We start from the raw sequence: 60948 nt of genomic DNA, 5'->3' as shown, positions 1-60948 counted from the left end.
AACTCATGGCTACCTGATGGAGAAAACAATCCTATGTTAAATGTGGAGAGGGCGGTGGAGACATCTGTCATGTTGTCCTGGTGGGAGATGAGGTGTTGTTTCTCTGGGACATCTCTTGAGAGTTTTGCCTGCCAGAAGAGCCCTACACAATTACCAGGCTTCTCCATCTCCCCACTTTTCAACACAGAGACCCTCCTTTCCTTCCCCACAGAGCCCCCTCAGCTTAATCTGCTTCCTACCTTGCATTTGGTTTCTTATGTGAGTCACAGCCTGCAAAGTCATTGATTCATTCCTTCAACTCAGGCTTATTGAGCCCTACTGGGTGTCAGCCATTGCACTAGGAAAAAAATAGGTGAATCAGAAATACTTCCCAGTCCAGGGAGGAGAAAGACAAAGCAAACATTATAGTGTGCTGAGGGCTCGTAGACAAACTGACCATACTCTTAGAATAAAAATGGGAGGATAGTCTACAATGAGGGTTCCTAATTCGTCAAATATGTATTGCAGTTTACCATGTGCAAGTCTCTGGGGACAGTGATGAACTAGGTGCCATCCTTCTCATGGTCAGAGGAGGGAGACAGACAACAAATGAGTACCAAATAAAAGACTAAGATAATTTCACTCCTAATGTAAGAGCACATTGGTATGATCACTATGTAGGATCATTTAGCACTGTGTTAAATATACATACCCTGTAACCCGGTAATTTACATAGACTCTCTAACCAGCGATTTCTCTCCTAGGTATATCTACACAATCTCTAGGTATACCTACGCAAGTGCAGAATGGGGTAAGTACAAAGCTGTCCATAGTAGCATTGTTCATTATTTTCAATAGCAAAAAAAATAAAAAAGAATGGGGCAGATTTATAATGTCCTGACATAGAAAAGCCTTCATGATAGTTTTGGTAAGTATAAGAACAGTGTGTGTGTTTGTGTGTGTGTGTGTGTTTACACATCACCTCATGTGAGGAAAAATAAGAGTATATATTATGTTTGTTATTTTAGAGACTGTATCTAGAAAGATATATAAGAAAGTGGAAATAATTGTTGCCTCTGCAGAGAAGGGGAATTGTGTGTCTGGGTGACAGGGAAGTGAGGGACATTTTTTATTCTTTTACTTTGAAAAATTTGTGCCATCTGTGTATGTCATCAGTTAAAAAGAAAGAGAAAATGTAAAAAAAAAATTTCATGTAGTCACAAGCATTGAGTTATATAATTGGATAACATAAGTGAGGGAGGGAGGGCAAGGGAGTGGGGAGGGAGGTGGAGGCTACATTGGATTGGGTGGTCAGAGACTTTTTGAGAAAGTGACAGTTGAACTGAAACTCTCATGACCAGAAGGAACCAGCCCTGCTAACACCTGGGGGCAGATTGTTCTAGGCTGAGGGAACAGCCAGTGCAAAGGCCCTAAGGCAGGAACAAGTTTGTCATCTTTGAAAAATAGAAAAGAAGGCTGCATGGATGGAAGGCTGTGAGACTGAAACAAAGGCCAGAGACCAGATTCTAGAAGGTCTCAGGTCACAGGGAAGAGTTTAGGCAATGGGAAGCCATTAGGAGGTGTTTTAGCACCAAAGCGAATGAAATGATCTGATTTATGATTAAAACATTTACTTTTTTAAAAAATTATTTTTATTTATTTATTTATTTATTTTTAATTGAAATGTAGTTGATTTACAGTGTTGTGGCAATCTCTGCTGTACAGCAAAGTGACTCAGTTATACACAGAGACACATTCTTTTTTTACTATTCTTTTCCATTATGGTCTATCTCAGGATATTGAATATAGCTCCCTGTGCTATACAGTAGGACCTTGGTGTTTATCCATTCTAAATGTAATAGTTTGCATCTACCAACCCCAAACTCCCCGTCCATCCCTCTCCCTCCTCTCCCCCTCCCCCGTGACAACCATAAGTCTGATCTCTATGTCTATGAGTCTGTGTCTGTTTTGTAGGTAGGTTCATTTGTGCCATATTTTAGATTCCACATATAAGTGATATCATATGGTATTTGTTCTCTTTCTGACTTACTTCACTTAGCATGATCATCTGTAGTTGCATCCATGTCGCTGCAAATGACATTATTTCGTTCTTTTTTATGGCCGAGTAGAATTCCATTGTATATACGTACCACATCTTTTTTAAAAATTATTTTATTATTTATTTATTTATTTAATTTTTGGCTGTGTTGGGTCTTCGTTTCTGTGCGAGGGCTTTCTCTACTTGAGGCAAGCGGGGGCCACTCTTCATCGCGGTGCGCGGGTCTCTCACTATCGCGGCTTCTCTTGCTGCGGAGCACAGGCTCCAGGCGCGCAGGCTCAGTAGTTGTGGCTTACGGGCGTAGTTGCTCCACGGCATGTGGGATCTTCCTAGACCAGGGCTCGAACCCATGTGCCCTGCATTGGCAGGCAGAGTCTCAACCACTGCGCCACCAGGGATGCCCAACCACATCTGCTTTATCCATTCATCTGTCGATGGACATTTAGGTTGTTTCCATGTCTTGGCTATTGTGAACAGTGCTGCTATGAACATGGGGTGCATGTGTCTTTTTGAATTATAGTAAAACTTTTACTTTGGTATTGTTGGGGGAAAGGGGGCAGGTTGAAAGGGGGCAAGAGCTGTAGAGCGAAGATCAAAGGCCAGCGCTTTCGCCTAGAGAACTGACAGAGGCTTAGACTGGTGGTGGGAAAAGCTTAGATGTATTAGAACGGGAATTGATAGATCTTAAAGATGATTGGGTGGAAAGGGCAAAGAAAGGGAGGCATAAACAATGTGGGTTCCATGAATGAAATCATCTGAAGCTGGAATTGTCCTCCCAAATCAGGATTTCATGATTGCCCTAGCTTTATGCTTCTGGAAGCTTCCTAGCCTCCTCTTCCCCAAACCAAAAACCAGAGGCAAGAGTGTCCTCATTCACACCCCAGTGGTCTGTATCTACAGCAGCAAGTGGGGTGAGCTTGGGGTCCTGAAGGCTTGAATGGAGCAGGAAGACCCAGTGCTTGTGAAACAAGGAATCTGGAATCTGCCTAACAGATGACTCAATGGGGCTTTCAAGAGACAAGCGTAGGGGTTGAAAGGGTCACGACTCCCACACCAAATCCTAAAACACTGTGACCAGGGACCATTCAGTCCAACTCTCTCATATTTCAGATGGCAAGGTGAAGCCTTATTGAAGGCCACACGGCCCAGCTACTGTCTGAGGACAGACCCCCAGATAAAGTAAGGACACATGGTGAGCAGCCAGCACAAACACACCGACAGCACAGGACACGGGATCACAAACCGTGACAGCTGTGTGCGCACAGGCCAGGATGGACGGCCCCGGTGCTTCATGCACGTGCATTAAAGCCAGGTGAGGCAAGAGCACAAGCGGCCTAGGGAAGGAGGAAGGCAAACTACGCAGGCCTTGGGCCTGCATTCCTGAGATGAGGGTGACGGGCTGAGGGGGGCAACCAGCGTGCTCAGGGTCTAACGTGTCTGGTGTGCCCTTTGGGCTCTGCTCCTTTGCTAACCTGGGGACTGGGGCTAATCCTGGGCCCACAGAGGGGCCTCCCAGAGGTTAGGTTGCAAGTGTTCTGAAAAGGCCACCTTTAGGAAGGACAGATTTTCTTATCAGAAACTTCTAGATTACTCTACGGTGGCCCCAGAGAGGCCTTGTGCCTACTTTCAGGGTATTCCTTCCAACTAACTAATTAATACAGACACTTCCCCAACAAACTATGCCCCAGACTAGAGGCCTTGTGGGGTAGGCCCCAGTTTGTGGCCTGGACCTCGGACTGTGGACCTCATCTCCTCCCTTTTTCTGTTTGTTTTCAATCCTCTGACCGCAGGCTGGCTGGTGAGGTAGGCAGAGAGGAGGAGACTCTGGTGCCAACACACACACACACACACACACACACACACACACACATGGCCTCCTGGGCCCCCAGTCTCAGGGGTTGGTCAATGATTGACTGGTATTTCACAGGTCGCTGGTTCCAGACCCCAGCCTGTTGACCCCTTGAGGTCACCTCCCTAAGCCAGAGCCCCTTCCTGCCTCTTCAGTGCCAGTAGTCACTTCCACTGCCCGCAGACCCAGTACCTGCCACCCAAAGACCGTCTCAGGCAGTTCTGGGGAGCTGCCCTCCGTCCTGCCACCCCTTTCCTCTGCAGTTGTCTCTGTCTCCCTGGGTCCCTCACCGGACCCTTCAGGCAAACTCTTAGGCTCCTCCAGCAACCCTGGCAGTCCCCTGGCCCCCTCCCTTCTCCTCCTGAGGGCACCCCCACCCCACCCCCCCGCCCTTGTCCCTCAGATATCCCCTTTCCTTGGCTTCTCCTGTCAGGCCCTGCTTGAGGGGCAGTTGAGGGGAGAAGCGAATCAGCAGCTCCCACCCCTGCCCCCCTTCCTCTCCTCTTGTCAAATGCCAGACAAGGTTTTTTCCCCTTCCTTCCTGGCTCTGAATGGGTTCATTCTCTTTGGGAAACTCAGCCCCGCTGGAGCCTCCTCCAGGGGCGTGAGTTCTGACCCCGCTCCTCCCCCATCCCCACTCCAGCCCCCACGCCCACTGGCTCCGCCCTCCCTAAGCAGCCATCTAGGACCGAGCATTGTCTCCAGACCAAGTTGCCTGCTGGGATCTGGGATGCGGGAGAGGGTGGGCTTGTCTGGCCAAGGCAGGAGTAGGGGGTGGGGAGGCGGGATCTTTGTGGAGGGAAGGACCAGTAGTTGCCCGGATTTCTTGGAGGACCCCCCTCTGACTCCTGTGCAGGGACCCGCAGGGAGGGTGGGTTCATGCACCCTTGATTCCGGGCTCTGGAGCCAAATGGATAAAGCCAAAGTCTCATGGCTCAGTTACCTCGGGATCCAAGGGTTCCTCTTCTGCAAGATGGGGAAAGATAACACCCCGCCAGAGGACTCAGTGAGATGAGGAGTGTGGCTCTAGGACAGACGGTGGCACCGAGTAAGGGACTCAGGAAAGGATGCCATCACAGCAGCTTTCCTGACAGGACAAGCCCTCCCAACACAATGGCAGGGAACATGGGGCCCAGGGGAGACAGGACATCTCTAACCCTGACTCTAAGACCCTGATGGTCTCTTGAAGCCTCAAGCTTGGGCGCCCAGTGCAAGTCCTTCAGTGTGCGACCAGCAAGTGACTCTTGGAGCCAGAGCGCGTCTCCTCTCCCTGAAGGGCTGAGAGGCTGCGCGTCTGAGCAGCACCTTGACTGGGTCCTGGGCTGGGTGACGGGGTGAAGGTGAGGGGCTGGCTTTGCCGGCTGTTCACCTATTTCCCTCATTAGCTCTGAGAATGTCTTGGGCAAATTGTTTAACACGTTTGAGCCTCCGTTTCCTTGCCCCTCACCCTCATCCTAACCCTAACCCTAGAGAAAGTAGGGATATTGATGCCCATCCTGAAGGGCCACTGTGTCCCCATACACAGCAGTATTTCTTGAACGTTTATGACTATAATCCAAAGAATAAATCCATTGTACCTCATCACCCAGGACACACATGCCCTTATCCCACTTACCTGTAGTCAATCTTCTATTCCATTCTATTTCTCAAAAACTAACTGGGACTTCCCTGGTGGCACAGTGGTTAAGAATCCGCCTGCCAATGCAGGGGACACGGGTTCGAGCCCTGGTCCGGGAAGATCCCATATACCGCGGAGCAACTAACCCATGTGCCATACTACTGAGAGCCACAACTACTGAGCCCGCGTGCCACAACTACTGAAGCCCACGCGCCTAGAGCCCGTGCACCGCAACTAACAGTAGCCTCTGCTCACCGCAACTAGAGAAAGCCCGCGTGCAGCAACGAAGACCCAACACAGACAAAAATAAAAAATAAAGTTTATTTTTAAAAACCGAACTAAATAAATAAATAAAAGAAAGACAGACTTGTCCTGATCATTGAAATTGGTTTCACAACCAACCTTCTAATGGATACTGACCTGCAGCTTGATCATCACTGATTAGAGCCAGAGGTGGGCTTACCATGGTGTTAAAGAGGGGAAAGCTTCAGGCCCCTCACTTGCATTTATGTGTCTAATTTTGTATTTATAACTTTGTTTTCCTTTTCTTAAAGAGAGTCCCCCAAATTTCATAAGCTTCAGGTCTCACAAAACCTGGATCTGTCCCGGTATCACTAAACCTGAGACCACTTTTCGAGCAATTACTGTGTGCTAAGTACTGTGCTTAGAGCTTCAGGAGTATTATCTCCTTTAACCCCTAGCACAGTGTGCCAGATGCTGTTTTACAAGTGAGCCAACTGAGACCCAGAGAGGCTCAGTCGCTTGTGTAAGGTCACACAGCTAACCCGCGGTGGAGTTGAGATTTGAACCGAGGTCATTCTGATCCCAGAGTGCCGTGTTCTCAAGTTCCCTACTGTGAAAGTGCCTGCCTAGAACCACGCTAGGAATAAGGAAGCAGTTTAAGAGATGCTAATGTCCTTCATTCTGCAGCCCCCAGTAGGTGCCTCTGATCCCCTCTTGACCAGCACAGACATGCTCAGGGCTGAGCATTCCAACTAGAGTTGCCAGATTTAGCAAATAAAAACGAGGATGCCCAGTTAAGTTTGAATTTCAGATAAACAACAAATAATTTGTTAGGATAAGTGTATCTCGTGCAATATTTTGTTGGCATTTCCAACAAAAACACGCCTTCCTTCCATCCCCACCCGCACGAGACCCCCGACCGGGTCTTAGTAACTGGGTCAGGAGCTCAAGGTGGAATGCAGGGTGGGGAGGTGGAATTAAGCAGACTAATAAAAGGCCAGGGACAGAGAAGGAACCTTGGATGAATTGGGTGCTGAGTGCCCCGTAAAGAAACAAGGATGTTCTTTGAAGGATTGAGATGTAGGTTTCTACAATTTGACTCTCTCCCCAAACTTGTAGACCCCCTTAAAAGCATGCTTTTCAGATATCTAGAAGATTCGAGATATCTAGAAGATTCGAGAAGGTATGTCAGGGAGTCCTGGAAGCCACAGGTTAAACGCAACACATCCCCCTACTTGACTAACATTTTTACCTGAGGATGCGGTAGGAAAACCATTATTTGATATTAAAACAAATAGGCATGGGATGGAGTAGGATGCAAACGGCCAGGAATGTTTAAGATAAAACCTGCGACTTAAAAGAAAGTTAAGAATGGCAGGCCAAAGCGTTTGCCCCGGACTCCCGGGGGAGGGGCGCCATCACCCTCCTCTGCTTTGGGGGGGTTCTCCATGGAAACGGGTGAGAACTGCTGCGGGCAACCCTGGAGTCCGCGCGCTGGCAGCAACGCCACCCAGGCCTGCGCGGAGAGAGGGAGAAAGTGAAGCTGGGAGTTGCCACTCCCAGGGACTTGCTGGAATGCGGTTGGAGGGGGTGGGGGGGGGGGACGAGCTGCGAGTGCGCTGGCTCCCAATCACGGGAGGAGGAGGGGGTGGAGGAGGAGGGCTGCCTTGAGGAAGTACAGGAATGAAGTTGTGGAGCTGAGATTCCTCTTCCATCGTGCCCACAGAGCCGAGAAGACCCCCCGAGGCCGCCGGCCGCCCCTGCACTGGGTGCTCTTTCCGGCGCGAGCGCCCGGCCCCCTCCCCTCGCCCGCCCGGCGCCCCAGCCGCCTGGTCTAGCCGGAGCCATGGGGACGGAGCCGCAGTGAGCACCATGGAGCTGGCGGCCTGGTGCCGCTGGGGGCTCCTCCTGGCCCTCCTGCCCCCCGGAGCCGCGGGCACCCAAGGTGGGTCTGGGGTGGGGAGGGCAGGGAGCGGCGACGGGCCCGTGCAGCCTGGGACCCCCGTCTAAATCCCTGGTCAGACGGGAACAGAGGGGCCATCGGAGCTTCCCGACCCGAAGTTTCGGACAGTCCGGGGGCTCAGAGCCGCCAGCCCTCGGGCTCGGAGGGACCAGAGGAGGTGGGGCAAGGGGGCGATTACGCCGGAGCGGCTCTAGACGTCTCATTCGAGGGACTTGTGCTTTGCAGACCCCGCGACGGCTCCGGAACTTGTCAAAGGAGGTCTCTGCAATTGTTCAGAAAGTTTCCCTCAAAGGGTGTATTGCAGGGTGTATGTGTGTGTGTGTGTGTGTTTTTCCCCTTTCTTGAGCCCCCTCAAGCGCCTCTCTCAAAGCCTTTCCAGTTGGCAGCCTCCGCCTCCAGACTGGACTGGGCTGGATTCCTGGGGGTCCCTTCTGCCCGGCCCCCTCCCCGCCCCCTTTCGACCGACTGGGTTGAGTTACTCCAGCTTCTGGCACGATCGGGGTGTGGAGGGGGGAGGTGGGGAAAGCAACCTGTCCAGCCAGAGCCGGGGAGCAGAGGGTGGCCAGTCCGACTGCAGAGTTGCCTCACGCCGGAGACTGGCGTGGGGGAAGGGGGAGACGTTTGTTTTGAACAAGTCTCGTTAGGGCCGACTTAGGGACTCTGTGCTTTGTGACTTGGAGAGCGTGGGTCACGGAGGGTGGCGGTGGGCTTCCTGGTCTGGTGCATAAAGTGGGAGGGTTCTGAGGGATTCCTGGGCACTTGGAGGGAGGGGGAGGCTAAGGAACGGGGCCAGATGCGGGTATGCCGAGGGCCGGGTTGTCCTGCCTTTTCCTTTGTGCTGTGTATGGGGAAGGGTGCTGGAGTGGGGTGCAGTGTGTGTCTTGCCCCATCTGTCCGTCTGGGTGCAATAACGGTGAAAGCTAACGCGTACTGGAAATACACTGTGTACCAGGTGCTGTGCGTGTTTTGTCTGGGTTCCCTGCTTTCATCCTCAGAACAACCCTGTAAGAGAAGTCCTAACTAGCGTGCCCATTTTCCAGGCTTGAAGACCCGGGCTTCAAGAGGTGAAGTAAGCAGCAAGTAATTGGTGGGTCCCAGATTGGACCCCAGGCAGTGCAACCCCCAACCACAGCTTCAAAATCACTATATTCATCTACCCTGAACGCTGGGGGGACGCTGCTGCTCCCTACATCGCCCGGCTGTGGAGAAGACAAAATGAGAATGTTCTAGGAGTAGTGGGTGGTCTTCACGGATCAGGGAGTCTGGAGAAGGGGTGGGTGTCGGGCTGTCTGTGTGTTGCCCGAGGGCCCCCTCTGTCAGAGCTCTGCTGTGTTATCTGAGGGATGTCTATACTAGGGTGTTCTTGAGTTGTGTGGTCTGTGTGTTTGTGTGTCTGGGCTTTGTGTGACCAAACGGCAGTCTCCCTGCTGAACTCTGCCCTCTCAAGGAACTCCCTCAAGAGCTGCTGTGAATAGCGGGAGGTGCCCCGGCGCAGCCTTCTCTCTGAGGAAGGAGGCTCCTCTTTCCCAGGAGCCTCCCCTTTCCCTCCCTGTTTCCCAGGCAGGCGTCTTCACCCCTGACCTTCTGAGAAGCGTGAGGTGAGGCAGGCGAGGCTGGGCTGTCAGGCTGAGCCGCAGCCCTCCTCACCTGGGCCTGGGAGTCGAGCAGGGGGAGGGTGGCCGGGTTGTTGCAGTGCTGGGATCTGAGGGGTCGGTCCTCCCGCCATCGACAGGGAGCTTCTCAGGTCTTCCTCACCCCTCGGCCTGCAGTGCTGGGTGCAGAGAGAGGTGTTGGGTGTGTTGTGCAGGGGAATGGCTAAAACGGCAGAGCCCCACTCAGCTGCCTCTAGCACGCCCGGTATATGCCAGGGCTGAGGGCTGGTGCAGGCATGTGGGGGAAAGGGAGATGGCGAAGGCCCAGAGGGTTGGGATTGTCTTTTCTTAGACGTCAAGGTTTTGTGAAGTGCAGCAAACACATCTTGCAGAGCTCATAGTTTAATTCCTGAATGATTCTCCCAACAGCCTCCTTCTTTTTGCTATACTCAGGGAAAGTAACCTCATTTTAATATTCAAGAAAAAAAAAAGAATTGAAAGATAGGATCAAATGCCGAAAGAGAAAATACATTGTATTACGAAGTCAAACACAGAGCACCGTTAATTTTCTCTGGGTTTGGAATTACCCGGACTCCTGCTCTATGAACTTCTCTTGCCTTAACTTTTAGAAAAGTACAGCGTGCTTCCTATTTGCCTGGTTCTCATCCATCACAGTTTCATTTCATCTCTGCGACAGTCCTGTGAAGTAGGTGCACAGATGAGGAAACTGAAGTTCAAAGAAACGAAGTGACTTAGCCAAGGCTTCCCAGCGACCCAGTAATGTCCAGGGCATTTTTAGACTCTGACGAGGAGGCGTTAAGAGTTGATCAAAGTCTTATTCCCTTCGACAGGAATCGGTTAAGCAAAGCCTCAGGGGCAGTCAGGTGGCCAGACTCCGGTAGAGGTGCTATTTTGTTATTTAGGCGAATGACCTCCCTTATCTAGGCTTTAGAAAATGAGGGTGAGTTGCTCCTCGCCCCCCACCAGGTTCCCTCTTGGCTTTGGAGTCCTCTCCTTCCCTGTACCAGCCCGTGTCTGCCTTCCTCCTGGGCCCTCCTGGCATGGCAGGGGACTGAGGGCTGGACCAGGCCGGAGGCCAGTGGGACCTACAGGGCTACGGGTGAGGGAGGGACCAGTGTCGGGCTGGGGCTGGGGAGCTGGTGTAGGGCCAGGCTGGTTGTGCCTGGCCCTGGGTGCTGGGGTGACCTGGAAAGAGATCCCCCTCCCTGCCCTGTGGGAAACCCCTCTGGGGTGACACCCCTATCTCTTAATAGGCCACCTTTCCTCCCCACCCCTGGGAAGAGAGCCGAGACAGGGTGAGGGGTGCGTGCTCCCTTAAGGAGTGGGAGAATTATTATAGCCAATGTTGTGTTGCCCCAGCTCTGTTTACAAAGCCTTGTCACGTTTACAGACTGTTCCTTGATTCATGACCTCATTTAACTCTCATGTAATTTCTCTGCAGAGTAAGAGTTGTCATCATCCCCCACTCACAGTCAAGGTCAGGTCAGTAAATATTCACTGAGTGCCTGGTAAGTCACCGGCACTGCTGGACGGAGAGGTGAATCTGATTTGACCTCTGCCCTCGAGATCCAGGGACTTGATCAAGGTCACACCGTGAGTGGCCCAGCTAGGGTTGTGGTCTAGTGACCTGAGCCCCGGCCCCAGGCGTGTGTGGTGGGTGAGTCCTGGTGTCACTGGAATGGGCTCTGGCCCCACGGGTCTGGGGGAGGTGAGCTTTGGGGATGCAGGTAGTGTTCATGGAAACCAAAGGAAGTGTTGGCTTTCATGCTGGTGAGCGAGAGAGGCAGCTGGGGCTGAAGCCTGGTGGGGAAGAAAGAACCCACGTAAGAGCCCCCCAGAGCTGGGACCTGACCACTAACACCCAGCTAGAGGGACATGGCGGCCGTGACCAGCCTCTGAAGAGAGGGCTGGACATGGTGACCTCAACTGGTCCCTTTTGGTTTGGAGACTCTTGATTGGAGTTCATTTATTCATTCATTCATTCATTCATCCCACAAACACTTATCCAGGGCTCACTGTGGCCCTGGCTCCGGTCACACTGACTGCCCCAGAGATCTGGAGGGTAAGGCTCCCGAGGGACAGGTGCTCCAGAGACAAAGCGCTCCCCTGTGTGGAACAGGACCTCCTACCCCTGCCCCAGAAAATCAGTGGGGGGCAGAGTGGATATGGGGACCATGGCGAGGACTGGGGAGGGGGAGATGAGTGAGGAGATGGGAGGGGGAGGGAGGTGTGGAGGTAGAGGAGGTGTCAGGTTGGAGGGTATTAGCCCCCAAGCCTCCAGCTCCCTGGGAGTAGGTCTCAGGGTCCCAACTTTACCACCTGTTGCAAACATTTAGTCTGAATCAGACTCAAAAACGGACACAAACAACTCGTGGGGCGGGGCTGCTGCTCCTTCTGGTCCTCCCACCCAGCTCAGCCACTCGGCCCTGCCCGAAGCCTATAATGTAATCAGTGGCATCAACAGAGCTGGTGTGTATTTACCTTTGAACAGGGTGTGGGGAGGGGTGTGTGTGCAGTTAGGTCTAGTGGAAGGAATGTGGGATTTGAAGTCGGTGCAGACTCGAGTTCAAATCCCCCCTCTGTTGCTCACAGGCTTTCTGATCTTGGGAGAATAACCCCTGGCAACCTCAGTTTCCTTCTTTGCAAGACCGAGGTTGTAGTCGCAGCCTCTGGAGGGTGAGGCTCCACCCGGAGTGCCTGCCCAGCGTTCCCTTGTTGTTTTCCTATTGCCTGGCTACTGCAGCTGGTGTCGCTTCGAGGCGGCAGAGGGCACAGGGCGTGGAGACGGGCCCCTGCCCCGGGCTTGGGCCGGGGCCTTGGGGTCTGGGCCTGGAGACAGCTGTGCCTGCAAAGCAGCTGAAGCTGCTGAGGCTGGAGGAGGTCCTGGCCGCGGGCGTTATTTTGGGCCTGGCCTGCCATCCCCGGCTCCTGTTTCTCTTGGGAGTCTGGGGGGAGGGACCCTTGAGTTCTATTTCTGGGTCCTCCCATTCCTCCCTCTTTGCTTCCTTCCCTATCTGGCCAGAGGGGTGGGAACAGAGACCACTCTAGGTGCTCCTGGGAGGCTGCCAGCTAGTGGCCATTGGCCCAGGCCAGAACCCTGGGGGCTTGTCCCACCAGCCTTTCCCCCGATTTCTGGAGGCAGGGGGTATCTCTTGTTACCCCCCAGGATTTGACCTTAGGCTCCAAGCTTCTGGGAGAGCAGGGGATCAGACCTCAAAGTCAGCCACTGTGCTGTCCCCCTGAATCTGCACGTGGTCCGTGGGAGGTGGCGTGGGGACCAACAGGAACTGGGCAGCTGAGGCACCTGTGGATCTGGGGGTGCACCCCACCCACCTCCCCCTGGCACACCCTCCTGGGCAAGATGTGCCAGGTGATTCATCTTCTCACCAGAGCAGAAAAACGGGTTTAACTGGGCACTTTAATCTCCCCCACTGCTGGCAAGCATGGTGCCAGCCGTTGCCCAGAGCCAGAGCGCCCCCTTACCCGGGGTAGTTTACCCCTTCTAGTATCCCTGGGCTTAGTGAGTACTTCCGGTCTCAGGGACACTGGGCTGGGGTCCAGGTGGACTGGGCGGCAGTTCATCTTGACGCCCCTTGGCTGGCGGTTGGCACCAGGCAGGTACACAGGGCTGACGTAATGCCCTTGTGGCAGGAGTTTCGTGGCATAGATTCTGCCAGCTGGTTCTGGAGTCTTGCCCTGAGGAGGTGGCAAGGGTGAGGTACCAGCGTAGGAGCCTTTGGAGTAGGCGGCACTCTGGCTCAGCGTGTGTAGCTCGGGTCCGGATGCCCATAGTTGGGATCTGATGTTCCTTTTCTCTGCCTGGGGGAATTCCAGAAGTCCCTGCAGTGACCAGGACCCTGGTGGTCCCCATGCCCCAGCTATGACTCCAGCTGACCCTCCTTCCCCACTTTCTGGGTGGCATTGCGGGGGTGGATATCCCTTGCCAGGAGGTTGGCACGTGGGTGGCGTTGTTTGTTCGGGAGAGGGTCAAGGGGTATCCAGAGGATTCATGATTCATCATCGCCTCTCTTGGGGGATTTTTACCCGTTGGCCCTGAGTTGTGCCTTTGGGACAAAGGGAGGCTTTCTTTGCCAGCCAACACTCCGGATCGAACAGGCAAGCTCCCTAAGGCTGGCACAGCGAGACACCCTCTGGATGCTCAGGATGGGCCGAGTCAGGGGAGCTTCTCCCCTGATGTCCCTCCTCTTCCCAAATTTGCAAACTTTCTTTTGCACGTTCTGTGGGAACAAGGGACACGGGAGGAGGGATCCTTCCGTCGTGCTTTCTCGCTGTCTGCGGTGGCATGACTCTGGCGAGTAGGTTGGCAGAGGTGGCCAGGTTGGCAAAGCTCACTGGGCAGTGCCCTCTGACCCATCTTCTCTCTCCTGACAGTGTGCACTGGCACAGACATGAAGCTGCGGCTGCCGGCCAGTCCCGAGACCCAACTGGACATGCTCCGCCACCTCTACCGGGGCTGTCAGGTGGTGCAGGGTAACCTGGAGCTCACCTACCTGCCTGCTAATGCCAGCCTCTCCTTCCTGCAGGTGAGGCCCATGGGCAAAACCCAGCCAGGCCCTGTTTCCTGCTGGGCTGAGCCCTCTGCTTGCAGATGGGTTGTAGAAGAGTGTTCCGCACCCTATATTTCCTCTTTTGTTGTGGCTCCTCAACTGGGAAGTCCTTTCTGTTGTCTAACCCCCGTCCACCCTACTGCAAGACCAGTTGACTCCTTCTCTACAACGTGACTGGCCGTGGACATCTGTGGGTGGAATGCACCCGTTCCTCTGCTAAATTTTTTGCTCTCTTGCCAGCATGATCACCTTCCATTGTCCAACTGCCCCAGCCACTGTCCCCCTCCTACCCGGAGTAATGCAAGGGCTGGCCGGTTCCCGGTCCAGTTCTGCCACTGACAAGCCTTGTGAATGTGGTCTAGGCCCTTGGCTTCACTGGATCTCAGTTTCCCTATCTGTATATTGGGAGCAACAGACATGCTTGAACTCCCTGGGGGGCCCATTTTGAAATCACATGGAAAATGTATGTGAAAGGGTCAGGAGCAGGAGAGAGAATGGAAACCAGCCTCTGCGTTGTGTCCGTGGTGCCCTGGAGCGGGGCCTCAGGTGCGATGCTTAGTCTGTCAGATCACAAACATCACCTCGTCCAGGCCTTTCCTTTACAGATGAAGAAACTGAGATGCAGAGAGGGTGGGGCGCTTGCTTACAGATTAGAGTGTTCCCCCGCCATTTTCTTTCTTGGTCGTACTAGAATCTGGTTCGGGGATGTGGGGAGTGGCCTTGATCTCCATTTTATGCCTGAGGGAGCAGGACTGGTCAGTGGCTGGGGGCCTTGCCCAAGATCCCCGAGCACAGGGTAACCTTGAGGAGGCCTTGGGGGGAGGGGTGGGTGGTAGTGGTCCAGGGCCTGGACCTGCCTCAGCCCTACCCTACCCTGTTCCCTCCCAGGAGATCCAGGAGGTGCAGGGCTACGTGCTCATCGCTCGCAACCAAGTGAGTCAGGTCCCCCTGCAGAGGCTGCGGATTGTGCGAGGCACCCAGCTGTTTGAGGACAGCTACGCCCTGGCCGTGCTGGACAACGGAGGCCTTCTGGAAAGTGCCACCCCTGCTGCACGCGCTGCTCCGGGAGGGCTGCAGGAGCTGCAGCTGCGAAGCCTCACAGGTGGTCATCCTTATCGTTGAAACTCTCTGCTGGTTATTGAGAACTGACCAGGGCCCCTGTCAGCCACGGGGATGCTTCGTGTGAATAAGAACTGGGGTCCCTTCCGGATGGATGCAAGTGGAGCTAGGGGAGGCGCCCTTGTGAGGATTCGAAAAAGATTTCCCTTCTTCCCAGGAAGTCACAGCTTGTGCCAGCCCACATAGCTTGATAGGACGCAGGCTGGGTTTTTGCCCACTTCTTGGCTGAATACACAGGTACAGTGAACAACCTATGTAACTGTACGTGGCAGCCTTGGAGCTGACAGTGTCCCAGACTCTGAGTGCCTGGTGCTTTACCTGCATGACCCCATTTCAGTCGTGCTTTAATCTTGCAAGGGAAGCATCAGTGTTATTCTCGTTTTACAGATGAGAAAACTGAGGTTTACAGAGGATGAGTGACTTGCTTGAGGTTACACAGCGAGTTAGTGGTGGTGAGGCTGGATTTCACATTCTCTTTTAACTGCGAAGCAATGTGCACAGAGTAGAGGTGGAGGAGAGGAGACAGTGACACGGACAACTCACTCCGCCCCGGATCTCCGTTTGTTCACGTGTGGGGTGGTGTTGGTAGGGCTAAAAGATGCTGAAGGAGTCTCCTCTGCTCCCTGAGGAACCTGGGGCATGTTTAAGAGCCCCATTCCCCTTTTAGAAGGCAGGCAGGCCCCGAGGGAGGTCAGAAGGTGACAGATGGGGGGGGAAGAAGCACCTGATTACTGCCCGCCCCACAGAGATCCTGAAGGGAGGGGTCTCGATCCAGCGGAACCCCCAGCTCTGCCACCAGGACACGATTGTGTGGAAGGACATCTTCCACAGGAACAACCAGCTGGCCCTCCTGCTGATAGACACCAACCGCTCACGGGCCTGTAAGCCACGCCCCTCGCCGCCTGCAGCCGCCTCTTTCTCACGCAGCGCACCAACCCCAAACTCCTGGCTTACTCCACGCCCCCGCTGCCGCTGCACTAACACCACCCATTTCCTCTTTCTCTGTGTCTCTTCATCTCTGCGGTTCTCTGCCCTGTCTCCCTCTGCTTCCAGATCGTGCCTCCGGTTTTGGAGTCCCCTCCTCCTGCCTGCGTCTCTCGCTCACTGTGCATTCTGTCTCCTGGTCTCTGTCTCTCTCACTGCCGTTCTGTGTCTCTCCCCAGGCCCACCCTGTTCTCCAGCTTGTAAAGCTCCCCACTGCTGGGGAGAAAGTTCCGAGGACTGTCAGAGCTGTGAGTTACAGGGAGGCCCAGCATCTGGGGGCAGGGGCTGGGTGGGAATAAAGGTGACATGGCGGGTGGGTGCCGGGCCTCGGCATCTTCCCTGAGGCAGGAAGTCTCCCCAGAAGGTGATGCTGGTGAAGGGGCCCCGTGCCTAGGCTGCCGCCCAGCCCTCATCCTGCCCTTTGCCCAACAGTGACGCGAACTGTCTGTGCCAGCGGCTGTGCCCGCTGTAAGGGCCCGCAGCCCACCGACTGCTGCCACGAGCAATGTGCTGCTGGCTGCACGGGCCCCAAGCACTCTGACTGTCTGGTACGTGCCCCCGGCGCCCCAGCCCTCGGGGTGCAAGGGGAGGGGCGTCCCGCCTGGTGCTGCCCTTAACCCTCTGGCACACCAGGGCAAAACAGCCCAGTGCCCACCAGCTGCCTGTCCCCCAGGCCTGCCTCCACTTCAACCACAGTGGCATCTGTGAGCTGCATTGCCCAGCTCTGGTCACCTACAACACGGACACCTTCGAGTCCATGCCCAACCCCGAGGGCCGTTATACCTTCGGCGCCAGCTGCGTGACCACCTGTCCTTGTGAGTGCCGGCGAGAGACGTACTTTTAGTAGTTTTGCTGGGGACTTTGGTTTATGTAGATGCAAGCATGTTGTGAGCACTGTCCGCCCCGGAGAGTCCCCGGAGAGCACTGTCCGCCTTCGGAGAGCTGGTCACGGCAGTTCGTACTGAGCTGCCTCGTTCTTTCAACAGCAGTGGAGCAGGTGGCAGTACAGAATAGCAGCTAAGAGCCCACGCACAGAAGCCAGACTGCCTGGGTCTGAGACCTGGCTTTGCCCCTTATTAGTCACGTGACCTTCTTGCCGTGTCTCGGTTTCCTTATCTGTTAAGTGGGGGCCAAAATAGTCCCATCCTCACCAGGTGGTTATAAAGTTTGAATGAGTTAATATTTGCAAGGCTCTTATAACTGTGCCCAGCCAATACTAAGCACCCCTAAATGTTGATTTTTAGATAGATCAGAGTTTTATTTACTAGCTCCCCTATTTACTGATGGGCATTTAGGGACTGGCCTCAGACCTGGGGACCTCTTTCCTCCTGTCACAGGAGACAGCAGTGGGCTCTTGGGTCCTGGCCGTACCCTCCCCATGGTGGGTGAGAATACGGAGTGTAGAGCTGGATCATTTGGGTTCACATCCTGGCTCCTCCACTTACTAGCACAGGGACCTTAAGGAATTTAAACAGAAAACCCTGTGCTTTGGTTTCCCTTTTGGCAAAATGGGAATCTAACGGTGCCTACCGCACAGGGTTGTCGTGAGGAGTGGACGAGTGTCCAGGGCTCAGATATGGTGTAAGGGCATTTCGGTATCGGTTGATATCATTCCTATTGTACTCCCTGGGCATGGTCACACAGCTCCTGGTGGTGGGGGGCGGTGCTGAAAGGCCAGGGCACGTGGACAGACGATCTTGATCTCCTCAGACAACTACCTGTCCACGGACGTGGGATCCTGCACCCTGGTTTGTCCCCTGAACAACCAAGAGGTGACAGCTGAGGATGGAACCCAGCGGTGTGAGAAATGCAGCAAGCCCTGTGCCCGAGGTACCCAGTGGCCGCCCCCTGCACACCCAGCCTGGCCTAGCCCGCTGTGCCACCCTCCCTCAGACCCTCCTGGGACCCAGTCCTGTTCTCCCACTGACTCTGCCCCTGGCCCTCCCCTGAGCACTCCCACAAGCTCCCCCATGTCTCTGCCAATGTGAGGAGGGGGCATGTGACCCCAGGAGGGGACTGTGGACAGGACCCAGGAGGTTGAATTCCTGGTGCTCCATGTGGAGGCTGAGGTGCCCCCCTGCCCCCCTCCCCACAGTGTGCTATGGTCTGGGCATGGAACACCTGCGGGAGGTGAGGGCGGTCACCAGTGCCAACATCCAGGAGTTTGCTGGCTGCAAGAAGATCTTTGGGAGCCTGGCGTTTCTGCCGGAGAGCTTTGAGGGGTAAGGATACTCAGAGTTAAGGGTGGGCACATGGCCTGAGGCAGCATCAGGGCAGTCACTGAATCCTGAGGCCCCAGAAGTGGAAGCATTTCTCGGGGATGGCGGGAGACAGAGGTGGGAGGCCAGGGGTGCAAAGGAAGCAGGTGGAAGACCAGCAGGGACTTTGGAGGGGGGAGTGTTTCTTTTTGTTTGCTTGTCTTTGGCCGCGCCGCGCGACTCGCTGGATCTTAGTTCACCAACCAGGGACTGAACCCAGGCCCTTGACAATGAAAGCGAGGAGTCCTAACCCCTGGACTGCCAGGGAATTCCTGGGATTTTTCTCATAAATGACATGTTATCTATGAACATGCACTTGTATGGAGGTCACACCATCCAGATAAAGTAAAATTCTCTTTGAGTTCATAGTAGCTTTATTCATAATGGCCCCGAACTGGAAATAATGCAAATGTGTATCAATAGCTGAAGGAATCACTAAAGCTGACCCTTGGACATCACGGGTTTGAACTGCGTGGGTCCACTTAAATGTGAAGTTTTTTTCAATACATCCGTACGGCAGTACTACACAGTCCGGGGTTGCTTGAATCTGGAACCATGAATGCAAACGGCTGACTGTAAAGTTATACTTGGATTTTCGACTTTGTGGGGGGTTGGTGCCGTAACCCAGGCGTTGTTCAAGGGTCAACTGTAAAAGGTGGTATATCCATACAGTGAAATTCTCAGCAGTAAAAGAAATGGCCTACTGATGCGTGAAACAACATGAATGTGTCTCCAAAACATTATGTTAAGCAAAATAAGTCAGACAAGAGACAGTCCACACTGTATGATTCCCTCTGCTCTAGAACAGGCAAAACCACTGTGTGGTGAGAGAAATCAGAACAGTGATTGCGCCAGGGTGAGGGCCTGGAAAGGGACACAAAGGAAATTTCTGGGGTGATGGAAATGTTCTGTATACCAGTTGGGGTGGTGGATAGTGAGTGAATGCATTTGACGAAACTCATTAAACTCCACACTAAAAATCTCCAATTTATTGTATGTGAATTATACTTCAATAAAAATATGTATTAAAAAAGGAGAACATTCCCTTCAACACTTTCTCCACCTTTACTCCCCTTTCTAGAGGAGACCACTCTTACCAGTTTGTGTGTGTTCTTCTAGACCATTCATACGGATACGGATACGCACACACAGAGAAACGTAGTGTTAGTAATTTGGGGGGAAAGGTTGATTTAAAATGGGAGCCTGTTGTGAATATTGTCTGCCCCTGGCTTTGGAGAGCCGGTTATGACAGTTAGTTCATGTCCAGCTGCCTTGTTCTTTCCACAGCTGGGTAAGAGGTGGCAGCAAAGAATAGCAGCTAAGAGCCCGGGCTGCCTGGGTTTGAGACCTGGCTTCTACCACTTACTTCTTGCTGGGTCTCAGTTTCCTCATCTGTTAAATGGGGGCAAAAATAGTCCCGCCCTCATAAGGTGTTATAAAATTTAAATGAGTTAATATTTGTAAAGCTCCTATAACCGTGCCCAGCAGATACTACACGCTCCTGAATGTTAGTTTTTCGTGTGTAGTCTGGATAGATCAGGATTATATTTAATAGCTCCCATTTACTGATGTTTAGGTATTTAATTAAAATTTTTTTAAATTTAATTAATAAAATAAATTATTAATAAATCAATTAATTTAATTAAAAATTTTTTTAATTTAAAAATTTTTTAAATTTTTAATTTCCTTAGTTTTTAAATTTTCCCTCTAACAAACAGTTCTCCTTTGCACATGCCTTTGGGAACAGGGGCCAGTGTCTCTCTAGGCCACATTCCTAGAAGTAGAATTTCTAGATCAAAGGATATAAATATTGTTTTGATGTTTGCCAAGCCAGGGCCTGGGCTTTGAAGTTCAGGATGGGAACAGCCGGGCTCGATGGGCAACGGGTTTAAGTGGAGGGGAGGCTGGGGAGGATGGCAGGGCCAGCTCGTGGAGGGGGGTCTTACCCACCCCCTTCTTGGCCCTCTCCTAATCCTCCTTCTAGGGACCGAGCCTCCAACACTGCCCCCATACAGCCTGAGCAGCTCAGAGTATTTGAGTCTCTGGAGGAGATCACAGGTGAGCTCTGTCTCTCTGAATCCTGCTTCAATGGGGCTGGGAGGTCTTCGTCCTGTCCCCGCACCCCTAGCCTCACCCTGTGTCTGCAGGTTACCTGTACATCTCAGCGTGGCCAGACAGCCTGCCGGACCTCCACGTCTTCCAGAATCTGCGAGTAATCCGGGGACGAGTTCTACATGAGTGAGCACCAGGGGAGGGTGGCCTGACGGAGGAGGAGCTGCCCCGGGAGGCCCGGGAGAAGCTCTGAGCGTGTAGGGGGGGAATGGGGGTTCCTCCAGCAGCAGCATTCCCATGGAAGTTTGCAGCGTGTGCTGGGGACAGGAGGAAGGCGAGCGCAGCCCTTGCTGAGGGGGAGGGTCAGTGGTGCGTAGCCCCCCTGCATTTGAGCACTCCCCCTCCCACAGTGGTGCCTACTCGCTGACCCTGCAAGGGCTGGGCATCCGCTGGCTGGGGCTGCGCTCGCTGCGGGAACTGGGCAGTGGGCTGGCCCTCATCCACCGCAACGCCCGCCTCTGCTTTGTACACACGGTGCCCTGGGACCAGCTCTTCCGGAACCCCCACCAGGCCCTGCTCCACAGTGCCAACCGGCCAGAGGTCGAGTGCGGTAAGACAGGGAGCCCAGCACTGCTGCTCAGGCGTGCCCACGGGCCTCTGGCAGCAGCAGTCTGGGACTTACTTGTGCGTGTGCACTGCCCGTCCCTGGTGCACCATCCTTGACATAGCTCTGGTTGGCCTGGCCTCTTGGCATGGCTTCTAGCAGGGTCCTGCCACACTGCCTTGGCATCCCTCCCTTCCCTTTCCTCTCTGTTCCTGGAACCTCAGAACTCTTTCTCTCCCTGCTTTGCGCGGCACCTATCCCCACCTCTCCAGCTCAGAGCCATGCCCACAGACTCTTCCCCCAGCTCCCTGGGGTCTCCCTTGAGAGTCCCCTCTGACCCCTTCCTCCTCACTGCAGTGGGCGAGGGCCTGGCCTGCTACCCGCTGTGTGCCCACGGGCACTGCTGGGGTCCAGGGCCCACCCAGTGCGTCAACTGCAGCCAGTTCCTTCGGGGCCAGCAGTGCGTGGAAGAATGCCGAGTACTGCAGGGGTATGCGGGGCAGAGGAGGGGCCGGCCGGGCTGGGGGGTGCACAGGGGCTCCTTCCAGACCCCTTCACTGGCCGTCCTCTCCTCAGGCTCCCCCGGGAGTACGTGAAGGACAGGTACTGTCTTCCGTGCCACCCCGAGTGTCAGCCCCAGAATGGCTCAGTGACCTGCTTTGGCTCGGTGAGGTGCTGGTGCGCTCAGAGCTGGGTGGAGGGAAGCAGGGCAGGGTTGGGGGTGCTGCCAGGGACCTGGCCAAGTCCAGTAAAATACCCCTGGGGAGGACTCCAAGCCCAGACCTGAACAGTAGGAGGGCGGTAGGAGGGTGGAAGGTGGCTGGGATGCTGGGGACAGCAAGAGTTGCGGACGCTGAGGCCCTTCAGACCATGTAAAGGGCCCAGGGAAGCCTGTGCCCTTGGCCGTGGCTGTGCCAGGGTGGTTAGACCTGGGGGCTTAGACATCAGGTGACCTGGATTCAAATCCAGGCCCCACTTGCACTGGCTCATTCGTAAAATGAACGTTACACTAGTACCTACCCCACTGGGATGCATTAACTCAAAATAGGGTTTGGCACAGTGCCCGAGCACAGGAAGAAGGCTTCACAAGTTAGTTACTATTATTACTTGCTGTTATACCTTAGGTAATACACTCCCCCCACCCCACCAGGCCTGGGGATCAAGCTTTGAGGGTGGGGAGCTGGGTGCAGAACAGGGGCAGCAGACACAGCAGGTACGGGGCTGTCCCAGGAGCAAGGTGGACAGTGCTGCGGAGTGACTGAGGGAAGCACAGAGGGGACCCGAGGGCCTGATCCTGCTGCCCTGGGGGTGTCGGTGCCGGCCCCCCACAAACCCTTCCTCCCCTCCCAGGAGGCTGACCAGTGTGTGGCTTGCACCCACTACAAGGATCCTCCCTTCTGCGTGGCTCGCTGCCCCAGTGGTGTGAAGCCTGACCTCTCCTTCATGCCCATCTGGAAGTTCCCAGATGAGGAGGGCATGTGCCAGCCATGCCCCATCAACTGCACCCACTCGTGAGTCTGAGGGCCTTTTCCACGGAAAGAAAGGCTTCGTTCCAGGACCCTCTCTGGGGCTCTTATTCCAAAAGTGGGACAACTCTGCCTTTGCTTACCCCGAGACCCTTAATTTTTCATATCTTTTTTTTCTGACCACAAAAGTAACACGTGGTTAAAAATGTTATAATTAAAGCACGAAAGTGAATAGTATTAGCAATTCTATCCCACTGTTAATAACTTGCAATATTTTTCCTCCAGTTTTTTAAATCTATGCACACACTAACGTACGTATTATTATTATAACATAAAGTATATGTTTATATATTATTATTATTCTCCAGTTTTTATCTGCGCACATTCTAGTATATACTTCTTTTTACCAAAACGGGATCATAGACCATACATATTGTTTGGAAATTGCTTTTTCTCACTCAGCATTGCAATTTTGCTTGCAATGTTTTTCCATGTCCTAACACAGTGATCTGCCCTGTTCTTCTTATGTTTTTCACTTAGTTGTTAATTACACATGGAATACATGCATACATTCTTGTGATACACATTTTCAGCAGTATCAAAGTATAAACACTGTAAAGCAGAAGTGCCCTTTCGTCCACTCCCCCACCCACCCAGTCCCCCACCCTCCCCTCCCTGGGGAGAACCACCAGATCACTCTGGTGTGCTCTACACATTTACATAAATGCGTTTTACATTTATGTTAGGTTGAAGATTGCTGTTTTGGGAAGTCAAAAATGATCAAGAAACAGCAGTTTCATCTAGCTCATCTATTTCTCAGCAATTTCATCTGACTCACCTATAATCAGTTCTGGTTTTTGTGTGTGTGCATCTTTTAACGTAAACAGGATAGTACTCTACGTATAGTTCTGCACTTTGCTTCCCCTCCGTCCCGGCACTTTATGTATCTTGGAGGTTCGTTCTTGTGAGTGCACATGAACCTACCTCCTTTTTTTTTTTTTTTTTTAACTACTCAATCTGCTGTATGGATGTAGTATTATTTAACCATGTCCCTGTTCGAGGGATATTCATTGAACTTGTCTCCTTTTTTTTGCGGGGGGGGCGTGCAGTTTCTTGCACTTGAGCTCCATGTACAAGTGAGCGTTTTGTACATGCCCCCTAGTGTACAGGTGTTGGCATTTTTAGGGTCTATCCTGAGAGGTGGAACTGCTGGGTCACAGTATTGTCAAACTGTCCTCGGTGCAGGTTGTACCCAACTACTACCCTGGCATCCTCTACAGAGGGGATAGCCAAGCTTCTGGACTTGATGCTCCTCTGGGTGCCCCCCACTTCCTACCCAAGACAGGGAGGTGCAGGGGATGCAGGTTTGCAGATTGGAGAAGGCCTCCCCTGTGGGGTGGTAGAAAGAGCCCTGGTAACCTTGAGCCCAGTTTCTGCCTTTGTCAATTAGGGATCATAACCCAGCTACACCCACCTCTGGCGATATTGTGAGGCTGAGGGAGTGCAAGAGGTGGTTCCCAGCCTTGTTGACAGGACTCTCTCTTCTGCAGCTGTGTGGACCTGGATGACAAGGGCTGCCCCGCTGAGCAGAGAGCCAGGTCAGCCTGGTCCCCAGGACACATCCCATGTTGCCCCTCAGTCCCCCTCCGGCCCCTGAGTGGTCACTGCTGTAGGGAGGGGGTCTCCTGACATGACACATGTCCCTCCCCAGCCCACTCTTCCACTAAGGACCCTCCTTTCAATTAGCTTCAACCAGTGGACGGAGGACCTGCTCGGGATGCTTGGGGGGCAGGGAACAGGAAAAGATGGCGAAGACACCCAGCACCTCCCCACCCTCGAGTAGGTAGGGGTCTCCTAAGGGACACAGGCAGCCTGCAACTCCCTGGGACTCAAGGCACGTTGAGAAGAGAGCGCAACTGCAGCACTGAGGATGGGACAATGAATTCTTACCTGGGGTCAGTGGGAGGCTTCAAGGAGGAGGTGGCATGGGAGCCAGGTCTTGAAAGAGGGGCAGGTATGTCACTTGCATTAGGAGGAAAGCAACCAGGCAGCATGGTGAGAGGGGTCAGGACAATCTAGGACGTGTTTGCTGAAGGTTCTGCTGTGGTGGGCCACTGAGTAAGCTCAGAGGAGGGAGTAAGGGGTGAAGTCTGAATCAGGTTAGGGCAGAATCTTCGAGGGCATAGGCTCTTCCTCACCATGAGGCCACAAGCCCTGTGATGTCCATCACTGCCATCACTGGACTTGATTTCTAGGCAGTGGGGTGTTTCGGGAAGGGCTTTGGGGAGAAAAACAGATTGGAGTATGTCCTAGGTAAGCACTTGTCCATGACACAAGCGTTCATTAGAGATCTGTGATGTGCCAGCCCTTGGCTAAGCAAGGGAAGGGGGCGAGGATGACAATGATGTAGGGTCAGCACCCAGTAGATCCTTCTATCCCAGGATGAGCTGAGTCTTGAAAGATGACCTCGTGCAGAAATGATGGTCCAGGTAGAATTAACAAAGGCTGGGAGGTGTGGAAATCATGACCTATGGGTGGAAAATTTGGCTAGAATATCAGAATCACTGGGTGCACATTCCCCACCTCATACCACAATCAGAATCTCTGGAGGGTAGGGCTCCAGACTCTTGCATATTGACAAGCTCCCTGGTGATTTTTTGTCAGGAAGTTTGAGAATCCTGGGCAAGAGCATAGAGAATTTGGAGATGTGGGTGGAGAGGGTTTTGAATGCCCAGCAAGGAGTCTGGACTTCATCCTGGAGGCAGTAAGGAGCCGAGGGAGGTTTCTGAGTAGGTGAAACAGGACGGGAGCCTGCACGTCACCCTTCCAACTTCCCTTTCCAAACGCCAGTGACCTTCATGCCCCTCCATGGGACCCCTCCGTCCCTCCTGCCCCAGACTGGTCCCCAATCCCTGACCCTGGCTCCTGCCCCCAGCCCTGTGACGTCCATCATTGCCGCTGTGGTGGGCATTCTGCTGGTCGTCGTCGTGGGGCTGGTCTTCGGCATCCTCGTCAAGCGGCGGCGGCAGAAGATCCGGAAGTACACGATGCGGAGGCTGCTGCAGGAGACAGAGGTGAGGCGGTCCGAGAGCCTCTCGCGTGGCCTGGGGTCTGCAGCCCGGCCCGCGGCACTGACGCACCACCCCTTCACCCCAGCTGGTGGAGCCCCTGACACCGAGCGGAGCCGTGCCAAATCAGGCTCAGATGCGGATCCTGAAAGAGACAGAGCTGAGGAAGGTGAAGGTGCTTGGATCCGGAGCTTTTGGTACCGTCTACAAGGTCAGGGGTGGGGCCAAAGTCCTGGGTGGGCGGTCCCAGAGGATGCGGTCAGGGCGGGGACGAGGGTTCTGTCTGGAAGACAGCCAGGGGCTGGGGGCGGTTACGTATAAGGGGATAGGGAGTGGGCTGAAATGGCGGGGTTGTTGCTAAATAATGGGGTTGGCCCAAGGGTGGGGAAGGATTGGGAGCACAAGTAGTGACCCCTTGGACGACTGCAGGTTGGATCTTGCCCACCCTCTTCCTGCTCACATCCTCCTCTCTCTGCCCAGGGCATCTGGATCCCCGATGGGGAAAATGTGAAAATCCCAGTGGCCATCAAAGTGTTGAGGGAAAACACATCCCCCAAAGCCAACAAAGAAATCTTGGACGTAAGCCCTTACACCCTCTCCAGCTGGGAGCACAGTGGGGACCCCCTGGCTGCAGGTGTGGGCTGTGGGCTCTGTTTTCACTGGGGTTTCAGGAGACACTTTGTGATCCCCCAGATCTCTACTCTTAACCTCCTGAGTCTGTGGGCCATGGTTCTGGTTTGTGACGAATGGGGTTGGATTGAGTGAGGGTCCCCAGTCACGGCTCAGCCCTCGGGAGGGGTGTGTGGTGGTTTGGGGGCTAGTGGTTTCCCATACCCTCTCAGTGTGTACCCTTGCTCCCAGGAAGCATATGTGATGGCTGGTGTAGGGTCCCCATACGTGTCTCGCCTTCTGGGCATCTGCCTGACATCCACGGTGCAGCTGGTGACACAGCTTATGCCCTATGGCTGCCTCCTAGACCACGTCCGGGAGCACCGCGGGCGCCTGGGCTCCCAGGACCTGCTGAACTGGTGTGTGCAGATTGCCAAGGTATGCACTTTGGGGGCCGGGGCTCTGCGGGTGCCCTTGGGAGCAAGCCTCTGTCTCCACTCAGAGCTAGGATGAGGAGGTTTCCTGGGAGAGTTCTGGCAGAGCGAGGTCCACACAGATGCCTCTGACCCCAGGGGATGAGCTACTTGGAGGATGTGCGGCTCGTGCACAGGGACCTGGCTGCCCGGAATGTGCTGGTCAAGAGTCCCAACCACGTCAAGATCACAGACTTTGGGCTGGCTCGGCTGCTGGACATTGATGAGACAGAGTACCACGCGGATGGGGGCAAGGTCAGAGGAGGTAGCAGAGTGACGCAAGGGGGAGTGGGGTCTGGCCCCTGGGAGAACTCAGAACGGCCGCCTCCCCACCACACCTGGTTGGAGCACTTCCTTCTCTGCTCTCCCAGGTGCCCATCAAGTGGATGGCGTTGGAGTCCATTCTCCGCCGGCGGTTCACCCACCAGAGTGATGTGTGGAGCTATGGTGTGTGATGGGGTGGGTTGGAAGGGTGGACACAGAGCCGTGGCCCTGGGGGGGATGCGGGTGGAAGGATGAGAGCTGGGATGGAGCGAATTAATGGACACTTTAGCATGAAGGAAGGGAGGGGCTGCCAGTGCCTCAGTCTGCCAGGGACTGCGGAAAGACTGGGTATCTCCTGCCCTTGACACTGCATCCCTCCCCTCCTTCCCCCATGGTGCCAGGCTCTTGGATAGAGCCCCTGGGGCTTAGTACACTAAAGCTCCCTCTGGTCCCCCCACCTCTTGACCCCATCTCTGCCCCAGGTGTGACTGTGTGGGAGCTGATGACTTTTGGGGCCAAACCTTACGATGGGATCCCAGCCCGGGAGATCCCTGACCTCCTGGAGAAGGGGGAACGGCTGCCCCAGCCCCCCATCTGCACCATTGATGTCTACATGATCATGGTCAAATGTGCGTGGTTGAGCTGGGTCGGCTGCTTGGAGGAGTGGGAGGGCCTGGGTGGAGGGGCCTACAAGGGGCATGGGAGGGGGCCAAGAGCAGGATATGTTTAATGCAGCCTCAAAAGGGTCTCACTTCCCTTTACAGTACCAGTCCAGAGGAGCTATCAAGGACCAGCTAGAAAGAAACTTAATGCAAAATAAAAAGGGGAAACTAGTAGAGATTCTCAAAGGTTCTCAGGATCCGAGTCTGGTACCTCTTCTCTACCACCTGAGGGCTTTGGACTCTAGTAACTGGGGTTGTCTAGGCTGGGGGTGGGGGTGAGGGGCTCTGCACACAGGCTGCAGCCAGAACTGAGATGCTGGACTCCTGCCCACCCCCAGGTTGGATGATTGACTCTGAATGTCGGCCAAGGTTCCGGGAGTTGGTGGCCGAATTCTCCCGCATGGCCAGGGACCCCCAGCGCTTTGTGGTCATCCAGGTACCGGGCCTTTCCACGCCATCCCTGCCTATGGCTAAGATCACTCTCCCTTAGAGGGAGGGAAGGGAGATGATTCCTGGGTCCCAGGCTTCCAAGCCCAGCCCTTGCCTGACTCGTCAGACCTCTGGTACTCCCTGAGCCTCCCTCGGGAGGCTGGGCTGGGGAGAGGCTGCCACGCTCTGTCTCCCACCTCCCCAGAATGAAGACTTGGGCCCTACCAGCCCCTTGGACAGCACCTTCTACCGCTCACTGCTGGAGGATGATGACATGGGGGACCTGGTGGATGCTGAGGAGTACCTGGTACCCCAGCAAGGCTTCTTCTGCCCAGACCCTGCCCCGGGCTCTGGGGGCACAGCCCACCGCAGGCACCGCAGCACATCCACCAGGGTCAGTGCCCCCTGTCACAGTGTGGTGGGTGTGTCTGGTTACTTCCCCCGACCCCAGTGGACTAGAGTCCCTTTCTCCAATGTCCCCCAACCATCACCTCTCACGGAGGAGACCCCAATATCCCCAAGAAGGATTCCTACTGCTTTCCAACTGTGACCCCAATCTTGCCACAGTGACTGTGTCAAACCCCAAAGGCAACTTCCTTTTATCTCTTGTGACCCTGTCACCTCCCGTGTAGTCTCCATCATGAATGACCCCCATCATGACCTTCTCTCTCGTCCTCAGAGTGGCGGTGGTGAGCTGACACTGGGTCTGGAGCCCTCGGAGGAGGAGCCCCCCAGGTCTCCACTGGCACCTTCTGAAGGGGCTGGCTCTGATGTGTTTGACGGTGACTTGGGAATGGGGGCAGCCAAGGGGCTGCAGAACCTCCCCCAACATGACTCCAGCCCTCTACAGCGGTACAGCGAGGACCCCACAGTACCGCTTCCTCCCGAGACCGATGGCTACGTTGCCCCCCTGACCTGCAGCCCCCAGCCCGGTATGGAGTCCAGGCCCGAGCTGAGAGGTTGGGAGGTGGGGATTGGGGGTGCTCAGCCCAGGGCCCACTATGGGGGCAGGGGCAGCAGCCAGAACACACGGGCTCCTCCCCCTAACAAGCCTCCTTCTCTTGTCCTTTCAGAATACGTGAACCAGCCAGAGGTTCGGCCACAGCCCCCCTCACCCCTAGAGGGTCCTCGGCCTCCTCCTCGACCTGCCGGTTCCACTCTGGAAAGGCCCAAGACTCTCTCCCCTGGGAAGAATGGGGTTGTCAAAGACATTTTTGCCTTTGGGGCTGCCGTGGAGAACCCCGAGTACTTGGCACCCCGGGGCAGGGCTGCCCCTCAGTCCCACTCTTCTCCGGCCTTCAGCCCAGCCTTTGACAACCTCTATTACTGGGACCAGGACCCATCAGACCGGGGCTCTCCACCCAGCACCTTTGAAGGGACCCCTACGGCAGAGAACCCTGAGTACCTGGGTCTGGACATGCCAGTATGAGCCAAAAGGCCCAGGCCGCTGAGGCCCTGCTGGCCCCTCAGGGAGTGTGGAAGGCCTGACTTATGGCCCACGTCGGGACGAGGCAGGGAGAGGGCCCTTGGATCACATCCAGGGCGGCCTGCTATGCCAGCAATCTTCCTTCCTCTTCCAACTCGTAGGTGGCTGAGAGCCGCCCAGCCTGGCTGGAAGAGGGGGCGGCACTGGGGAGTCCTGACTGATGCTGGAGCCCTGGCCCAGCCACTAGGGTCCACTGGATGCCACAGCCAGTCTCCTTACCTGCGGGAGCAGCCCAGCCTGACTTCTTCCAGAACCTGACATTGAAGGACAGGGAAGCTGAGCCTAGGAAGGGAAGAGGCCCCAAGAGGGTGTCTAGGAACCAGAGCAGAGACTCCCTGAGACCTAGCTCTGCCCCTAAGAAGAAGGGGACAGAAGGGGACAGCAGCGCCCAGATCCCTGTACAGAGTGCTTTTCTGGTTTTGTTTTTACTTATGTTTTTTTGGTTGTTTTATTTTATTATTTTTTTTAAGATGAAATAAGGACTCGGTGGAGAGTGGGTATTTTGGAAGCAGGGTTGGGGGGGGCAGTCCCTGGGGTTGCGGGAGGAATGTCCCTTCTCCATACCCACTTTCTCCATTTGCAAATATATTTTGGAAAACAGCTGGACACAAGCCTACGTCTGGGGTGGCTCTGAGCCATCCCTTTACTGCTCACCTCTTAACCTACATTCAGTTCATCTTGCCTGGAGGGACTGGCTAGGAATCTTCAGAAAGCTTGAATGAGGAGCCTACTGCCAGTTTCCTGGCTCCTGGGTTGGGGGGAAACTGGTTGGGATTCTGACCTGAGAGCCCTTTGATGACCAGATTATTCTTGCTTAGAAGAAAAGAAACTCCTAAGGCCACCCACCAGAATGGGGTGACTTCCTCCCTGTAGGTAGGGGTAGTCGGGGAAGGATGGAGGAAAGAAGAGGCAGTGCCTACTGTGTGACTCATTTTCCTTGCCTTGGCAAGGAAATCTTTGAATTAGAAGTAGCTATCCAGAAAAAACCCACCCAGACAGCACAATCACGTTAGTGGTATAAAGGTTGGGCTGGCCTCTGTCTCCCTCTTCTCCCTTCCCACAGTCCCAAACTGGACATAAAAACACACACTAGTGGGCACTGGTGTTTGCAGTGCCACTTTATTGCCAACAGCTGACATTGCCTGGGGTTAGTGGAAAATAAATTAGAACTATGGTAGCATCTGACAGGTATGGCTAAGCTGGAGAGGGGAGCAGGTTTTTGTGGGCACCGATCCTGGGAAAGGGGTATAAGGTGGCTGTAGAAATGTCCACGGAGAGGGTCTTCTCTTTCACCCCTAAGACCGCAGAGCCCTCCTGGTACTCAAAGGGGCAAAGTGGAGGCCAGCGTCTCTTAGCTACGGGGAGCTAAGTGAGGTGAAAGAGGCAGTAGGGAGCCCTCAGCAGAACCAAAGGGGTGACCAAGGCTTGGATCCCAGAAGAGAACAGGAACCCAGAATCACGTGTAGTCACAGGATGACGCAGGGAGGGCGGCTATTGGTGATCTTTTCTAGGGGTTCTCCGTTACTGGCTCTTCGGATGGCCTCAATGAGCTAGAAGGCAGAGATGTGGAATGGGACGATGCGTTCATTGTAGGGTCAGGGTGAACCAGGGGTCTTCCCAGCATGGCAAGTACTCACATCTTTCTCATAAGGAAAGCCTCCATTCTCCAGCTTGGAGAACACCAGCTGTCCATTGATTTCGATCTCAAAGGCCCCTGGTATTAAATAAACGGATGAATGAACGTATGCTGAGAACAGGCAAAAGTCAGGGGAGGCCCTCCACGCTCCTTAGACTTAACACAGGCTCCTCCTCCATGTCCTTCACGGCCCCGGCCGCTTCCTTTGAACTTGGCTTCCTAACTCAATAGAGGGTTCCCTCCCCTCCAACCCTACACTTCAGCCTCACCCATTCTTCCCAACAGGCTTCATCTGTAACCCCCGCCGCCTCACTCAAGTTGCATGGACATTTTACTATGTGCCAGACACTGCTGGGCGCTATATAAAACAGCCAGTGCCAGAGCTAGAAAGTGGTAGAGCTGGGATTTAGAACACTGACTCAGCAGGTGTTCTGCGGCCTCACCTGTGCTCCCCAGGCGCGACTCGATCTCGATGCCAGGATACTGCTCCTTCACGGCACTCGCCAGCTCCAGGTAGGTCGCCTCGAAGCCGCAGGGTTCACTAGGGAGAAGATACCTGAGGTCCGCTTGGGTTTCGGGGACGGTACCTCCGGTGGACCCACCCTCCTCCGGCCCGGATTCCCCCACTGGCCGGAGCCCCTCACCAGTACTCAACCACGATGCGGACCCCACTGCCCGGTTCGACCTCCCCGGGAGGGGGCGCTGCGGACGCCGGCCCTGTCTCCCCGCTCATTACTGCCGGCTCCCCACAACAGCTGCTTCCGGGTGTGACGCGACGTCGCAGGCACGTGACGGGGCGGGGCCGCACGTTACATCCGGGCGCCCCCTTCAGGCGGCTGCTGCTGCTTTGTTTAGACCCTGTCACCAGCTGGAGAGCTGGGCTGCGAGGACGGGACCAGACCAACTTTCCTGGCCTGCGTTCTCAGCGCCCGACTTGCCCCGCACCTAGTGTCCGCTGGACTTCACGGTCTTATTCAATCTAATGACGTGTCTTAGACTGCAAAGCGCTTTCCAGTTTACAAAAGGAAGAGAAAGTGGGGCAAGCGGACCCAGGGCCTGGGGTTGGCTGATGGTATGGAGTAGTTGCCATTTCTCACTAGTTGATGGCATTTTATTTTATTTTTAATTAATTATTTTGGCTGCGTTGGGTCTTCGTTGCTGCCCGCTGGCTTTCTCTAGTTGCAGCGAGCGGGGACTACTCTTTGTTGCAGTAAGTGGATTTCTCATTGCAGTGGCTTCTCTTGTTGCGGAGCACAGGCTGTAGGCGCGTGGGCTTCAGTAGTTGTGGCACGTGGGCTCAGTAGTTGTGGCCCAAGGACTCTAGAGCGCAGGCTCGTAGTTGTGGCGCACGGGCTTAGCTGCTTCTCGGCAGGTGGGATCTTCCCAGACCAGGGCTCGAACCTGTGTCCCCTGCATTGGCTGGCGGATTTTTAACCACTGCACCACCAGGGAAGTCCCACTGATGGTATTTTAAACCACTCCACAGTTACACACTCAGGTACTTCTCCTAAGCTCTAAACTGCAGGCACAGTCTGGGCAGTCGCCACCAGCCTTCCGCCTTCTGGAACCTTAGGCTTTGATGCTTCGATTTCGCAGGCTCTGTGCTGCCGTCGCATGCATCCAGTTCCTGCACCTCCCCGTCTCATCCTAGCCCCGCTACAGAGCTGGCTTCTTTATTCCCGTCTTGTAACTCTAGAAATGGAGGCTGTCTCCCTGCCTCTACTCTCCTTGGAGTCTCACCATAATATCCTCACATTCATTTTTAAACAATTCGATGACTTACAGAGTTATGCAGCCATCCCCGCACATTTCCACCAACATGAAAAAGTCCCACCTGTGTACTTGCAGTCAATCCAGCACCCGGCTCCAGCCCTAAGCCACCACTGATCTGATTTCTGTCTATAAACTTGCCTCTTCTGGATATTCTTATACATGAACTAATATGCAGTCTTTTGCTTCTGACTTCTTCCACTCTGTTTAAAGTTTTTGAGGTTCATCCATGCTGTAGCATGTACCAGGAGTCTGTTCCTTTCAGTTGCTGAGTAATATCCCAATGTATGGATGTACTGTTTTATTTATCTGTTCAATACCAGTTGATGGACATTTTGAGTTTCCAGTTTGGGGCTGTTTTGAGTAATGCTGCTATGAATGTTCATGTAAGTATCTTTGTATGTGCATGTGTTTTTACTTGGGTAGATTCCTACGAGTAGACTTGCTAGGTTGTATGGAAAGTTTATGTTTACCTTAAGCAATGGTCAAACTGTTTTTCAAAGTGGCTGCACCATTTTACATTCCTACCAGCAATATATGACAATTTGTTTCCTCATATCCTTGTCAAGACTTGTTGTCTGTCTCTTTCATTATAGCCATCCTGATGGGAGTGAGGTGGTTTTAATTTGCATCGCTCTAATAACTAATGATCTTGAGCACCTTTTCATGTGCTTATGAGCCACTCATATATCTTATTTGGAAAAACACTTATTCACATTTTTTTTTTTTTTGTGGTACACGGGCCTCTCACAGTTGTGGCCTCTCCCGTTGCGGAGCACAGGCTCTGGACGCGCAGGCTCGGTGACCATGGCTCACGGGCCCAGCCATGGCATGTGGGATCTTCCCGCACCGGGGCACGAACCCGTGTCCCCTGCATCGGCAGGCGGACTCTCAACCACTCTGCCACCAGGGAAGCCCTATATGTGGATTTTTAAAAGTACGTAATGCAGCACTACATGATCCAAGGTTGATTGAATCTGTAGATGGAAACTGGATAGGGAGGGCTTGTTGTAAAGTTATACTCAGATTTTCAGCTGCTCAGGGGTTGTCGGTGCCCCTAACCCCTGTATTGTTCAGGGGTCAACCCTATTCTGGATACAAAGTCCCTAATCAAACATACGACTTGCAATTATTTTCCTCCAGTCTTCCACAGGTTTGTTTTTTTTTTCTTTTTTTTTAAATTTTCTTAATGATGTCTTTTGAAGTGCACAATTTAAAAATTTTGGTAAAGTATAATTTATAAATTTTTTCTTTTGTCATTTGTGCTTTTGCTGTTGCATCTGAGATCTCTGCCTAACACAAGGTAGGAAGATTTTCCTGCATAATTTCTTCTAGAAGTTTTATAGTTTTAGCTCTTACATTTAGGTCTATGGCCTATTTTGAGTTAATATTTGTACATCGTATAAAGGAAGGATCTAAACACATCTTTTGGCATGTGGATATTCAGTTGTCCCAGAACTATTTATCAAAAAGACTATCCTTTTCCCCATTGAATTGTCTTGGCACCTTTGTCAAAAATCAATTGACCAGGGCTTCCCTGGTGGCGCAGTGGTTGAGAGTCCGCCTGCCGATGCAAGGGACACGGGTTCGTGCCCCGGTCTGAGAAGATCCCACATGCCGCGGAGCAGCTGGGCCCGTGAGCCATGGCCGCTGAGCCTGCGCGTCCGGAGTCTGTGCTCCGCAAGGGAGAGGCCAGAACAGTGAGAGGCCCGCTTACCACAAAAAAAAAAAAAAAAAATCAATTGACCAGGGACTTCCCTGGTGGTCCCGTGGTTAAGAATCCACCTTCCAAACCAGGGGACTTGGGTTCGATCCCTGGTCGGGGAACTAAGATCCCATGTGCTGCAGAGCAACTGAGCCTGCACGCCACAACTAGAGAGAAGCCTATGCTCTGCCAGGAAGAGCATGCGTGCCGCAACTAAGACCCAACGCAGGCATAAATAAATAAAGAGTTGATATTAAGAAAAAAAAAATCAATTGACCAGAAATGTAAGGGGTTTTATTTGGACTCTTTATTCTGTTCTACTGATCTATAAATCTATTCCTTTTTGTTGTTGTTTCTTTTTTTATTTAAGAAATTCAGATATAATTTATACACAGTAATACACATCCTCTTGAGTGTACAGTTCTGTGAGTCCTGTTGTACGTCCACCTGAGATATACACATCTCCATTACCTCCACATAAGCTCCTCTGCTGTCAACCCCTCTCCCTCCTCCCCAACTCCAGATCTGCTTTCTGTCCTTAGCATTCTGCCCCCTCCAGAAAGTCATATAAATAGAATCCTATAGCCCTCAGCCCTCCGAGTCTGAGTTGGCTTCCCTCTCCAACCTATCCTCCAACATCCAGAGTGATTTTTCCAAAATATAAATCTGCCTGCTCCTCTGTGCCTCTACTTCAGCCCAGATGGACCCTGCAGGGTCTGGCCTCTGCCCATAGTTCCTGCTGGTCTGGACAGACAGGATGGATGGCTCGTAAACCCGGTTTACAGAACAACCGCCCAAGGGCTTGTCAGTACCACACATTCCTGGGTCTTGGCCCCAGAGACCGAGATTCAGTAGTTGGGGAGGGGCCCAGGGATCTGTTTTTTTATACAAGCCTAGGGAGATTTGGAGGCCGTGGTCACAGGCCACGCTTTGAGAAACAGAGCTGAGTGCAAAGCCTTTCCCCACACCTTCCACACCTGCCCAGCTGCACCTGTGTGGCCTCCTCTCCTTCCTCCTCCACCCCACTCTGCCTACGCATGCTCTGTCCCGTTTAGTCAAGGGCTTTGACATTTGTTCCATCATCATGAAAGGTGCCCCCCCCCCCCACTTTCCATCCACCAATCCAAATCTCTGTGCCCCATACAACTTCCCCTCTGCTCAATTGTCACTTCTACAGAGAAGTCTTCCCTAACTCCCTGGGTAAGCCATTCTCCCAGCATAGTTGTCTCCTGTCATTTCTTTCTTTCTTTTTTTAAAGTTAATTTATTTATTTATTTTTGGCTGCGTTGGGTCTTTGTTGCTGCGAACGGGCTTTCTCTAGTTGCGGCGAGCAGGGGCTACTCTTTGTAGCTGTGCGTGGGGTTCTCATTGCAGTGGTTTCTCTTGTTGCGGAGCACAGGCTCTACGTGCACAGGCTTCAGTAGTCGTGGCTCGTGGGCTCTAGAGCACAGGCTCAGTAGTTGTGGCACGCAGGCTCAGTAGTTGTGGCTCGCGGGCTCTAGAGTGCAGGCTCAGTAGTTGTGGCACACGGGCTTAGTTGCTCCGCGGCATGGGGGATCTTCCCGGACCAGGGCTCGAACCCGTGTCTCCTGCATTGGAAGGCGGATTCTTAACGACTGTGCCGCCAGGGAAGCCCTCTCCTGTCATTTCTTATTATTTGTGTGATTCTTTGATTAACACCAGTCTCCCTGATTGGGCTGCATGAAGATAAGGGTGGGGTCTGTTTTGTTGCTCACTGTATCCCCAGTGCCAAGCATGGGGTTGGCATATACTAGGTACTTAACAAATATTAGTTGAGTGGTTGAAGGAATGATTGAGTGAGTTGTCTACTATGTTTTGCACAAGCTGTCTAGTGGCCCAGGTGACCGTGCCCCCTCCCCCACATCTTTGCTTAGTCCGCTGGTACTGGTTTTTCCAAGGAAAACACAGTTTGGAGAAAGTTGAGCCTGGAGCCACTCCTTCTTGGTCCCCTAGGGCAGACCTCTTATCACCCCTATGAATTGTTGGTTAACCCACTGTCACCCACTTGGGCTGGAAGGCGGCTGCTGCCTTTGATCTCAGCCTTCCAGGCCCTCTCTCCACCCTTGTGTTTGCCTAGTGCAGAAGGAGAGCGCTAAGGGGAATCCCCTGGCACCTGGCCAGACCTTTCCCCAAATCACTCCTCCCGCTATGAGACCTTGCCTAACCCCTTCGATTTTAGAAGGGGAAGCTGAGACCCTGGACTTTGCTTAGAAGGGAAGATATATGCTGGGTGCCTCTGAGGCGCCAGGGTGCTGTCTGGGTGGCCAGACTGTGGCTGGAGGTCAAGGGACAGGCCATGTTGCTGGACTCCCTCTGGCTGGCTTCCCTCTTTCGCAGAGTGCCCTTTGCTCCAGGGGGGTAGGACCCTGAGCAGCAGACAGGCCCCCTAAATTGGCCAATGAACAGACCAGGTCTGGCGAGGGGCATGGGGAAGAGTGGGCTGGGCCATTTTCCCTGACTTTCCAGGCCCCAGCCTCTCCCTCCCAGGTCATGAGGATACTAGATTTTCGCTCTCGAGGCAGTTCAGTTCGACTGTCTCTCCCCTGGCACCTGCTAAGAAGGACAAAAACAATCCCAGCCAGTGTAAAGTGTCAGGGAGTCCCCGCCCCTCCTCCTGGGCTTCCTCCTCCCCTGCCCCTCCTTCAGGCCCCGCCCCCACCTGCCCAGGATAATTTGTTTCCTTGGGCCAGGAGCCTGGACAACAGAGCTCAGCCTGCCCCCACTTCTGCGTCCAGTCAGGACACTCTCATACCACCTGTAGAGAAGAGGGAGCAGACTTGAAATCAAGTCCAGGTATCTGATGTTCCTTGATAGAGCCGGACTTCGAACGCTGTGTCCTGCTACTCTTGCTGGGGCTTCTCCAGGTAAGGGGACCGAGATCGGTCCCAGACGACAACCTGCTCCCACCCCCCAGCCGCACCAGGGCCCCAGGCTATGCCAGTCTCAGGGCCAGGAGCTGGCTGGCCGGATGCCCAGGTGGACAGGACGGGCGGCCACCTGGCTCCCCCTCCCCTTCCCCCCTCAGTGATGTCAGGCCAAGGGCGGGGACAGGAGGGGGACAGGTAATTAAGGGCTTGGAGTCTCCCTCCCTAAACCGGTGGCCCCAGCCAGGTGTACCAACACCCAGGGTCCAGGTAAGGACCAGAGCGGGCACTTCATCTTGGGGTCGGGGAGCACCGGCAGATGCAGGATCAATAAGGAAAAAGATCTGGCCTCCTGCTGTGTCGCTCTAGCGGCCTCGCTTTCTCTTTCTCTCCAGTCTCCCATCCCGCCCCCTCCTCACCATCTACCCCCAGTCTCTCCCTATGCTCATTTCCCGTTCTGCCTGGTCCTTCCTCCTTCTCCGCATCTCCCCCTCCCTAACCTCCCCTACCCCAGACACACTCAGGAACCAGGTGATGGGGTCGGGGAAGCAAGATACCAGATTCTCTCCTCTTGGAGACGCGGCTTTCCCGCTGAAACTAGCGCCTCCCCACATTCCCAGAAAGAGAGCTAGGAGAGGAGTCCGAATACCGAGCGAGCTGCCCCAAGTCCCTCCCTAGCTCAGTCTGACTTGACCCCAGTTTGAGTTCCCCCAAGTCTTTATTAAAGACAGACGTCCCCGCGGGGGCAGCGGAGCACCCACCAATTTGGAGGGCAGTAAAGGAGAGGGATTCTCTTAATTGCTAGAGCTCCGTCTCTCTGGATTGTATCCTGACTCAGGAACACAGGGTCCTGCCCTCGGGTGGGAAGGTGGGGGTGGGGCAGGCCCGGGGGACGTGGGGTGGTCTCTTCTGGCTTCAGAAAGAAGTGGTCTCGGCAGGCTGGAGGTCTAGATGTTGGGGGATCTGCAGCTCGGGGGGGCCTGGGAAGAGTGTGTGTGCGTGCGGGGCGGGGAGGGCTGCCTCGTCTGTCTGAATAGGCTGAGGAAAGACCCGGTCCGAGTCTGGGTCTCCCTGGCACGTTGGGGATGGAGAATGCACCTGCCCGCCATTGTCAGGCCTTGCAACCCCACTGCCCCTCAAGAATGCCCCCTCTTGGTCTGCCTGTCCTGGACTCTGCTCTCCCCTCTCCCCCTGATATCCTGCTGGGGAGGCCCCCCGTGAAGGCTAGCAGCCTGTAATGATTAACTCCACAGACACTCCAGCATTCTTCCCAAATTAAACTTTAAAAGAGCTGCCCCCCGGACTCCCATTGGGCGTTTTTTCCCTAGTTAGGGAGTGGGCGGGGCCTCAGGGTCCGTGGCCCTCCCCCCAGCTCCGGGTCATCTAGGGGTTTCCCGCCTCCTCACCTGGACCCTCACCCTAAGGGCTCCCCCACGGGTAAAGCCTTCCCCCGCCCCCCCCCACTAAAACCCGATGGGGGCGGGGCGTGGGGTCCTGGGCCAGGCCGGGGCCTTCCCGCCACCTCCCGGCGCTTCCAACCCCTCCCCCTACCCTGGGAGGTACCGAAGGTGGCCTTGTTTTCTACGGGCCTCTTACTGGGCCCTGCCACCCGCCCTCGGGGCTAGCCAGGTGGGGCGAGATTCAGGAAGTAAACAAGGAGGCTGAAGGCCTGGAGGACGGGAAGGAGGGTGGGGCCGAAGCCGCCAGGGCCGGAGAGGCTACTGGGGAAGCCACCAATGGGATTCGTAGTAATGAGGGGACAGATTGACTTGGGGGGGCGATTTCTTCAATATAACCTTCCCAGGGCCCCAGTTTGAAAGCTTCAGCTCTCTTGGCGATGGGGGTGGAGGCTGCCCAAGCCGGACAGCTAGGACCCCGTTTCTGCTCCCTTTTCTCTTTGGTCCCCACTGCCCCATTCCTGTCTTGCCTTAGAAGGGTCTGGAGAGCAGGATGGAGGAATCTGAAGGCTAAACCCATCCTGAGTCAGGCTTCCTGCCCACAGAGGCCAGACTCTAGTCTGACTTAAATCTACCCTCTTCCCTTCCAAATGCTGCCCAGATTCCTCTTCCCCCTGGGATGGGGGAGGACCCAGTCCTCTGGGCCCCAGACCACCACACTGTTGGTCTCTGGCTTCCTGGTGGAGGTAGCCCCTGCAGCCCCTCCCCTAGTCCTCCTCGGAACGAAGTCACCAGGGCTGGCTGCCGGAGGTTAGACGGGTGCGAGTGGAGTGTTGATGTGCCGGTGTCTCTGGATGTTCGATGGTGGGTGTGTCTTCCCCTTCCTGGCAGGACCTCCCTGGCTCTCTCTCCTGGCCTTCCCCTGTCTGCCTGTCTGTGTCTGTCCTCTTGTGTGTCTTGACTTTCTACTTCTGTTCCTGAGTACACTTCTGGCCAGGACAGCCAGGAGAGTGTATTAATTAGAAGGACCCTCATCCCCCAGGGGTGATGAAGATGAGCCCCATGGGCCAGCTGAGTCCTGGGTGCTAAGGGTGGGCAGCAGCAGCAGAATGAAAGTCTTGAGGGCCCCAGACAGGAGAGGGAGCGCTGCATGTTTCTTTGGGTTACTTTGGGTGCACTAGGGGCACCCCTGAGAGGTCAGCTCCACTCCAGAGGGGCTTCTGAATCCAGGCCAGGCCTTTCTTCTCTTCCTCCTGGGTGAGGGGGCTCCTGGGCTGGGTGGTGGCTACTGGGGCCCATTGCAGGTGCCACCTGTGCTGGAGGAGTTGGAGTTAGGCCAAGGGTGGGAGGAGGAGATGATGTCAGAGGAGCCTCAGCGCCCCCCTCCCCACATCCTCCTCCTCCCCCATCCTGTTCCCGGCCCCTCCCCCGTTCCTCCCAGGCCAGTAGGTTGGGGGGGAGTGGAGGGGGTGGGTAGAGGCAGGGTTGTTTGTGTTTCTCCTAAGCCAGGAAGCTGTGCAGATGAGTCAAGGTTGAATGGAGAGCCCCAGGCAGTGCTGTCCCACCCCACCCTGACTCACCTGTCCCCCAGATCTCCTAACGCCCTCACTTAAGGGTTGGGGACCTGCCTCATCCTGGGGCGGGGGGGTCAATCCCAGGTACCTTAGGCACCAAACAGCACCAGCCCAGTGTGTGGAGAGCAAGTAGGGGGCTGAACTGTGAGTCCTCCCGGGTCCTCCCAGGTCTCAGACCAGCCAAAAGGGTCTTGGTTCCTGCGGAGGAGGGGCCTGCAATGCCTCTACCCGCTAGTGGGCACCTTTGCCTCATCTCTCCTTACTCGTCCTGGATGCCTGTGGGTGGTAAGACACGGGTAAGACCCTGGCCTTGCCTGGGGTGGCCGGGCATCTTCAGACCGGTGGGTGGACAAGACAGGTGCACAGTAATTGGCGCAGAGGCCCCAGCACAGTGTGGAGAGGGAGCCCTTCAGTCTGAATGTGGAAAATCCAGGAAGGCTTCTCAGAGGAAGTGGCTCGGCATTGAGGCCTTAAGAAATTTAGGCAGGAGGAGGGGCCTGGGGAAGGCACACAAGGTTTGGGGGCTGCTAGGGCGAGGGCCCCCAGGCTAGCTTCCTCCCTCCCACAGCAGCTGAGCCCGCCTCCTGCCCTCCTGGCTCCTGTCCTTCTGCACCTCCTTCTCCCCTTCTGTGTATCACTCGGCACTTGGGAAGGCGTTGCCACACCAGGCTCTGACAACAAAGCGCTGGAAAAACCTGGGGCAGAGCCCAGAGGAGTGAGTGCCCCACGTTCAGAAAGGGTGACGCCGAGACGCTGAGCCCCAGACCGTCCGTGCGTCATGGAGTCTGTTGCCGCTTCCTGTCTTGTGGTGGGGGACCCTCACAGCTCTTCCCCTGGACAACCTGGGCCTAAGGAAGAGCACTGGACTTGGAGCCCAAACACGGGGATCCACTCTCTGGCTCGCCTGTGATGGGGCAACGATGCTTCCTTCTCAGGAACTCAGTGTCCCCTGTGTTAAAATGGGCACAATCTACCCTTCCTCAAAGGCTCCAGGGAATGCCAGTTAGGGGGGAGCAAGGAGGTGCTGTGTAAACTCTGGGGGGCACCTTGACAGCAGGGTGAAGTCAGGAGGTCTGGGTCCTCTTGGCCCCTCTCCCCAGGACAAGGGCACAGGTGCAGCTGTGTCAGCCCCCTCTTCTCCCTCAGATGTCATGGAGCTGGGTCTGTCTCCACCTCATCTCAGCAGCTCCTCAGAAGACCTGTACCTGGCCCCTGGGACCCCTCCTGGGACTCCCCCACCTCCCGATGTTCCTCTGTCTGAGGAGGTGAAGAGGTCCCAGCCTCTGTCCATTCTGACCGGCAGGTAAAATGGGGTGACGGCTGAGGGGGGCCGGGGGGGAGTGGTCAGCGCCGGGGTAACGCACAGAAGCTTGCAGTCAACTCCTCACTCCCCACTCCTTCCCCCCACACCGCCCAGGAAACTTCTTCGACAGGAGGAGCTGCGGTCAACCTCTCTACCCTCCATCCCCAACCCCTTCCCCGAGCTCTGCAGTCCTCCTTCACAGACCCCCATTCTTGGGGGGCCCTCCAGTGCAAGGGGGCTGCTCCCTCGAGACACCAGCTGCCCCCATGTGAGTTGTCCTGGGAAAAAGAAGGGAGGGAGCGTGGGGTGCTATGGGACAGGGGTGGACACAGTGCCGCCCCGGAGGAGGTGGGGGGATTTGGTCAGGGATCCCTGAGGGTAGAGCAGACGGGGGACGGGAAAGAACCATTCTTTGCCCTTCCCCGAGTCTTCTGCCGTTCCTGGGGCACAGGTCATAAAGGTGTACAGTGAAGATGGGGCCTGCCGATCAGTGGAGGTGGCAGCGGGCGCCACGGCTCGCTACGTGTGTGAGATGCTGGTACAGCGATCTCATGCCTTGAGTGACGAGAACTGGGGGCTGGTGGAGGGCCACCCCCACCTAGCACTGGGTGAGTTGGGGTGCAGGGGGCTGCCTGGCCCGGGAGTCAATGCTTCACACCTCGGGCTAGGCCGGTGGCCCATCCGGGAGGCCTCGTTGGTCTCCACTGACCCCTGCTCTTTGCCCTTGACCCTAGAGCGGGTCTTGGAGGACCATGAGTCGGTGGTGGAAGTGCAGGCTGCCTGGCCCATCGGCGGAGCCAGCCGCTTTCTCTTCCGGAAGAACTTTGCCAAGTACGAGCTGTTCAAGAACACCCCAGTGAGTGTGTGGGGGGGGTCTGGGCACTAGGACACCCCGATCCCCACCCTGGACCCTCAGTCACTGACCCCTGGCTCCTTTCTCCCCCAGCACTCCCTGTTCCCAGAAAAGATGGTCTCCAGCTGTCTGGACGCACACACGGGCATATCCCACGAAGACCTCATCCAGGTGAGGGGACACCCCCATTTCACGGCATGTCCATGACTCCGCAGGAATGCCCAGTGCTTCTTGGCCCTTAAGCCTGTGCCTTCCATCTTTGGGGTGGAAAGCCCAGCGCAGCCCTAAGTGACCGTGGACAAGTCACTTTCTCTGCCTGAGCATCAGTTTCTTTGTTAAATGAAGACAATAAATGTATGTGATGCACCTCCTGCCATAAAGGCAGGTCCTGGGAAGCCCTGTATGTGTGTGTGTGTGTGTGTGTGTGTCTGTGTGTGTCTGTGTGTGTCTGTCCACCTCTAGGCCTCTGACCCTGCTCTCCTCTGGCCTCAGAACTTCCTGAATGCAGGCAGCTTCCCAGAGATCCAGGGCTTCCTGCAGCTACGGGGGTCAGGACGCAAGCTTTGGAAACGCTTCTTCTGCTTCCTACGCCGGTCTGGCCTCTATTACTCCACCAAGGGCACCTCCAAGGTGAGGTCTTGAGGGTGACAGCCCCAGCCCCTCAGATACCCCATCCCTGGTCCTTCTAGGAGCTGCCCCTTCTCTGTTGGAACTCCTGGACCTTCCCCCCTCTAGGCCCTGAGACCCACAGCTGCTCTTCTTTCCCTCCCAACTTAACTACCTCAGGAGTTAGCAGTGGGAGAGGCAGGTGAACTGAGTTCAAGTCCTGGCTCTACTTCTGTGTGCTGTGTGACTTGGGGCACTTCTCTGCTCCTCTCTGGGCCTGAATTCTCCCCAGCTGGCTTGGGGGGCAGTGGTGGGGGATGGGGTCTGCCTTTACCAAGTATTGCTCACTTGTGCTGTGTAGGATCCGAGGCACCTGCAGTACGTAGCGGATGTGAATGAGTCCAACGTGTACGTGGTGACCCAGGGCCGCAAGCTCTACGGGATGCCCACGGACTTTGGCTTCTGTATCAAGGTGAAGAGCCTGGCCTGGTCTGGGAGACAGCAGGAGCTTCTAAGCACCAGGATCCTACCTGGGGCTTCTAAGCTCCCTCTGGGACCCCTAGACTCCTCTCCCTGCACCCTGCCCTGCCCCACGGAGATGGGAGACGGGAGACGGGAGACGGGAGACGATCTCTGGTCCTAAGGGCAGATATAGGACCAGCCAGTTTCCTCTCCCCGCAGCCAAACAAGCTTCGAAATGGCCACAAGGGGCTTCGCATCTTCTGCAGTGAGGATGAACAGAGCCGCACCTGCTGGTTAGCCGCCTTCCGCCTCTTCAAGGTGAGGTCCTGGCACTGGCTTGGGGGGCTGGCCCAGCCCTGGGGGTCCCTGGGGTGAGGGAGGAGTTATAGCTCTGCCCTCAGGAAGGCTCCAGAATGAGGGGGCATCACAACCTTGCTCTCTCAGAATTCTTGGTCCAAGGCCGGAGTCTCAGCTCTGGCTTCAGGAAAGCCCCTTATCCGGGGGCAGAGATGTAGCCCTGCTCTTGGGGAGCGCTGGTCTGGGTAGGGGGCGGTGCCACCGCCCAGCTCCCAGCACCTGCTTGACCTCCGGCCTCCTTTCTCTCTCCACCTCCCAGTATGGGGTGCAGCTGTATAAGAATTACCAGCAGGCACTGTGCCGCCATCTGCGCCCACCCTGTGTGGGTTCCCCGCCCTTGGTGAGTGTGCCCAGGGGTGTTAGTGTGGGGAGACGGGGGAGGCACCCAGGCCCTGTGCTGGGGATACTTGGGTCCTGCTTTGACCCATCCCCCCACCCTGTCCAATCTGCAGAGGAGTGTCTCAGACAACACCCTGGTGGCCATGGACTTCTCTGGCCACGCCGGGCGTGTCATCGAGAACCCCCGGGAAGCTCTGAGTGCCGCCCTGGAGGAGGCCCAGGCCTGGAGGGTTTGTTCTGGGGACCTACTCTCCACATGGGTTTCCATGGAGTGGGAAGAGGAAAGCGAGGGGAGAGGGGAGGCCCCCAGCTGCGGAAAGAGGCTCTGTATTCTTCAGGGGCTGGTAATACCCCAGCCACGCCCTGACCCGCCGTGTCCCTCACTTGCTCTGCAGAAGAAGACGAACCACCGACTAAGCCTGCCCACCCCGAGCTCCGGCACGAGCCTCAGTGCAGGTGGGTGAGGGCCCGCCGTCCCCAGGAGTGGGGACTGCCATGGCTTCTCTGCGCATTCCTCACGGGGGGGTTAGAATGAGGGTCCCCGCCCTGGAGTGACCGCCCCTCTGCCTCTCCTCACCCCAGCCATCCACCGCACCCAACCCTGGTTCCACGGACGCATTTCCCGCGAGGAGAGCCAGCGGCTCATCGGGCAGCAGGGCCTGGTAGACGGGTAAGGGGCAGGGCTGGGCAGGGCAGCAGCGCCGGGGACAAGAGAGACGTGGGTCAAGGTGGCAGCCGTGTGTCCTCGGGTAATATTGCCCTGTCTCCTGGCAGCGTGTTCCTCGTGCGAGAGAGCCAGCGGAACCCGCAGGGCTTTGTCCTCTCGCTGTGCCATGTGCAGAAAGTCAAACATTACCTCATCATGCCGGTGAGTAGTCCCAGGTTCCTGCTGCAGTGGAGATGCAGGAGTCCCAGCAACCTGCCCTCCTCGCCAGGCCCCCTCCCCACGCTGGCCCCCAGTGTGCCTGGGGTCTCCCGCTCTTTCCTTCCTCCTGCTCAAGCTGTGGGGACCTCAGCCCTGGCCCAGGAGGGAGCTCATTCGGCCCCGGGCCCCTCCCTGACCTCCCACCCCCTATGGCCACACCCCAGAGCGAGGAGGAGGGGCGCCTGTACTTCAGCATGGACGAGGGCCAGACTCGCTTCACCGACCTGCTGCAGCTTGTGGAATTCCACCAGCTGAACCGCGGCATCCTGCCCTGCTTGCTGCGCCACTGCTGCACCCGCGTGGCCCTCTGACCACCACACAGGCGGGCCTGCGTCTCAGCCCACTCCGCGCTGCCCACCCACCTCCGCTCCTAGGGTGGATGCAGAGGGGGCAGAAGGTGGGGCCAGGGTCATCGTGGATGGCTGGGGGCTCCCCCACCCCGGTTTCCTCCTCTGCTCCTGGCCTCCCTCAGGCCGAAAGTGCTCCCCGCCCGGTCCACCCTTAACTTCTCCTTAAGGGAAGGCACTTGGGTGGGCATCTCCCCTTCATGGCGCTGCTCTGGGGCAGGGCATTATGGGAGAAATGGGGGCAGCCCCGGTGGTCTTTACACTCCACACTTTGTACAGACTGAGAGGCCAGTTGATCTCTGTTTTATACTAGTGACAATAAAGATTATTTTTTGGTACTCACAGGGGTGAGTTCTGTCTGGCAAGGCACGGTTAGGTGGAGTAGAGAGGAGAGGTGGGCACCAGTCAAGGCCTTGAGAATGTGTCGGATGGATCGAGGCCACATGCTGGCCAAGCCTGGATGTTTCTTTTTTGTGTGTGTGTATCCCATCTCCCCACTAATCCCCCAGTCATTTCTTAGAAACCTGGATTTTTCTTGAGGTCCTCTTTTGGTCATCTGAGAGTTTCCGGTGCCCAGCATGGAGCCCGGCCCATAGTGGGTGCCCAAGGATTGCTTGTTAAATGAATGAATGGACAGGGGACTGTCATCCAGGTGAGGTTTCCTGACAGGACCTAAAGCTATGGAGGTCACTCTAACAGGGCCTGGGAGCTGGAGATGAGTCAGACAGCATCCGTGTCCTTGGCAAGTCCTGGGCTACCTGGCGAGATAAGGAGTCCTGAGAAACGCACGATCTACCACCACCAAGTCACACAATGGCTCTGTTACCTTACCTCCAACAGGTCCCTGTGGCGCACCCCCCACCCCCCGCCCTGTCAACCCTCTCCCTCCTCCCCAACCCCACGTCTGCTGCCTGTCCTTACAGTTGGTTCTACGCCCTCCAGAAAGTCCTATAAATGGAATCCCACAGCACTCAGCCCTCTGGGTCTGGCTTCCCTCTCCAGTCTGTCCTTCAACATCCAGTGATCTTTCCAGAATATCACTCCGCCTGTTCCCCGGGCCTCCACTTCAGCCCCGATGGACCCTGCAGTGTCTGGCCTCTGCCCACTGCCCATACCAGCCCATGTTTTTGTCGAAGAGTTTTATAGTTTCAGCTCTTACATGATGGGGGAGCTTTATAAGAAAGGTATCAGACTGGTAACACCTGAACTCCTGCCCAATCTTCAGATCGCAAAGAGATAGACCCTCCCTCCACACGTGTGAACCTCAACGGGTCATTATTTTTGCCAAGAAATCAAGCTCCCTGAATCCAATGACTAGTTTATCGGAAATAAAAGGAAGAGAGGAACACGTGAAATGACACATGGGGATACAATTACCAAAATCCAGATTGGGGAACTACAGAACAGATAACCCAGTTTCTTCTTCAACAACAAAAATTACAAGAGAAAAGATGGGGACTCTCTAGGTTTCAAGAAATTTAGACATCTATCAAGCAGATGTACTGTGTTGACCTATTTGATTCAAATCCAAACTAGAGAACTGGAAGAAGCATTTATGAGCAATTGGGGGAAATTTGAACTCTGATGAGAAATTTGGTAATATTAAGGAACTATGGTTAACTTTTTAAGGGGTGATAGTGGTTTTTTTCTTTTTTTTAAGTCTATACGTTTAAGAGATTCATTCTGAAGTATTTATGGGTGAAATGATGTCTCAGCTTTGTTTTTAAAATAACCCAGAGGTTAGGGGAGAGAGTGTGAGTATAGTCATAGGTTGACCATGAGTTGACATTGAAGCTGAGTAATTATTCTTTAATTTTGTATAAGCTTGAAAATCTAGAATAATTAAAAAAAAATTTAATGTAGGATCTCTCCCCAAATCTTTGAGATTGGCTGGGCACGAGGTGGTGGGATCCCATTTTGCAGGTGAGGAAACTGACTCCTCCTCGAGGATAACTGCCCCAAATCAGTGGGAGAGCCAGGTCTGGGCCGTTCCCCTGCCCCTGCCAGGCTGACTTCCAGGTGGAATTCCCACGTGGCCTGTAGGGGGTCCTCCCCTGGAGAGCCCCCTCCCTTCTCTGCAGCCCTCTGGCTGATGGGAGGTGTTGTCCTGAGGTGACCTTGAGAAGGACCAATCTCTACAGCCAGCCCTTGGGCCAGGCTTGGCAGCTCCAGCAGCCACTCGTGACCGAAGCATCCCCAACCCTGGCTAATCCCAGGCTGGGGAGCCAGGCCTGTCAGACAGAGGTGGGCAGAAAGGCCTCATCCATCCTCAGCCTGGAACCTTCCAGGGTTTACCCTGAAGAACTTACTGCAGCCCAGGTGTGAGAAGGGTGCAGATTTTGTTTCTTTTTAGCAGGATTTAAGGAGGCAGGGACCAGTGCAACCTGCCGCCTGCCACCTGCTACCTGCCACGGTTCCCAGAACCATCCTATCAGTGGCTGCCCCTCGGGCTCGAGCTGGGTGGTACTGGCTGTGTGCTGGCCGGTACTGGCTGTGTGCTGGCCGTGGATGCCCAGGGCCACTTCCGAAGCATGGGTGCAAGGGGTCCAGGCCAGGGTGAGAGTAAAGGGGTTACAATGAATCACCTCTTAAGCATGTCCAGGGATTTAGGTTGCATAAAAACAGGACACAGGACTTCCCTGGTGGCGCAGTGGTTAAGAATCCGCCTGCCAGTGCAGGGGACACGGATTCGATCCCTGGTCTGGGAAGATCCTACATGCCACGAAGCAACTAAGTCCGTGTGCCACAACTACTGAGCCTGCGCTCTAGAGCCCTCGAGCCACAACTACTGAAGCCCGCATGCCTAGAGTCCGTGCTCCGCGACAAGAGTAGCCACCGCAACTAGAAGCCCACGCACCACAATGAAGAGTAGCCCCCACTCACCGCAACTAGACAAAGCCCGGTGCAGCAATGAAGACCCAGCACAGCCAAAAAATAAATAAATGTTAAAAAAAAAAAAAAAGCTCTATTTAAAAACAAACAAACAAAAAACAGGACACAGTGTCCCCTCACAGCCTAAGACACAGGGCAGGAGACAAAGCCCTTCTATGTCAATCAGCTAATTGGAGGATGTGAGACAGAGATCATTCCCATTTTATAAATGGGAAACTGAGGTTCAAAGAGAGTCTCCCCCACCCCGAGGTCATAGATACAGTTAGGGACAGAGGTCAGACTCAGCCCATCTTGCGAGTGGTGAACACAGTCCTTCCTTGCCCTGTCCTTTTTTCTCTGCCCCCTTCCTTCTCAGTGCCACTATGAGGGACCTGGACTGCTGGGGGCCTTTAGAGGCAGCAGCTGGCTCAACCCTGAGCTGGATACTGGAAATCGGCAGCTGGACATCCTTGGTGAGTGGCTGAGATTGCTGGCTTCCTGGAGGAGAGGCAGCAGTTGAGAATGCGGGAGACAAGGGCCCCTCAGCTCACAGAGAGACCAGGGCAAGATTCCCCAGCTCTGAGGACGCAGCATGACCCACAGAGGCCAGACAGCAGAAGGGACTGCCAAGGAGAGCTGCAGTGCTAGATAGCGGAGGCCTGTGGTTATGAGGAAATCTGGGCTGGTGGGAGGAGGCGGGGCAGGTAGAGGAAGTAGGGGCTAGTGCCTCAGATAATATCTTTTCGATATTAAGTTATTGGGTTTGATTATCTTAAAAAAATGTCCTTGTTAAAGAACATTTCAGAAACCGGTAAAAGACTTTGGGAAAGAAAAGGAAATTCCCCATATCTCCCCCTGCTGAGGACGCAAGCATTGAGAGAGGGTGATGCAGGGCCATACGCAGGGAGCTGGCCCTAAAAGGCCTGTAGTACGTCATAGACACCGGCTCCTGGGGCTAGTGTGGCTGCTATGAGCCTGGCACCAAGGTGCAGAGCTGTCCTTGGCAGCAACTGGGCCTGTAGGAGGGTGTGGCCACAGGGTTGGCCTCCCTGCCTGCTCAGGTATGGAGGGCAGGGAGGGCTGGTGCCAACTTTCTGGACTCTGGGAAAAGGTGGGCATGATTCTAGGGGAGCCCTTCTCTCCTAGGATGTCCTGGGAGGGTCATCCAGACAGACAAAACCCTGGCCAGTTCATTCTCTCCCTGCTCCCCAGACATCCTGGTCAATGAAATCTATGCAGCCTCCAAGTTCATGAGCGGAGGACCTCCTGGTGCAGGCCTGAGGGTTCCACCTCAGGTCAGTGACCCTGTCTGGCTCCTTCCTCTTGCTCCAGTGCCAGACACACCGAGGAGGGAGGGAGGGAGGAAAGGAGAGAGGCAGGGGAGCCCAAGGACACTCAGAAAGATCCTTTCTTCTGGATCTTTGCTCATGTCTACATGTCTACATGAGCACTTTTCAAGTGTTCCGCAGGGGTTTGGGGGCAGGTTGGGGAGATTTGGAGGGAGCACTGCCTTTATATCTGGGAGTTCGGCTTCATGGTGTATTTGAAAAAAAAAAAAAGGCTTTTACTACTGAACCACCTCTCTGGTCCAGCAGGCAGAAAAGAGGAGCCAGAGAGGTCAGGGGTTGGTCCAACTTGCACAGAGATTGGGGAGTGGTGGGGGTCTGTAGCAGAACCTCAGCTTTGGGGCTTGGGCATGAGGTGTGCTGTAGTCTCTTCAGACAGAGCTTTCAGCTGGGGTAGGGAGTTGGGAGAGGAGGCAAAAGAGAGAATCGTATCTTGGGGGAGTTTGATGTTGCAGACTGGCATCAAGAACCACAGGGGAGTGGGTGATCCTGGGGGCTGAGGCTGGTGCTCAGGGGTCCCTCATGATCTCCATACAGGAAGGGAGGGGTGTTGGGAAGTGGTACCATTTGGGCTGAGAAGGGTTGTGTTGTACCAGGCCCTAATGAGGCCTGAAATTCAATCTCATGTGGGTTGAGCTATGATGGCTTCTAGCGTCCTCTTGCAGGGCCGCGTCTACTCCAAGGAAGGGGCAGGTTTTTCTTTCCCAGGCACCTGGAGGGCTGTTTAGCCAGAGCTGTGTTTTCATGGTAAGCAGTTTGTTTTTACTCGGATTGGGTTTATCTTGTGGTTCTGGGGAGACTGAGGGAGAGTGGTAAGCCAATGCCACTCTGTTAGGGCCGCCTCGTGGATCCCTCTAAGGTCTCTGTAGTGGCGCTGGGCCCTGTGACCTTGGAGTGTGAGGGGAAGCTGTACATGGGGACAGAACGGGCCACCTGTACCCCCACAGACCCGCAGCCGATGGACGTGTTCCTCTGCATTTACTTGCCCAACGCGAGCCCTGAGTTAGATCCAAGACAGTGTAGAAGTGCACATTCCTACCAGACATTCCAGGGTATCTCTTTTCTTCCCTCTCCTCTTACATCCATCAGTCCGATACAGGTTCCCACCTTTTGGTTCCCTTCTCCCAAGCTGAGCCATCCGTCCCAGACATCTAAGGGATGAGTTGGGGGTGGGAAGGGGCGGCTGGGTGAGTAGGAGTGAGGATGCAGCTGGAGACCCATCCCACAGTCGCTCTGGCTCCGCAACACGTGCGCAAGGTGATCTGCACCTTCCGCAAGCCCTTCCTTTCTCCTCTCCCCCCAGGAACAACCCGGCCTGCACGCGGTCGCCGGCGCCGACGGGCTCGAGCTGTCGCGGAGCTGCGGGCACCTGTCTGGACAGAGCCCCCTCCGCCTCTGAGGCTGAAAGGCCCGCCGGCTTCGCCAGCGGGTGCGCTTAGGGGGGCGGTGCCTGACTTTCAGCTGACCCGGCCCCGCCGAAGCCGCCGAAGATGCGCCGTCGATCCCCGGGCCAGCGGGAGTAGGCTCACGCGGCGCCACAGTAACGAGCCCATCCGTCGCGGGGCAAGGGGATTAGTTTGCTCTTCATTGCGAGTCGGTGGGCTGGGTGAAGGCCTCTAGAGACCAGGCGGGTGGAGGGAGGTCTGAGCGTCTCATCCAAGCACCGCGGGGCCTCTGGGGGCGAAGGCCAGGGAAGACCTCGCGGGCGCGGTGGTCCAGCTCCCTGGGACCCTCTCCCCCGCCTCCCGGCCGCCCCGAGCCGGCTCAGCCGCGCGGCTGCAGTGACACCCAGTGGCGGTGGCGGGAAGTGCAAGCGCCTCTCCCTCGGCTCCCGTTGTTAAGGTCCGCGCCTCTCGAGGTTCCCACTCGTGGTTGCGAGCGGGCACCCCCAGGGGAGAAGGCCTCGCTTTGCAGACTGCCCGGCGGGGCACTTCCCCTTCCCCTCCCCCAGTTTCCTCCCCTGCAGTCGCCCGAGCGCTAGGAGATCCTGCAAGGCTTCAGTGCCCGGAAGGGCGGGGCGGGGCGCAGCGGCGGCGCTGGGCTGTGACCCTGAGCAGTTTCACTTCTGGATCCTGCTCGGGGTGTGAAGGGAGAGTACCTGGGCTGGGGGAGGAGGGGGGACACACAGCTCGCCGAGGTCCAGCGCTCAGGACCCCGAGTAAAGGATGGGTTTTTACTCCTGGGGTGTCACGCGACCCACGCCTTCCTTCATTTTCCGTCCCCACTCCCCGCCCCATGGGTTCCACTCCGCTGTCCCCGGAGCTACCGCTCCTCCCCAGCAGCAGCCGCCTCCGCGGGGGCTGCCGACCCCCGGAGAGGCCCCGAGCGGCGTGGGCGGCTGGAGGAGCGAGCTGTGAAGCCGCAGGCAGGGGGTTAGGCTGCGGGCTGCTGAGACGCCGAGCTGTTTCTCAGAAGTGCCGCTGCCCCTCCCCTCACACACCCCTCAACTCCCACCGCGCACCGCACTCCTTCCCCCCCTCCACCCGGCCTTCTCTTTCCTCTCCCAGGCACCCCCAACCAGGGAATCTGGCGTCTGAGTCCACGAAGAGCTAAGAGGACGTCCTGACAGAGGACAGGGGCCCGGGGCTCAGACCCAACCTCACTGCCCATATTCAGAGTCTCCCACCATTCCACTGTCCGTCCCTGTCCCCACTCCCCACCCCCAGCTTGTGGGCCGGGATTGGAATTTTATAGAACGGTTTTCTACGACCACTTGGGAAAATCATAGGCCGCCATCACCCTGGCTTCAGCGCCCCACCTCCCTCCCAAAGAGGGAAGGAAGAGGGGACAGAACCTTCTTTCTCTCCTATTCTTGTTTCTGGATGATGGGAAAGGTCTGGCTGGAGCAGTGGGGTTGAGGCCAGGCTGTCTCTGGTGGAAAGAACTTCAGAAATCCCTGACTCCAGGGAAAAAAATCAAGGCGCAGAGAGGGAAAGCAGAGTGCCCAGGGTCACCCAGAGAGTGGCAGGGCTGGGACTGGCACCCAGGAGTCCAAGTACTCAGCTGGAGTCTGCACAAGGCCAGCATTTGCTTTACGGAGACTACAGAGCTTTGCTGGATTCACTGACTCTGCCTGTTTTCCCCCAATGCACAGACAGACAGACAGACAGACACACACACACACACAGGAGTCTAGGGGAGGGCAGGTAAGGTTTGTGAGAGGGAGGTGGCGGTGCTGAGAATGTGATTCCAGTGGGGGCAACACAGGGACTGAGACAACGGAAGGATGAGCCTGGGGGAGGAGGCGGCATCTGCCCCCCTAGTTCCCATCCACCCCCGGGGCTGTGGTTTATTTGACTAGGCAGTTCTTCTGGGCCAGGGGGCCTGGGGGGCTGGGGGTTGAGGGGAAAGGCGAGGTGATGGGAAAAGGCTGCTCTGGGGCTTCCTGCCCCCTCAGTCCTGGGGAAGGGGGGCAATTTACATCACCCGCAGGCCCTCTAACCTCCATTCTTTCCACTGCAGGCTCTTTCCCTGGGTATGTTCCTGTTATTCTGGGGGAAGCTCTGTTATTTGGGGGGAAGGGAGGCAGCTGCCTACTTCACAGGTCAAGACAGAGTTAAAAACAAAACCGCAGCAAATTCAACACCCCGTGTCCTTCAGGGACTTTCCATGACACCTTCCTTCCCCCCTCTCCCCCAAGCCAGGGAGTACCTCCCCAGAGGGCCTCCCCACCCCAGGTGCAGTGGCTTTTGGCTTTTATGCAAACAACTGTCTGACCGGGAATGCTCTGCAGCCCGACCTTGTGTCTGTCCTGGCTGCAGGACCTCCTCTACCAGTCCTCAGCGTTCCCGGCCTTCCCAGAACTACCCCCCCCCGCCCCCCCGCCCCCCCCCCCCGCCCCCCCCACTTTTCCTCAGACTCTGGATTCTAGGAGATGGGAGGGAGGGAAGGGAGCTAGGTCTTGCCCCCCTGCTTGCCCTCGGGTGGAAGTTGCCTGCAGGTGGAGGTTTGCAGCGCAGCCTGGGTGAATGGCCTGCTTGTGTTGAGGGATGGGGGAGGAGGAGGGTGCAGGTGTAGGGAGGCCTCCAACGCCAGCCCCACCCCCACCCCCAAAGCCTCCACTTAGTTGCCAAGAACTAGTAAAGGAAGCTATCGTCAAGCTGGAAGTCCATTCAGCCCCAATCCCAGACCCAGCCAGCTGCCGAGCTCTCTCCTCAGCAGAGGAGTCTCCCTGCTTCCCTCTTTTCTGAGCTGCTTCTGCTCTGGGAAGGGAGTGAGGATGGGGAAGGCCACAGACCATCCTCTCCAAGGCTGAAAATCAGCTCCTGAGGGGCTATTTTCGAATGTATTTAATGCTCCAGTACACAGGCAGGCTGCAGAGCCATTCCTCTCTCCCTGGCCTTAGCGCTGAGACCGGAAAACCTGCTGGAGAGTCTCAGGGCCGTCTAGTGGTGCTGAAGACAGAGCCAGTGAAAGCTGCCACCGACCTGGCCCCGCATTTGCTAGCCCCTAACTTCAGGAACGTCTTCCTCCTGCCTCTTCCACAGAGGAGGGGAAAGGTAAGGCGCTCTGGATGAGGCTAAGCAGAAGGCCAGACCACCCCTCACACTCTTCCGACCTCTTCTGAGAGAGAACAGAGGATATCAAGACAGGAAGAGAGCCACGTGATCCCGATGCCATTCTCCTAGGAGCTCCCCCCAGCGCCTGAGGCTTGGGCCTCCAAGTATCTACAGACTACATTCCAATGTGGCCCAGTTCACCTGCAGGTTGAGTTTCCCAGCGTGGATGTTTCTGAGACCCCAGGGATGGATAAATCAGGACTTGCCTATCTTTCAGGAAGGACCCCAGCTGGGAGGGAGGCGGGCTGGTGTCTTGGAACTGGGAGACACCGTGCCAAACCTGTCGAGCTTGTCACGTCCAGGGCCCGACCTCCTCAGATCCCCTTAGTGAACTAAGGGCCAGTGGAACCAGAACCCCACCATGGGGACATGGGGGCCAGCGGCAGGATACCAACGGCAGGTTCAGCGAGGCATCAGGCAAGATGTTTTATTTCAATGATAATTCTCTTTATCTAGGTATCTGAACTTTAAGAAAGAGCCAGAGGGGCTAAATTAAGAAACTATTCCGAGGGGCAGAATTAATTCCATTTTCTGACAGCAGCAACGACAAATGATAGGCATGCACAATGACTAATTTTAAACACACCAGTATTTTTTTTTTTTTATTTTTCAGTGTAAAAATCAAACATAATAAAGAAACTTTGAAAACTATCAGCAGGGTTGTTTGTGATGCGGGAATGCATTCATTACGGTTCTGGCAAGGTTAGCATTGCTACATTTCAGAAGCTGCTCCTTTACACAGTCTTTACAGAGGAGTAGGGCACTACAGGGCTACAGCGGGTCAGACTCCAGGTAAAATCCGAGAGGAGTCAAGAGAGAAGGTCACTGCTGGGCAGGGAGGGCATTTCTGAGAAACCCAGATGAGCGTGCTGTGAGCACAGGCTGTGTCAAAACCACTCGGCAAGTTCTCTCTCCCTCACTCCTGGTGGGAAGGCCACCCTGAGCCCCAAACCACGTTCCCTTCTCTGCCCCGCCCCCGCCCCGTCATTCTGCAGACAAGGGTCATCCACAGACCACACGTGTGTTGGCTTTGGCAACCAGAAATTTAAAACAAACTATGGTTTTTCCAGTAGCCAAAATGATCCCTCACCAAAGCTCACAGACTGAGAACCCGAGCATGCAAAACCACAGTCTGGGTGAAGGGATGTCTGCTTTTCAAATGACCTGCTAATTCTTTGCAACCCACAGTAATTTGGTTTCTGTGAACCCACAGAAGCAGGCCCACCGAAAAGGACCTTGTCTGCTAACCTGGAAAAGTCCTTGTGTAAATGAGTCATTGGCAATGGGATCAGTCATTTTTAAGGCTGCCCCATTTTCCTAACATGTCAAAATGTCTGTTCTCAGTCTTTTTAGGAGAGGGTGAAGCAAAGCTGCACCCGTATTCAGAAAATGAACTAGACCCCCCAGATGCACGTCATGGGCTTGGGAGAAGGCGGTGGCATCATGGGACTGCTCTCCAGGCTTCTAGAGTGGGGTGGATGGAGAGATGGACAGTGAGAACCATTTGAGGAAACTCTAATTTGCTTGAAGAATTAATGGTTGAGGGCTCGTAAGACGGTGAGGGAGCAAAGCTAGGCTACTTCCCTGGCTTCAAAGCCATGAAGTATCTGTACCATGTGGTTCACAAACATTGGTTCTAAGGCTCGGCATATTCTTTACTCTTAGGCATTAAAACAACATGAAGGAAACGTGTGTGTTAGAGATCAGTTGCCTTCATTGGCAAGTGAATTACTATCACGGTCCTAGTATGGTCTTTGAATATTTTCCATGTCTTTAAATCCAGATACAGTACATATAGTGGAAAATTTGCAACCATCCAACAAAATCTGCCCCCACACACACAAAAAACAGAGTAACTTTACCTAATAGACAAAATTACATGAAACCTCACAACGTCCTTGGGAGGTAGATATTGTTATGTCCTTACATTTTTAAAAATCAAAACATTAACATTCCAGTTTCAAATAACAACTCAATATCAGCATATAAGACACTCCAATATTGTAATATTCAGAGGAAACTTGCCTCCAGCTTCTTCAAAGACCTGTTTCTCATGTTTTAAAAAAAATTTTTTTTAATTCATTATTTATTTATAAATTTATTTATTTATTTTTGGCTGCATTGGGTCTTCGTTGCTGCGTGCGGGCTTCCTCTAGTTGCAGCGAGTGGGGGCTACTCTTCCTTGTGGTGCGCAGGCTTCTCATTGCAGTGGCTTCTCTTGTTGTGGAACACGGGCTGTAGGCGCACGGGCTTTGGTAGTTGTGGCACGCAGGCTCAGTAGTTGTGGCGTATGGACTCAGTAGTTGTGGCACATGGGCTTAGTTGCTCCGCGGCATGTGGGATCTTCCCGGACCAGGGCTCAAGCCCACGTCCCCTGCATTGGCAGGCGGATCCTCAATGACTGTGCCACCAGGGAAGCCCCTGTTTCTCACGTTGCTGGCATGATGTGGGACACGCTATATACAGCTTGGGTAAACAGAGGTACAGTCTTGTGCTATGAGCTCATACAAGTCGAAAGCCTACACCTCTCTTCTAGGCTCTTCCAAGTCCACAGTCTCCGACCCTGGGTTCACTCATCATTCTCAGAACTGTTCAGTCTGTTAGGCTTAGAGAACAGAGTCCTTTCCCTGGGATGACCCAGGTTTAGCATTTGGTTTCAGGTCAAAATTGTCCTCTTTACAGGCACTTAAATCCCAAATCATTCTGCTTTTCTGAACTCTGCCTATAGAGATTCTCTGAACTATACTTTCTGTCTGAGCACAAAAATAGCTCCTAATTCTTTAAAAGATAAGAGAGATCACTGTGTATCTCTTGTCTTCTGCACAGCCTAATTCTATTTTCTAGGACAGAAGTTTCATCACTCCACTTTCTTTTCTCTTCTTGAGCTCAAACTCCTAATTCTGAGTCTTTGTCAAAGAGCCTGGACACTCTGAGAACTCAAACCTTAAGTATCACAGAGTTTCCAAATCTCCACTAGAGACCAACATACCTACTCGTACTGGAGTACACTTTAAAGTTAGGACTTCAAACACTAAACATTTAACATTTCCATTACAGTCTTACTGGCTGTCCTGGGATATATATCAGAAGTACTGCTTTTTTCCCCTGAAAACATTCTAAATCTCACATTTAGCAGGAGGAAAAAAAGCAGAGGATAAGAACAGTGATACAGAGGCTACCTGGAAAAAATGTTATGTTGACGTGAGATTTCTTAATAACACAGCGTTTCAACTGAGTAAAATTTTGTGTTTTTAAACATTTATCTTTGCAAAAGAAATCTGAGGTCACTTTACTTCTGGGTCTGGCAAAATGTTAAGCCTTGCATTTAAAAGGTGAGACATTTTGTCACTGACAAAGTCAGAAGCTGAGTCAGGAACAGTTCAGAATGGGTAACAAAGCATATGATTAGCTAGCTTCTCTGTGTCAAGGCTAATACATCTTTTTGGGAGAATGACTTAGGGAATCTAAAGCCTGGTGGATTTATTAACATCTCTCTTTTTCCCGGTGGTGTTGCTGGAGGGTAATGGGGGAGACACCTCTGTTTGGTTCTCTGCCAGGAGGAACACCTATGCAACAACTCAAATAGCGATAAGGAACATTTGGAGAGCCAGCTCTCGGCCTTTTCCACCCTCATCCCAATTCTGCCACCTTGGCTGTAAGGGAACTTTTCACGGGTTTGGTTGTTCCTCAGGTTTTGGTCTCCTGGGTGTGTGGTGGGGGCCTGGCTAATAAGAGGGTTGGTGGGAAATGGAGAGAGAAGACCTATGAGGCTCACGTTCACAGGGACTCTGGCTGAGAAAGGAAACGTGCTGTCGGAAGGGGCCAGGGGACCTCACCGTCCAGCAGGGTCAGATGTGAATCCTCCTCGGTCCTCCTTTCTAGGCATCTGGCTAAGGTTCTCCTTTACCTTCTTTCTCACCCCCAGCAAGGGAGGGGGTTAAGTAGAATAAGGATTGCCTGCAGAAGTAAGTGTTTACCTGTGTTTTGGGAACCACTACATACCACCTGTTTCAACTTCAAGATTTAAGAATGTGGAGTTTCCACATATACATTTTCTCTGGACTTGACATGTCCCAGTCCAGGCTCAGAATGCGACAACGAAAGTGCAGCCTGTGTGAGTGGTCACCCCACTCAGAAAACTGACCTCAGAAGAATGGAAATCATTCAGAAAATCCATTACTCACAGAGAAAATGAGGGTTATACTTAACAGAGTTCCCAGGTTGGTGGGATGGGCCTTAGTTTCACTATTTTAAGGTGCAGGAGTTGGTCTCTTCACTAAAGACTTTCCCACTAATCTGGTAGACACGCTTGCTTTCCCTAGCTTTCTCTCCTACTAATCCTTGCTTCCAAACGCTCTTTCTTTTGTCCCCTGAAGAGTCAACATGATGTGTGATATTTCAAGAATATAATAAGCAGCTCTTCTTTCACAATGGGTATATAAGCAACGTGGTGTAGCTTGGAGTCCAGGATTACGGAAACACAGTGAGGTACTGAAGACTACACACCGAAATACATCTAGTCTTTTAGCTGAAATCTCAAACGTGTTGGGACTGTTGCCATGGAATTTCACAAGATCTTTTTTCCTGAGACAGACGCCATGCTACAAAGAAGGATAAACCATTTGTGCAGTCTGTGGTGGAACATTTTAATTACTGGCAGCACATAAACGAGTTGAGTTTGAGCCTAATGCATAAAGCCCTTTCGAAATATCAAGGCAGATACATAAAACGCTAATCCACCAGGAATTGTGGATTCTTGGCTCCGGTAGAAATGTTCACACAGCTGACTCTTAATTTGTAAACAGGCTCCATGAAGTTGTTCCTGGAAGCAAATTTATTTTCCCTAACATAGGTTCTTTAAAAGGAGAAAAAAAAAAAAAAAAAAAGGCTTTGGCAAGCAGCTGCAGGTGCCCGTTTGTGTGTACACTCTGGGGCAAGATCAAAATCCCTTCCTGTTTTTTGTTCCTCTCCACCATCCTCTTCACACCACAACTCAGTGGTTAAAGGAAAAACTTAACAATACTTCCATTTTCACACCAAAGAAATGTGAAACGTATATTCATATACATACTCTTCTGCTTAATACCCATACATTAAGAAGTTTAAAAAAATAATTGTGGTTCCTGCATAATCACATAAATTTAAAGCTGTAAAGGACCTTCAAGAACATCTGAATCCAGTTCCTAGTTCTATGGTTGAGGAAACTTAGTTTTAAGAGTTAAGTGATTTGCCCAAAGTCATTTGGCTAAGTAGTGGCAAATATGGAATCAGCAGATTTTGTGACCCTCATTCCAGTGCTACTTTTACTTTTTAATTTTTTTTATTTTATTTTTTATTTTTTTTTGCGGTATGCGGGCCTCTCCCATTGCGGAGCACAGGCTCCGGACACACAGGCTCAGCGGCCATGGCTCACGGGCCCAGCCGCTCCGCGGTATGTGGGATCCTCCCAGACCGGGGCACGAACCCGTGTCCCCTGCATCGGCAGGCGGACTCTCAACCACTGCGCCACCAGGGAAGCCCTACTTTTACAATTATTACATCACTTTTCCTTGATAGCATGTTCCCCATAATTAATGATAAAGATGACCGACACATCTGCAGAACCGAGGTCAGACTTTCGGGAATCTTTGTGGAATACAACAGCTCCATTTAAAATGGGGGTTGGGAAACACCCCCCCCACCGCCACTCCGACCTGCCTGATCGAGGATATCCTGCCAGCAGAGGTGCTCCCCTCTCACTCCATCCTGAAGTTCAGCTCTGATCCTGGTCATCCTCGGTTCCTTTCCTGTGGGGAGGGGGAGGCTAAGTCATACTTTCAGGATTCTTTGGTATTTTTTTGGTCAAAAAATCATTGGCCAGTGTGCTTTGGGTTTGTCCACCAATATTCCATGAAGGAGATGAAAAACTTTCAGGTGGTTGTTCCTCCTTCCCTCCATCCCTGGGTGCCGCTGCTAAACAACTCCCCGCCTCAGAACCAAGCCTGCCACTCGAGATAGCGGGAAATGGATGCCATCACCCACGGTGGACAACCTCCTGGAGTTCCCATGACAGTCTATACTGAAGCCATTAGTTCTTCTGAGAGAGAGTTTCTCCTGTGCATGAATGGTTTGACTCAAAGCAGCTTTTAATTGGAGACGGGAGGGTAAAGAGTAGACGCGGAAGTACCATCAGAAAACTTGGGTTATTTTTGCTTGTGTGATAGGAAGTGGATCTGATGCTTGGAGACTAGGGGCTTCAGTTATTGGTAACATTTTATGGCTGTTCTCTTCCTTATTGTTAGACTATAATTTGCGATGGAAGGTTTATATCCTAACCCTTTAGTCTTGTGTGAAGTGCAGAAGGGCAAGCCTTCCCAGCAAGGTCAGCTGGCCAGCAGTTCTTCTCTGTGGACCTGGGCATATGGCTAAAAGTCTTCTTCCACATGTGGCTGATGTATCTCAGAAACAATGTCTCATGCAGCACAACCAGGGGACTCTTCTGGTTGGCAACAGACTCCAAAGAATGCCTGTCTATTGCTGCAAAAGACAATGACCAAATGCTTCATTGGCTTTTAAATATCATAAAATTCAAGTCCCTGATGGGAAAACAAAGGTTTCACAAAAGTAGTAACATGATATATCTGCAAACAATTTCTGAATGGGGACAG

General features: G+C 54.2%; 4 protein-coding genes across 21 annotated transcripts in view; 2 read left to right on the top strand and 2 right to left on the bottom strand.

Annotated features, from left to right (window-relative positions):
• The first annotated feature begins 7464 nt into the window (after positions 1–7464).
• Positions 7465–29311, top strand: ERBB2 (erb-b2 receptor tyrosine kinase 2). 18 transcript variants are annotated; one of them, XM_065896458.1, is made up of 27 exons: positions 7465–7693; positions 13717–13868; positions 14781–14994; positions 15758–15892; positions 16175–16243; positions 16428–16543; positions 16669–16810; positions 17706–17825; positions 18091–18217; positions 20238–20311; positions 20401–20491; positions 20716–20915; positions 21267–21399; positions 21486–21576; positions 22260–22420; positions 23926–23973; positions 25311–25449; positions 25532–25654; positions 25924–26022; positions 26305–26490; positions 26625–26780; positions 26897–26972; positions 27272–27418; positions 27790–27887; positions 28086–28274; positions 28560–28812; positions 28954–29311. In XM_065896458.1, the coding sequence occupies exons 1-27, from the start codon at positions 7621–7623 to the stop codon at positions 29307–29309; spliced, it is 3768 nt and encodes a 1255-aa protein (XP_065752530.1). In that variant the 5' UTR covers positions 7465–7620; the 3' UTR covers positions 29310–29311. The 18 variants fall into 18 exon arrangements, with proteins under 18 accessions (XP_065752530.1, XP_065752532.1, XP_065752531.1 ...); XM_065896460.1 differs by having other exon boundaries at positions 7621–7693; positions 14790–14994; positions 28954–29309; XM_065896459.1 differs by having other exon boundaries at positions 7621–7693; positions 22263–22420; positions 28954–29309.
• A 1153-nt stretch (positions 29312–30464) lies between these two features.
• MIEN1 (migration and invasion enhancer 1) lies at positions 30465–31763 on the bottom strand. The gene is made up of 4 exons (XM_065897486.1): positions 31647–31763; positions 31446–31543; positions 31004–31080; positions 30465–30916 (listed from the first exon to the last, which is right to left on the bottom strand). The coding sequence occupies exons 1-4, from the start codon at positions 31733–31735 to the stop codon at positions 30833–30835; spliced, it is 348 nt and encodes a 115-aa protein (XP_065753558.1). The 5' UTR covers positions 31736–31763; the 3' UTR covers positions 30465–30832.
• A 5428-nt stretch (positions 31764–37191) lies between these two features.
• GRB7 (growth factor receptor bound protein 7) lies at positions 37192–45863 on the top strand. The gene is made up of 15 exons (XM_065896402.1): positions 37192–37362; positions 41480–41636; positions 41751–41904; positions 42088–42244; positions 42371–42492; positions 42583–42660; positions 42982–43119; positions 43457–43567; positions 43777–43875; positions 44174–44254; positions 44367–44483; positions 44649–44709; positions 44836–44923; positions 45028–45121; positions 45343–45863. Exons 1-15 carry the CDS (start codon positions 37299–37301, stop codon positions 45487–45489), a joined length of 1668 nt encoding a protein of 555 aa, XP_065752474.1. The 5' UTR covers positions 37192–37298; the 3' UTR covers positions 45490–45863.
• A 14857-nt stretch (positions 45864–60720) lies between these two features.
• The window catches only part of IKZF3 (IKAROS family zinc finger 3), an 82504-nt gene continuing 82276 nt past the window's right edge, over positions 60721–60948 (bottom strand). The window contains exon 8 of the mRNA XM_065897785.1: positions 60721–60948. This exon is cut by the window's right edge and continues 871 nt beyond it. The gene's annotated coding sequence lies outside the window, so the exon portion shown is untranslated.

The sequence above is a fragment of the Phocoena phocoena genome, chromosome 19 (genome assembly GCF_963924675.1).
Source record: "Phocoena phocoena chromosome 19, mPhoPho1.1, whole genome shotgun sequence".
NCBI lineage: Eukaryota > Metazoa > Chordata > Mammalia > Artiodactyla > Phocoenidae > Phocoena > Phocoena phocoena.
The sequence above is the reverse complement of the archived record's forward strand: the minus strand, read 5'-3'. Positions and strand labels throughout refer to the sequence as shown.

Bases quoted from the DNA above. Each gene is read 5' to 3' on its own strand.
- MIEN1 (XM_065897486.1), bottom strand. From the start codon at position 31,735: ATGAGCGGGGAGACAGGGCCGGCGTCCGCAGCGCCCCCTCCCGGGGAG. The intron at 31,081-31,445 runs GTGAGGCCGCAG...ATTTAATACCAG, and splicing joins GTCGCGCCTGGGGAGCACAG to GGGCCTTTGAGATCGAAATC. The intron at 30,917-31,003 runs GTGAGTACTTGC...TCTGCCTTCTAG, and splicing joins GCTTTCCTTATGAGAAAGAT to CTCATTGAGGCCATCCGAAG.
- ERBB2 (XM_065896456.1), top strand. From the start codon at position 7,621: ATGGAGCTGGCGGCCTGGTGCCGCTGGGGGCTCCTCCTGGCCCTCCTG. The intron at 14,995-15,757 runs GTGGTCATCCTT...CCCGCCCCACAG, and splicing joins GCAGCTGCGAAGCCTCACAG to AGATCCTGAAGGGAGGGGTC. The intron at 21,400-21,485 runs GTATGCGGGGCA...TCCTCTCCTCAG, and splicing joins GAATGCCGAGTACTGCAGGG to GCTCCCCCGGGAGTACGTGA.
- GRB7 (XM_065896402.1), top strand. From the start codon at position 37,299: ATGTTCCTTGATAGAGCCGGACTTCGAACGCTGTGTCCTGCTACTCTT. The intron at 42,245-42,370 runs GTGAGTTGGGGT...CCTTGACCCTAG, and splicing joins CCACCCCCACCTAGCACTGG to AGCGGGTCTTGGAGGACCAT. The intron at 43,876-44,173 runs GTGAGGTCCTGG...TCCACCTCCCAG, and splicing joins CCGCCTTCCGCCTCTTCAAG to TATGGGGTGCAGCTGTATAA.